The sequence below is a fragment of the Myotis yumanensis genome, unplaced genomic scaffold (assembly GCF_028538775.1).
Source record: "Myotis yumanensis isolate MYYU_CA2020_CCGP unplaced genomic scaffold, mMyoYum1.0.hap1 SCAF_3, whole genome shotgun sequence".
NCBI classification, from domain to species: domain Eukaryota; kingdom Metazoa; phylum Chordata; class Mammalia; order Chiroptera; family Vespertilionidae; genus Myotis; species Myotis yumanensis.
The window spans coordinates 102,774,357-102,846,445 of NW_027223754.1; the positions used below are offsets into that span (position 1 = coordinate 102,774,357).

Genomic DNA, 72,089 nt, shown 5'->3' on the forward strand with positions numbered 1-72,089 from the left:
GTTATGGCTCTACCCCATCACACACAGAGCACGGCCTATGGGGGGGGGGTTGGGGCACCACACCCTGTCACACACAGAGCAGGGCCAATCAAGGGGTTGGGGCGCCGCACCGTCACACACAGAGCCGCAGGGCGATCAGGGGGTTGGGGAGCTCCCCCCTACCAGGCACAGAGCAGGGTGGATAGGGAGGTTGTGGCCCCTCCCCCTGTCACACACAGAGCCGCAGGGCGATCAGGAGGTTTGGGGGCTGCCCCCTGTCATGCTGATCCCGGTGCCGGGAGGCCTCGCGGCTCCGCTGATCCCAGTGCTGGGAGGCATATTACCCTTTTACTATATAGGATAGAGGCCTGGTGCACGGGTGGGGGCCGGCTGGTTTGCGCTGAAGGGTGTCCCGGATCAGGGTGGGGGTTCCCACTGGGGTGCCTGGCCAGTCTGGGTGAGGGGCTGAGGGCCGTTTTCAGGCTGGCGGGTGACTGAAGCTCCCAACCGCTCCTTTTTTTCTTTTTTTTTTATTCTGGGCCAGCTTTAGCTCTGAGGCTCGACTTCAGCTATGAGACCTCCGCTGCTGAAAGCAGGTATCTGGTTTGTTTGGGTTCTATAATCGAAACACTGTTTCAACTCCAGCTCTGAGATCCCGGCTGGCTGAAAGCAGGTTTCTGGGGTTTTGTTTAGCTTCTATATTTGTAACAATGTTTCAAACTGCAAGCTCAGAGGCCGGCAGCAGCAGGCAGGGAACATTGGCTTCCTCCATCACTGAAGCAAGCAAGCCTCATGTTCACTTCAAGCTGCCTGGCTGCCGGCTGCCATCTTGGCTGGCAGTTAATTTGCATATCGCCCTGATTAGCCAATGGGAAGGGTAGTGGAGGTACGGCTAATTACCATGTTTCTCTTTTATTAGATAGGATGGCTGTTCTGACAGTTGTGAGGTGCTATCTCATTGTGGATTTAATTTGCATTTCACTGATGATTACTGATGTTGAGCATCTTTTGATAGGTTTATTGGCCATATGTATATCCTCTTTGAAGAATTGTCTCTTCCAGTCTTTTGCCCATTTTAAAAATAGGATTGTTTGTTGTAGTGATGTTGAGTTTTATAAGTTCTTTATAAATTTTGGATATTAACCCCTTGTCAGATATTCTGATTGGTAAATATATTCTACCATTCTGTGGTTTGTTTCTTCATTTTGTTGATGGTTTCTGTTGTTAAGTAAAATAAACTAGTTAGTTTCATGTAGTCCCATTGCTTATTTTTCCCTTTGATTTCCTTGCCTGAGGAGACATACCAGCCAAAAGATTGCTATGAAAAATGTCGGAGAGTTTACTGCCTATGTTTTATTCTAAGATTTTTTACAGTTTCAAGTCTAGCCTTTAAGTCTTATCCATTTTGAGTTTATTCTTGTGTGTGGTGTCAGAAGGTGGTCTAGTTTCATTTTTCATGTATCTGTCCAATTTTTCCAACACCATTTATTGAACATACTGTCTTTCCTCCATTGTATCTTCTTGCCTTCTTTATCAATATTATTTGACTATAAAGACATGGGTTTATTTTTTGGCTCTCTATTCTGTTCCCTTGATCTATATGTCTGTTTTCATGACAGTACCATGTTGTTTTGATTACCTTGGCCTTGTAGTATAGTTTGATGTTAGTTTTGTTTGATACCTCCAACTTTTTTCTTCTGTCTTAAGATTGCTGTGGCTATTTGGGGTCTTTTGTGGTTCCATATAATTTTCTGGAATATTTGTTCTAGTTGTGTGAAATGCACCCTTAGTATCTTGATAAGAATTGCATTGAATCTATAGATTGCTTTGGGTAGTATAGACATCTTAATGATCTTAATTATTCCTATACATGACCACATTATATACTTCCACTTATTTGTATCATTTTCAATTTTCTTCTTTAGTGACTTATATTTTTCTGATGCAGGTCTTTTACAATCTTGGTTTAATTTATTTCTAGGTGTTTTTTTTGATGCAGTTGTAAACGGGATTGTTTTCTTATTTTCCCTTTCTGATGGTTTACTATTGGTGTATAAAAATGCAAGTGATTTTTGGATATTTATTTTGTATCCTGCTACGTTACTGGATTCATTTATCAGTTCTAGTAGATTATTTTTTGTTGTTGGAATCTTTATGGTACTCTATATACAGTATCATGTCATCTGCAAATGATGAGAGTTTCACTTCTTCCTTTCCATCTTTAAGAGTTTCCTTTCCCATCATTTTTAAAATGCTCTTTGTTTATTTTCATTCTTTGTATTTTTTTAAAGACTGTGTTTTTTGTGGGGTACAATTTCCCATTCAGTTGGATATTATTTAGGTGACTTATCTCCTGTTTATTCCCCTAACCTGGTTTTAGATTAGATCTGGAGGCTAGATCAGATTCAAGTTTTATTTTTTTTTCTACAAATATTTTATAGGTGGATCTGTATATTGTCTATTGCATTACATTAAGGAGGTTATAATACCTGGCTCTTTATGTAATTAAGATATGTAGTAAATTCCCATATTGAATTAATTCAGTTTAGCCACTAGAGGTCAGGAATTCATTTTAAAAATAAGCACTTCATGAAGGATTTAGACTTGTTTTCTAAAAAAGAGGGGGGAAAACACTATATGAATAAGGTGTAATTATTTGGAATTTCTGGATAAGCTTTTATGACTATTAAATATAAATGTTGGTCACTTTAAAACATTAAGTATAATTTTTGCAATATAGTTTTTCTATTTTTAAAGATTATGTTTCCTGTAACCTAGATGTTGAAGTCCATTTGTGTGCTGCTTTAACGGCATATGTTACTCTGATTCAAATGATAAAAGAGGAAATATATAAGCAAGAATACTAGTGAAATCAAATATGAAAAAAAAAGGACTGAGCAACCGAGGGAAGGGAGAAGTAAGGTAAATTTCCATACCTGTGGCTACTTTGGGAGCCTTAAGCTGTGCTTCCTCTTAGAGACTGTTCTCAGGCTCATTGCCAAGCGCTCTCTCTAGAACTTTATATGAAACATGCCTTGCTATTGGTTGAGTAACCTCAAGAGTCCAAAGTGTTCTTAAATTTAATCGTATTAAGACTTTTGATTAGGGATGCTGATATGTGTTGTTTGTTTGTTTTCTTAACAAGTGGGAGAAATTTAAATCAGGAATGTAACTATAATGGTAAATTACTGGCTAAAGCCTGATATCAAAACAAAAGATATTTGAGTATAACAATAATCTATATAATAAAGAGGTAATATGCAAATTAACTCTCATGCCCTCACAAGATGGCTGCCTATGACCAGGCCGGCAGGGGGATTAGTGAGGGACAACCAAATGACTGAACAAGCATGATGAGTGGGGCGACCAGACCGGCAGGGGGTTTAGTGAGGGACAACCAAATGACTGAACAGCAGGCACTGGGCCTCTAGTATATAGATATTTAGAATTGTATCCTTTCTACAGTTACAATCCTATAGGGGTGGAGAAACATGGACTATACCCAGACAATATTGTGTTTAGATTCTGGCACTCCTTTAACATGATCACTTTGAGCTTCTGTTTATCTATTATAAATTAGGACCAATTAGACCTAGAGCTTCCAGGGTGATTGAGTGGATTAGATTTTCTGCTTATCTTATTGGTTGCTTCTATTTAGTCTCCCTTGCTGGTCCCACAGAGTCCCAGCCTCATTTCTTTTTATTGTCAACTAGAGGCCTAGTGCACAAATTCATGCATGGGTGGGGTCCCTTGGGGTGGCCTGTGGGAATCGAGCCCCAGCTCACTCCCCCAGGCTCGCAGCCCCAGCTCATGACCCCAGCCTCACAGCCCCGCAGCCCCACCTGGCACCCTGCTGTGGCCTGGTGCCACCCCCTCACCTACTCTACCATCCTGCCTGCAGGGTGATTAATCAGGGGTGCCCCCCCCCCCCCACCTGGATCCCTCAGTGCCTGGGAGCCAGGTGGTGGCCCCTCTCCCTGACTCCATGCCACCACTGGTCTCCATCTGTGGTGTGATCGGCGGGGCAATCGGGCACCTGCTTGCACCCACCTTGGCCTGGTGCCGCCCGCTCACTTGCTCCACCATCCCGCTGTGGTCCCACTCTCTTCAGGGCCGGCAGCACCTCCACTGCTGCCTGCTGCCAGCTCCATGTCACTGAGGTCCACCAAGTTTTGCACTGCCCCCTCATGGTCAGCACACGTCATAGCGTGCAGTCGAACTCCTGGTCGAACTCGCACTCGAATGACTGACCAAGGGGATAATTTGCACATTAGGCTTATAATTATACTAGTAGCCCGGTGCACGAAATTCATGCACATTAAAAGGGAATTAATTGCCCTAACCGGTTTGGCTCAGTGGATAGAGCATCAGCCTGTGGACTCAAGGGTCCCAGGTTCGATTCCACTCAAAGGCATGTACCTTGGTTGCGGGCACATCCCCAGTAGGGAGTGTGCAGTAGGCAGCTGATCGATGTTTCTCTCTCATCAATGTTTCTAACTCTCTATTCCTCTCCCTTACTCTCTGTAAAAAATCAATAAAATATATTTTTTTAAAAAAGAGAATTAATTAGTGGAGATATTTTAATATTGCTATTTGCCCTTTCTCTATAATAGAAGTGTGAGAGATGAAAGGAAGTTAGTAAAATGTATATGAAAATAATATATAAATTTATTAATAAATAAACAGTAACAAAAGGATATAACAATAACAGAGGCATGATATAAAAACAACAAAAACATGATATGAAAACAACAGTGATGCAAACAATGACTGGTAAAGTGATTAAACTTATTCTAATATCTCCCTGTATACCACATTAGGAGTGAAAACACTTTCAGAGTGCTTGACTAATTTCCCTTGTGATGAAGTATTTAGAACTTTAACTGTAATGTCACATGCTCTTCAAACTCGAGAGAAAGCAACATATAACTGACCAAGTGCATAAACGGTTCAGATAGGAACATGCCTACTTTGTTTAGAGTTTGTCCTTGTGATTTATTAATAGTCATCACAAATGCCGGCATCATGGGAAACCATCGTTGATTCAATTTAAATGGGAGGCCAGTGTCAGATGGGGACAAATTAATTCTTGGAATCAGAACAACCTCTCCCTCTGCAGATCCTGTTAATACTTCAGCTTCAATATGTTAGGTTGTAATATTTTGATAATAAATCTGGTACCATTACAAAGACCCCATTTACTATTGAGATTTCTCAATAGCATGATGATTGCACCCACTTTCAATTTTAATTTATGACATGGCTTTCCCAAAGGAGTAATACTATTAAGAAATTCGATGGGAAAATTTTCCTTTTCAGCATCATCTGTGGAATCAATGGAATCATCACTCAAATATGTGTGAAAATCTCCATCGAGTATATCAAATTTTCTTCATTTAATTTTTGAACATGCTCATTTTTTGGACAAAGAATTGCATGTTTAGATATATTTTTAATATTATGTATAGCAGTGGTTCTCAACCTTGGCTGCACATTAGAATCACCTGGGAATCTTTTAAAAATCCTGATTCCTGGGCCTCATCCTCCGGGAATTCTGTTTCTTTGTTATGGAGTGGGGCCACAACATTAGTAACAAAGAAACAGAATTTCCGGAGAATGAGGCCCAGAAATCAGGATTTTAAAAAGATTCCCAGGTGATTCTAATGTGCAGCCAAGGTTGAGAACCACTGATCTATAGATATAGTATTTCCAAAGGTAGCTTCAATAATAGATCCATTAAAAATCATTTCACTTCCACCCTCCGCTCCGTGGGCGGGTTCCTGCCTAAAACCTCGCCCTGAGGGCAGGTTCCTGCCTGAAACCTCGCCCCCCTGGAAACAGCTGGAGGAGGGCACAGCTGTTGCCAAGATGACCCCTGCAGGACTGACTTCCTTCCTTATGGTCGCGCTTCTGGCTGTGATGTTACACCCAGGGTTTTTATATAAGTAGATACTAGAGGCCCGGTGCACAAAATTCATGCACGGGTGGGGGGAGATCCCTCAGCCTGGCCTGCACCCTCTCACAATCTGGTACCACTGGCTCCTAACCACTCACCTGCCTGCCTGATCGCCCCTAACCCCTCTGCCTGCCTGCCTGATTACCCCTAACTGCTTGACTGCCTTCCTGATCACCCCTAAACACTCGCCTGCCTGCCTGATCGCCCCTAACCACCTCTGCCTCAGCCTTGCCTCTGCAGATTTGTCTGGAAGGATGTCCGAAATGATATCCGGAAGGTCATTTGGCTGTCTGGTCTATTTAGTATATTACTCTTTTATTATTATAGATGACTAGAGGCCTGGTGCACAAAATTTGTGCATGGGTAGGGTCCCTACGCTTGGCGGGTGATCAGGGCCGATCAGGTTCCTCCCGCCTCCCTGCCTCCTTCTTTCCTTGCTCCCTCAGCACCCTGCTAGTGGTTGCCTGCCATGTTCCCCACTGCCCCCTGGTGGTCAGTGCACATCATATTGAGCGATTGAACTCTCAGTCTCCTGGTCGAACTCCTGAGGGGACACTTTGCATATTAGGCATTTATATATATAGATAATATTCCGCTGTATAGATATATCTCATTTTATTTATTTATTCATTAGCTTGTAGACATTTGGTTGTTTTCACTTTTGGGCTATTGTTGTTATAAATATCCATGTACAAGTTTTAGTGTGTGTATACATTTTCTTTCTTTTTTTGTGTGTGTATACATTTTCATTTCTCTTGGGTATTTACCCAGGATTGTATTACTAAGTCATACGGTAACTATATAGTTAACATTTTGAAGAAGTGCCAGACTGTTTTTCAAAGTGACTGTACCATTTTACATTCCCACCAACAGTGTATGAGGGAGATACAATTTTTCCAAATCTTTGGCAACATTTATTGTTTGCCTTTTTTATTACAGCCATCCTAGTGGATGTGAACTGGTGTCTCACTGTAGTTTTTATTTGCATTTCCCTAATGACTGATGATGTTGAGTATTTTATTGTGTACTTATTGTCCATTTGTATATCTTTTTTGGAGAAATGTTTATCCCAATTTTTCTCCATCTTTTATTTAGGTTATTTGTCCTTTTATTGCTGAGTTGTAAGAGTAATTTATATATTCTGAATTATAGTTCTTTATCAGATACTAGAAGCCCAGTGAAAGAAATTCGTGCACTCGGGGGGGGGGTCCCCCAGTCTGACCTGTGCTCTCTCACAGTGTGGGAGCCCCACGATTAATCACCCCAAAGATGTAGGCCCCACCCACCCATCCAGGGCTCCTCGATGGATTGCCCCAAAGAGGAAGGCTGGACCCAGGGGACCCACTTCCATCGTGGGCATGGGGCCATGGGAACCCCAGTGGAAGCCACGCAGAGCGGCCACCAGCACCCACCTCCACTGTGCGTGCAGCCATCTTGTGACTGCATGAGGGCATCACGGTGTGATGGCGTGAGGACCACCTAGGCTTTTATTAGTAAGACTAGAGGCCCAGTGCACAAAAATTTGTGCACTCGCGGCAGGGGGAGGGGGGTCGTCCCTCAGCCCGGCTTGTGCCCTCTCCCAGTCTGGGACCCCTCGGAGGATGTCTACCTGATGGCTTAGGCCTGCTCCCCGGGGGATTGGGCCTAAGCTGGCAATCAGACATCCCTCTGGCAGCCCGGGAGCCCTTGGGGGATGTCCACTTGCCAGTGGGGAGCAGGCCTAAGCTGCAGTCGGACATCCTTAATGCTGCTGAGGAGGTGAAAGAGGCTCCCACCACCACCGCTATACTGGCAGCCGTCAGCCTGACTTGTGGCTGAGCAGAGCTCCCCCTGTGGGAGTGCACTGACCACCAGGCGGCAGCTCCTGCATTGAGCATCTGCCCCCTGGTGGTCAGTGTGTGTCATAGTGACCAGTCATTCCCAGTCTTTCTGCTGTTAGGGTCAGTTTGCATATTACCCTTTTATTATATAGGATAGAGGCCTGGTGCATGGGTGGGGGCCGGCTGGTTTGCCCTGAAGGGTGTACTGGATCAGGGTGGGGGTCCAGCTGGGGTTCCTGGCCAGCCTGGGTGAGGGGCTGATGGCTGTTTGCAGCTGGTCACACCCCCTTCAGGGTGGGGGTTCCCACTGGGGTGCCTGGCCAGCCTGTGTGAGGGGCTGATGGCTGTTTGCAGGCTAGTCAAGCCCCCCCAGTGGGGACCCTCACCCTATGGAGGTTTGGCCAGCCTGGGTGAGGGGCTGATGGCTGTTTTCAGGCTGGTCACACCCTCTTTAGGGTGGGGGGTCTCCACTGGGGTGCCTGGCCAGTCTGGGTGAGGGGCTAGGGTCGTTTTCAGGCTGGCCAAGCCCCCCCTGGCGATGGAAGCTCCCAGCCTCTCCTTTTTTTTTTAATTCTGGGATTTATTTACCTTCTATAATTGAAACTTTGTTGCTTTGAGTGGAGCTCAGAGCCGCTGTGGCAAGCGGGAAGCTTGGCTTCCTCCATCATTGGGGCAACCAAGCGTCCTGCTTCCTCCAGCTCCGTGGCTGCTGGCCGCCATCTTGGTTGGGTTAATTTGCATATAGTAGCTCTGATTGGTTGGTAGGTGTGGCTTATGGCATAGCGAAGGTACAGTCAATTTGCATGTTTGTCTTTTATTAGTGTAGATGATATGTAAATATTTTTACCCATTTTGTGGGTTGCCTTTTCACTTTCTTGTTTTATTTTTCAATTACAATTTACATTCAATATTATTTTGTATTAGTTTTAGGTGTGTAGCATATGGTTAGACAGTCCTATACTTTACGAAATGTTCCCCTTGATATTTCTGGTGCCCACTGGCATCATACATAGTTACTACAACACTAATGGCCTGGTGCACAAAATTCATGCATATTAAAAGGGAATTAGAGGAAATATTTTAATATTGCTATTTGCCCTTTCTCTATAATAGAAGTGTCAGAGATGAAGAAAATTAGTAAAATGTATATGAAAATCTTCCTCCTGTCAGAGTCTGGGCCATGTCATGGGACCCAGAGTCAAGTCCCCGCCCACCCATGTGCACCTCGAAATCGTGCGTGACCCAGACCTGGCTGGCTCCACCCCCATTGGGCAAGATCCAGACCTGGCCAACCCCACCCTGTCAAGCCCCAGTGGGCAGGGGGTGCAGCCTCAGGTCCCCCTGCCTGGCGCCGGGCAGGAGGCACAGACTCAGGGCCCCTTTCAAGCCCTGCTGGGTGGGGGGGGCATAGCCTCAGGTCCCCCTGTGCACACTCAGGTTCCCAGGCCTGGCACTGGGGCAGGGCACATGGCCTCAGTCCCCCAGCCTGGAGTTGGGGTGGGGGGAGCAGCCTGAGGTTCCCATTCAAGCCCTGCTGGGTGGAGGCCTTGACCTGAGGTCTCCCGTCACACCCCGTTGGGCGGGGGAGGGGGTGCGCAGCCTGAGGTCCCCCGTCATCCCCGCTGGGCCAGGGGCATGGCCTCAGGTACCCCACCCCGGCCCGGCGCCACACAGCCTCAGGTCCCTGTTGATCGCTCGTTACGGGAACCCCACCTCCGCTATGGGTGCACCCATCTTGTGACAGTGTGATGGAGGATCAATTTACATATTACCTCTTTATTATATAGGATTATTTACTATATTCCTTATGTTATACTTTATATCCCTTGACTATTGTGTAACTACCAATTAGTAATTCTTAATCCCTTCACCTTTTTCACCAAGCCCCCTAACACCACTCCTTGCTGGCAACCATCAGTCTATCCTCTGCATCTATGAGTCTGTGTCTATTTTATTTTTCATTAATTTTATTCTTTATATTTCACACACACTCATTAATTGATGGGCACTTGGGTTGCTTCCATAGCTTTGCTATTGTAAATAATGCTGCAATAAACAATGGGTGCATATATTCTTTTGAATTAGTGTTTCAGGTTTCTTTGGATAAATTGCCAGGAGTGGAGTGGCTAGGTCATATGGCATTTCCATTTTTATTTTTTGAGATAACTGCACATTGCTTTTCAAAGTGGCTATACCAATCTGCATTCCCACCAACAGTGTATGAGGGTTCTGTTTCTCCACATCCTCACTAACACTTGTTTGTTCATTTATTGATAATGGCCATTCTGACAGGTGTGAGGTGCTATCTCATTGTGGATTTAATTTGCATTTCATTGATGTTTACTGATGTTGTGCATCTTTTCATAGGTTTATCGGCCATCTGTATGTCCTCTTTGGAAAGTGTCTCTTCAGGTCTTCTGCTCATTTTTAAATAGGATTGTTTGTTGTAGTGGTATTGAGTTTTATAAGTTCTTTATAAATTTTGGATATTAACCCCTTATCAGATATTCTGATTGGTAAATATGTTCTCCCATTCTGTGGTTTGTTTCTTTATTTTATTGATGGTTTTCTTTGCTGTGCACAATGTTTTTAGTTGGATGTAGTCCCATTGCTTATTTTTCCCTTTGATTTCCTTGCCTGAGGAGACATACCAGATAAATGATTGCTATGAAAAATGTCAGAGAGTATTTTTTAATTGTTTAAAGTATTACATATGTCTTCTTTTTCCCCGATTGAACCCCCCTGGCCACTCCCACCCCCCCCCCCCAGAAGAAGCCCTCAACACCCAGTGGACACAGACACCCATTGGTTATGCTAATATGCATGCATACAAGTCCTTTGATTGATTTCTAACCCTCCCTACCCCCACTCTGCCTTCTCTCTGAGGTTGGGCAGTCTGTTCAGTGTTACCTTGTTTCTGGATTTATTTTTCTTCATCAGTTTATGTTGTTTATTATATCCCACATATGAGTGAGATCATGTGATATTTATCTTTCTCTGACTGGCTTATTTCACTTAGCATAATGCTCTCCAGTTCCATCCACGCTGTTGCAACTGGTAAAGTTCCTTCTTTTTTATAGCAGCATAATATTCCATTGTGTAGATGTACCACAGTTTTTTAATACACTCATCTGCTGATAGGCACTTAAGCTGTTCCTAAATCTTAGCTATTGTAAATTGTGCTGCTATGAACATATCCTTTCTATTTGGTGTTTCTGGTTTCTTGGGATATATTACTAGAAGTGGGATTACTGGGTCAAATGGGAATTCAATTTTTAACTTTTTGAGGAAAATCAATACTGTTTTCCACAGTGGCTGCACCAGTCTGAATTACCACCAGCAGTTGCACAAGGGTTCCTTTTTCTCTGTATCCTCACCAGTACTTGTTGATTGTTGATTTGTTGATGAGAGCCATTCTGACAGGTGTGAGATGGTACTCACTGATGTTTTGATTTGCATCTATCAGATGATTAATGCTTTGAGCATAGTTTCATATGTCTCTTGGCTTTCTGTATGTCCTCTTTTGAAAAGTGTCTATTTATGTCCTTTGCCCATTTTTTAGTGGATTTTTTAATCTTCCTTTTCTTAAGTTGTGTGGGTTCCCTGGAACTTTTGGAGATTAAACACTTATTTGAGATAGTATTGGCAAATATGTTCTCCCATGCAGTGGGCTTTCTTGTTGTTTTGTTGATGTTTTCTTTTGCTTTGCAGAAGCTCTTTATTTTGATGTAGTCCCATTTGTTTATTTTCTCCTTAGTTTTTATTGCCCTAGGAGCTGTATTGGTAAAGATATTTCTACAACATATGTCTGATATTTTGCTGCCTATGGAGTTTTCTAAGTTTTTTATGGTTTCCCATCTTATCTTTAAGTCCTGTAGCTATTTTGGGTTTGTTTTTGTGTATGGTGTAAGTTGATCTAGTTTCATTTCTTTTTGCATGTATCTGACCAATCTTCTCAGCACCATATATTGAAGAGACTGTTTTGACTCCATTGTATGCTCTTGCCTCTTTTGTCAAATATTAATTGAGCATAATATTTATGTTCTGTTCCATTGGTCTATATGTCTGTTCTTGTGTCAGTACCAGGAAGTTTTGAGAACCATGGCTTTGTAATATAGCTTGATGTCTGGTATTGTGATCCCTCTAACTTTATTCTTCTTTCTCAGGATTGCTGTGGCTATTCGGGGTCTTTTTCATTCCAGATGAATTTTTGGAGACTTCTTTCTAGGCCTGTGAAATATGTCATTGGTATTTTAATGGGGATTGCATTGAATCTATAAATTGCTTTGGACATTTTAATGATGTCGATTCTACCAATCCATGAATACGGTATGTTCTTTCACTTGTTTATGTCTTCCTCTATCTCTTTTTCCAATGTCCTCTACTCTTCTGAGTACAGGTCTTTTACCTCCTTAGTTAAGTTTATTCTTAGGTATCTTAATTTTTTTGTTGCAATGGTAAATGGGATTTTTTTTTCTCTTTCTGTGAGTTCATTATTGGTATATAAATAAGTCATAGATTTCTGGGTATTAATTTTGTATCCTGCTACATTGCCAAATTCATTTATTAAGTCTATTAGTTTTTTGATGGAGCCTTTAGGGTTTTCTATGTACAATATCATGTCATCTGCAAATAATGACAGATTTACGTCTTTTCCAATTTGGATCCCTTTTTATTTCTTCTTCTTGTCTAATTGCCATGGCTAGCTCTTCCAGTACTATGCCAAACAGGAGTGGTGAAAGTGGGCATCCCTGTCTTGTTCCTGTTCTTAGGGGAAATGGTTTTAGTTTTTTCCCATTAAGTATGATGTTGGCTGTAGGTTTGTCATATAAGGCTTGTATTATGTTGAGGAATGATCACTATATTCCCACTTTTCTGAGAGTTTGTATCAAGAACAGGTGTTAGATTTTGTCAAAAGCTTTTTCTGCATCAATATGATTATGTGATTTTTGTCTCTCAATTTGTTTATGTGATGTATCATATTATTGATTTGCAGATATTGTACCATACTTGCATCCCTGGAATAAATCCCACTTGGTTATAGTGTATGATCTTTCTAATGTAACGCTGGATCAATTTGCTAGAATTTTGTTGAGGATTTTAGCATCTATGTCAGTGATGGCAAACCTTTTGAGCTCGGCGTGTCAGCATTTTGAAAAACCCTAACTTAACTCTGGTGCCATGTCACATATAGAAATTTTTTGATATTTGCAACCATAGTAAAACAAAGACATATTTTTGATATTTATTTTATATATTTAAATGCCATTTAACAAAGAAAAATCAACCAAAAAAATGAGTTTGCGTGTCACCTCTGACACGCATGTTATAGGTTCGCCATCACTGATCTATGTTCATCAAGTATATTGGCCTGTAGTTCTCTTTCGTTATGGTGTGTTTATCTGGTTTTGTAATTAGGGCAATGCTGGCTTCATAGAAAGAGCTTGGAGTGTTCCTTCTTCTTGAATTTTTTGGAATAGTCTGAGGAGGATAGGTTTTATTTCTTCTGTGAATGCTTGGTAGAACTCCCCTGTAAAGCTGTCCAGACCAGGGCTTTGGTTTGCTGGAAGATTTTTGATTATTGCTTCAATTTCTTCAGTAGTTATAGGCCTATTCAGGTGTTTTGATTCTTCCTGATTGAGTTTTGGAAGCTTGTATTTTTCTAAGAATGCATCCAATAATTTAAGTTGTCCAGTTTGTTGGAATAGAGTTGTTCATAGTATTTTTTCATAATATTTTTGTATTTCTGTGGGGTTGGTTGTTACTTCACCTCTTTCATTTATGATTTTGTTTATTTGAGTCCTCTCTCTTTACTTCTTGGTGAGCCTGGCTAGAGCTTTATCAATCTTGTTTATTCTTTCAAAGAACCATCTCTTGGTTTTATTGATCTTTTGTATTTTTTTTTTTTATCTCTATGTCATTTATTTCTGATCTGATCATTGTTATTTCCTTGCTTCTGCTTACTCTGGGCTTTTCTCATTGCTCTCTTTCTAATTCTTTGAGTTGTAGAGTTAGATAATTTATTACCATTTTTTTCTTATTTTTTAGGTATGTCTATAGAGCTATGAACTTCCCCCTCAAGACTGCTTCCATTGTGTCCTATAGATTTTTGATTGTTGTGTTTTCATTGTCATTTGTTACAAGGATGATTTTTATTTCTTTTTGATCTCCTCGGTAACCAAATCACTGTTTAATAGCATGCTATTTAGCCTCCAACTGTTTGAATTTTTTTCATTGTTTTTATCGTAGTTGATTTCTAATTTTATGCCTTTGTGATCTGAGAAGATGCTTGATATGATTTCTATCTTCTTTTTTTTTTTTCAGATCAACTGTCGCAGTATTTTTTTTTTAATTAAATCTTTATTGTTCAGATTATTACATTAGTTACTCTTTTTTCCCACCATAACTCCCCTCCACCCAGTTCCAACCCCACCCTCTGCCCTCACTCCCCACCCACTGTCCTCATCCATAGGTGCACGATTATTGTCTAATCTCTTCACTCACCCCCACACCCCTTTCTCCCCCCCCCCCCAAGAATAGTCAGTCCATTCCCTTTCTATGTCCCTGATTCTATTACAATCACCAGTTCATCAGATTATTTATTCACTTGATTTTTAGATTCACTTGTTGATAGGTGTGTATTTGTTGTTCATAATTTGTATCTTTACCTTTTTCTTCTTCTTCCTCTTCTTACAGGATACCTTTCAGCATTTCATATAATACTGGTTTGGTGGTGATGAACTCCTTTAGCTTTTTCTTATCTGTGAAGCTCTTTATCTGGCCTTCACTTCTGAATGATAGCTTTGCTGGATAAAGTAGTCTTGGTTGTAGGTTCTTGGTATTCATCACTTTGAATATTTCTTGCCATTCCCTTCTGGCCTGCAAAGTTTCTGTTGAGAAATCAGCTGACAGTCGTATGGGTACTCCCTTGTAGGTAACTGATTTTCTTTCTCTTGCTGCTTTTAGGATTCTCTCTTTGTCTTTTGCTCTTGGCATTTTAATTATGATGTGTCTTGGTGTGGTCCTCTTTGGATTCCTTTTGTTTGGGGCTCTCTGCGCTTCCTGGACTTGGAAGTCTATTCCTTTCACCAGGTAGGGGAAGTTTTCTGTCATTATTTCTTCAAATAGGTTTTCAATATCTTGCTCTCTCTCATCTTCTGGCACCCCTATAATTCGGATGTTGGTACGCTTGAAGCTGTCCCAGAGGCTCCTTACACTATCTTCATATTTTCGGATTCTTTTTTCATTTTGCTTTTCTGGTTGGGTGTTTTTTGCTTCTTCATATTTCAAATCTTTGACTTGATCCTTGCGACCCTCTGGTCTGCTGTTGGGAGTCTGTATAATATTCTTTATTTCAGTCAGTGTATGCTTAATTTCTAGTTGGTCCTTTATCACAACATCGAGGGTCTCATTAGATTTCTTGAGGATCTCACTACATTTATCGGCGGTCTTACCAGTCTTTTCGAGGGCTTCTAAACAGTTCTTTAAAGACCTTAAAAGTGTGGTTTTGAACTCTATATCCAACAGTTTGCTTTCCTCCAATTCTGTCGTTTGTGTCCTCTTTCTTTGTCTCGGCATTTTTTTATGCTTCGCTGTGTCGATAGAGTGCCTTTCTGTGCTAAGTGTCCCAATTACCTAAGGTAGACACTCTTGGTGCACCCCCTTGTGGGCTTTGTGCACAGTCTTGTTGTGGTTAAGCCTTGATTGTTGTAGTTATCACTGTGAGGAATTGACCTCCAGGTCAATTGGCTGTGAGAATCAGCTGTGTCTGCGATGGGAGAACTTCTGTGCTGGAGACACCCCTCTGGGGCTAGACTTGCTTCGATGGGGCTTTGGTGCTCACTGAGTCTGCCTCCTGAGTGTGTCTTTTATGGTTCCACGGAGCTTAAAGCTGGATGGTCCCACTCTGACCTCTGGGCTTCCTGGCTCCTGGATCTCTAGGGAGGTGCTAATCTAGCCTTTGCCTGAGGCTATCCAGCAAAAGCCTCCCTGCAGGGCTTGGGCGGGGCGGGTCCCACGGGATCAACAGGGCGGGGTTAGCAATTATGGCTGCTCTCAGTCTTGCCCTCAGAGGCTCTGCTTCTCAGTGTCCCAGTAGTCGCTGCAAGCCCCACAGAGAGAAAGCTGCCCTAGGGTTCTGAGTGATGCCAGACAGTCCCGCTTCTCCCGTGTGAGTCTGGGTCCTTAGAGACTCGCCCGGAACTGGAGCTCAGAGCCTGAGACTCCCTCCCGATTGAAAACAACCGCGCCCTCAGCCTCCAGCCCGCTCCACATGCACTCCGAACCTTAGTATTTTACTTCAGCACTGCGCCTCCTCTGAGCCTCGGTATGCTTTTCTCTTTCCTCCTAGTTGTAGAACATCCACTCAGCCAGCTTTCCTGTGGTTCTGGATGATGTCCGTTCCGTCTTTTAGTTGTATTTTTGAAGTGGTTGTTCGAGGCAGCAAACTCCCGTGTTTACCTATGCCGCCATCTTGGTTTCCTGATTTCTATCTTCTTGAATTTGAAGAGACTTTGCCTGTGTCCCAATATGTGGTCTATCTTTGAAAATGTTCCGTGTGCACTTGAGAAGAATGTATATTCTGTATCTTTGGGGTGAAATGTTCTGAAGATGTCAATTAATTCCATCTGATCTAGTGAGTCATTTAGGATTGATGTTTCTTCGATGATTTTTTGTTTACAAGATTCATCCAGTGTTGTCAATGGGGTATTAAAGTCCCCTACTATGACTTCATTGCTGTTGATCTCTCCCTTGATATCTTCTAGAAGTTTTTTTTAACATATTTGGATGCTCCTATATTGGGTGCATATATGTTTACCAGGGTTATATCCTCTTGTTGAATTGCTCCCTTTAGTAGTATGAAGTTGCCCTCCTTATATCTTGCTATGGCCTTCACTTTGAGGTCTATTTTGTCAGATATAAGTATTCCTATTCCTACCCCAGCTTATTTTTATTACCATTTGCCTGAAAAATATTTTTCCCTCTCTTCACTATCAGTCTGTGTGAGCCCTTTTTTTCTGAGTTGGGTCTCTTGTAGACAGCAGATATATGGGTCATGTTTTCCTGTCCATTTAGGTACACTATGTCTTTTGATTAGAGCATTTCATCCATTTATGTTCAAGGTTATTATTTACTAGAGGCCCGGTGCATGAAATTCCTGCACTGGGGGTGGGTGTCCCTCAGCCCAGCCTGCACCCTCTCCAATCTGAGACCCCTTGGGAGATGTCCAACTGCTGGTTAGGTTCTATCTCTATGGGATCAGGCCTAAACTGGCAGTTGGACATCCCTCTAACAATCCAAGACTGCTGGTTCCCAACCACTCGCCTGCCTGCCTGCCTGATTGCCCCTAACCACTTCTGCCTGGCAGCCTGATCACCCCCTAACCACTCCCCTGCCAGCCTGATCGATTTTCTAACTGCCCCCCTGCCAGCCTGATCGCCCCCAACCGCCCTCCCCTGCAGGCCTGGTCACCCCCAACTGTCCTCCCTCCATCCCGGTAACCTCTAACTGCCCTCCCCTGCTGGCCTGGTTGCCCCTAACTGCCCTCCTCTGCTGGCCTGATCACTCCCAACTGTCCTCCCCTGCTGGCCATCTTGTGGAGGCCGTCTTGTGACCACATGGGAATGGCCATCTTTGACCACATGGGGGTGGCCATCTTGTGCAAGGGCATGATGGTCAATTTTCATATTATCTCTTTTTTATATAGGATAGTTACTTGTTTGTTGCCATTTTTATTCTTTATTCTTGTGTTCCTTCATCCCATCCTATTTCTTCTTTTTACAGAAGTCCCTTTAGTATTTCTTGCATTACTGGCTTGGTAGTAATAAACTCCCTTAGCCCTTTTTTGTCTGTGAAGCTCCTGATTTCACCATAAATTTTGAATGATAGCCTTGCTGGGAATAATATTCTTGGATTCAGTCATTTGCTTTGCATCACTATGTATATTTCATTCCATTCCCTTCTGGCCTGATGTGTTTCTGTTGAGAAATTAGTCTATAGTCTAATGGGAGATCCCTTATAGGTAACTTTCTGTCTCTCTCTAGCAGCCTTTAAGATTCTTACTTTGTTGTTGATGTTTGCCAACTTAAATATGATGTGTCTTGGTTTCGGTCTTTTTGGGTTCATCTTGTTTGGGACTGTGTAACTTCTTGGAATTTTGTGAGTTTTTTCTTCCCAATATCAGGGAAGTTTTCTGTCATTATTTTTCAAACAGGTTTTCTATTTCTTGCTCAGGTTCTTCTCATTCTGGTACCTCTATTATGTGGATGTTGTTTTCTTTCATATTGTCCCACAGCTTCTTTAGGCTCTTCTCCTGGTTTTCAAGTTTTTTTTTCCAGTTACTGCTCTGCTAGGTTGTTTTTTCCTACCTTGTCTTCTAGCTCACTGATGCAGTCCTCAGTTTCTTCTAGTCTACTGTTGATGTTTTCTATTGTGTTCTTTAATGCAGCGATGTCATTTTTCATTTCTTCTTGGTTCTTCTTCATTTCCTCTTGATTCTTACACATGTTGTTGAAGTTGTCCTTCATCCTTTGCAGCATCCTTATTACCATTGTTCTGAATTCTTTCTCTGACGAATTGCTTGCCTCCATTTTATTTACTTCCTTTTCTGGTGATTCTTCCTTCTTTTGAATGTGAGCTGTGTCTTTGTCTCCCCACTTTTGCTCCTCTTAGGATGTCTGTTTATGTGACTCATTCTCGAACATGTTGATCAAAAGGTACAAAATAGAACTTGACAAGACATGACACAGAGGGAACAAAACACGAATGTATTCACAACACTGATAACCCAAAATAAAGACCACCAGAGAAAAGAGAATTAGGAGAGAGAAAAGACTAAAAAAATGATATTGAGAAAAGAAAAATAGGTAAAAGAGAAAAGAAAAAGAAGAAAAAAGAAGAGAAAATATATGTATATGTGGAGAAAACTCTAAAAAACAAACAAATAAACCAAAAAATGCAAACAACAAACACCTAGTAAAAAAGTGGGGGTGGGGAGGGGGGTGGGATTGAAGAACCAGAGCTTATTTCCAGAAGGTAAAGTACAGGAATTTAATGAATGGGGGAATGGCCATGATTCAGTATAGAGAAGATAGAAAGAGAATGAGTGTAAAATAAGAAAAGTAAAAAACAAAAGACTCAATAAAATAAAAAAGTAAAAAAAAACATAAATAGAAAATTAATTAAAAAATAATTAAATTAAAAAATATTAAAAATATATAAATGTTTCCCCTTTATTTAATCTATCTATCTAGATATTCATCTATATTTGGAAAAGGAGAATAGAGTAGAGAGCAGATAGGCCTGAGTTTGGTGAGTGAAACTTATTAAGCTATTAGTAGAATAAGAGAGCAAGCGAAGAGAGGAAAAATAAAAACTTGAAAGAAAAACAAAAACAAACAAGCAAATTAGCAATCAAACAAACAATAACAACAAGAAAAAATTGGCTAGCAAAGAAAAAAGAAGAGTGCATGAACTTGGAGCAGGGAAGAGGAAATTAGATATATGAGTAAGCCAACAGAGACTACTATAAAGCCAATAAAGAAAGTTTTAACAAAGAGTAAAAAGAAAGGAGAGAGAAAAACTAAAGCAGGAACATGAGAAGAGAAGCAGGATGAAAAAGGGAGAAGTGTAAAAGAAATGGTTGGCAAAAAGGAAATATGAGATAAAGTAAAATAATGATAAAAAATATATAATGTAGAACACTAATCCCAAAAAATAAAAGATTAAAATAACAATATTAATAATAATAATAAATAAAAATAATAAAAAATAAAATAAAGAAAAACAAAAAATAGATAAAATTTAATTTCTTTAGTAAAAAATAAAGAAGTGAAGTAGTGAAGTGTCGTTCGCATCAGTTGAGTTTTAATGTCTCATGGAGGCTGGTTTAAGACCTCTCTCTACTGTTCTGTCTGCCATGTCTCAGTTTCCTGTTAGGTTGTCAGGCACCATGTTGAAGTTCCCAGCGATCCACTGCTCTGTGTCAGACTCCACAGCCTTGGTTTTAAGCAGTTGGGATTAATCTGCCTGCTTTGTTTTTCCTTCTGCTTTCAGTCATATTTACACAAGCATCTATTTCTGACACGGGCTCTAGGTGGCAGTGTTGCTGTATTAGTTTCCAGGACCAAATGGCTCCTCAACCCATTCCCTGAGTGCTCCCTGGGGGTAGTCAGAATCCTTGTTTCCCTCCCAAGCTCAAGGCTGGGTGCAGCTGTGCTGCTAGGAGGAGCCTGATCTTCAGGAGAAAAATGGTCGTTCAATGTTGGAGAGACCGGACTGTCCCAGAGCTGGCTTCCTGGTTGCCTTTCTTTATTTTGTTCCCCAGCTTCCACTAAACCACCTTCCCCTGCATTGCAGCCTTGATGAGTGTTTGTAATGGAAAGATCCTGGGTTCTGTACTGGGTTTACTGAGTCAAAGCAAGGAAAATATAAAGATAGAGCAACCATGATGCTGCAAGTCTTTCCCTTCCTCCCCCCACTCCCCTGCACTGCACAGCTGGTGCAGAACTTCAGGCTGCCTTTCTGGGCACAGCCTGTGGCTTCTAGAGTCCCTGGTTTCCAGCAGCCCTGAGACAGTTGAGTATTACACGTGTCCCCAAGGGTCGTGGACTTGATGCAGTGCAGTTTCCTTCTGACACTCTAGTCCTGCTTGTGCATGTCTCTCTCTCTCTAGGCTAGAACCCTGATCCTACCATTCTCTGGGTGTCCCCTTTCCTTTCCAGCTGTGGATTGTCTCACCAGCTGTGTTTAATTCACCAATTCCAGGTGGATGTTATTTGATTCAGCTGTTTCTTCTATTTGCTCCATGAGAAGTCACAGGACATGTCCACCTATCTGGCCACCATTTTGTCTCCCAAATGTCAGAGATTTTACTGCCTATATTTTCTTGTAAGATTTTTTATGGATTTGAGTCTAGCCTTTAAGTCTTTTATCCTTTTTGAGTTTATTCTTGTGTGTGGTGTCAGAAGGTGGTCTAGTTTCATTTTTTTCCATGTATCTGTCCAATTTTCCCAATGCCATTGTTAATTTTTCTTGTTTTTTTGAGGTAAGCCTGTAGTGTTATGAACTTCCCTCTTAGGACTGTTTTTGCTGTGTCCCAGAGATTTGGGGTTGTTGTGTGTTCATTTTCATTTGTTTTCAGAAAGTTTTTCATTTCTTTCTTGATCTCGTTGGTAACCCATTTATTGTTTAATAAAATGCTATTTAGCCTCCATGTGTTTGAAAGTTTTTGGGTGTTTTTACTGTAGTTGATTTCTAATTTCATTCCACTGTGATCTGAGAAGATGCTTGATATGATTTCAATCTTCTTGAACTTGTAGAGACTTTTTTTGTGTCCTAACATGTGGTCTATCTTTGTGAAAGATACATGTGCACTTAAGAAGAATGTAAATTCTGAAGCTTTGGAGTGAAATGTTCTATAAATGTCAATTAGGTCCATCTGATTCATTGTGTCCTGTAGAGTCACTGTTTCCTTGTTAATTTTTTGTCTGGAAGAACTATCCAGTGAAGTCAGCAGGGTGTTAAAGTCCCCTACTATGACTGTATTGTTGTCGATCTCTGCCTTAAAGTCCTCTAGAAGTTTTCTTAAAAATATATTTAGGTGCTCCTAAATTGGGTGCATATATGTTTACCAGGGTTATATCCTCTTGTTGGATTTATCCCATTAGTATTTCATAGTGACCTTTGTTGTTGCTTGTGCTGGCCTCCATTTTGAAGTCTATTTTGTCAAATATGAGTATTGTTACTCCAGCTATTTTTTTCTTTACCATTTGCATGCAAAAATGTTTTCCATCCATTCACTCTAATCCTGTGTGTCTTGTTCTGAGGAGGGTCTTTGTAGCCATCATATAGTTGGGTCATGTTTTTGAATTCATTCAGCTACCCTGTGTCTTTTGATTGGAGCATGGAATCCACTTACATTTAAGCTTTGTATTGCTAGGTACTTACTTATTGCCATTTTAATTATGTTTAGGTTTCTCTCTCTATTTCTTCTTCACATTACAGCAGTCCTTTTAGCATTTCTTGTAATGCTGGTTTGGTGGTGATGTACTTCTTTAGCCTTTTTTTTTCTTTCTTTCTTTCAGGAAGCTCTTTATTTGTCTGTCTATTTTGAATGATTGCCTCCTGGATATGGTAATCTTGGTTTCAGCTCCTTGCTTTTCTTTCTCTTGAGTACTTCATGCCATTCCCTTTTGGTCTTTAGAGTTTCTGGTGAGAAACAGGTATCAGCCTTATGGGAGCTCCTTTGTAGGTAACAGTTTGCTTTTCTCTCGCTGCCTTTAAGATTCTCTCTTTGTCTTTAATTTTTGACATTTTAATTATGATGTGTCTGGGTGTGAGCCTGTTTGTGTTCTTCAAGCATGGGACTGTCTGTGCCTTCTGTACTTGTGTGACCTTTTTTCTTACAAAGTTATGGAAGTTTTCTGCCATTATTGCTTCAATCATGATATCTATTCTTTCTCTCTTTCTGCCTCTTCTGGAACACCTGTTATTCAAATATTGTTATGTTTCATATTGTCCCACAGCTCCCTTAAGCTGTCTTATTTTAAATTGTTGGTTTTTTTTTTTTTTGGTTCTCTGATTGAGTGATTTTTTTAACCCTGTCTTCTAATTCATTGATTTGATCCACAGCTTCCCCTAATCTGCTGTGTATTCCTTCCAATGTGTTCTTTATTTGTGCTTTGTCATTCTCTATTTATGTTTTCACAGTACATCTTTTCTCATGCTGTTGCATCTTTACCATCATTATTCTGAACTCTATATCAGGTAAATTTCTTATCTCCATTTCATTTATCTCTTCTTCTGGAGAATTCTCTTGTTCTTTTATTTGGGGGCTGTTTCTTTGTCTCCTCATTTTGGCTGTTTGGGTTTGCGACTATGTATTAGGTAGATCTGCTGCATTTCTCAATCTCTAGCGCAGGACAGTATCAAATACAGCTTCTGTCTAATTAGATCAGGCAAAGACTCAAAGCCTCCAAAGACTTCTCTGCCTACAGACTGATAGGATTCTGTCTTGAATTGCCCTCAGGCAATTGTTCACAGGTGTGGCGAGAGTTTTTTTTCAACAGGTTCGGGCAATTGCTTCTGCCTCGAGGCTGATTGTTATTCTCAGTCTCTTATTGGGCCTCAGAAACTCCTCACCTTGGGGCAAGGTATTTTCCAATAGGAAGGGTCAACTATCTTCCCCCCATGAAAAGCTGCCTGTATAGCAAATGTCTTCATGAGAAAGATGACCTCTGTGGTGTGAGGGAATGACTCAGCACAGGAAACCCTGGTGTCTGCCTTTTAAGCTCTAACCCCAGAGCCCCCAATCCTTGCTTCTGCTCACACAGCTCCAGTCCACTCTGCCCTCCCTTTGCCAGAGCACAAGGTGAGTGGCTCCATAGAAAATTTTGTGCATTGGCCCTCTTAGTGGGTGCCTGAATTTCCAGCCATCTCTCCCTGGCAGACAGCAACCCTGCTGCTTTTCACAGTCATGTTGTATGGGTACTCTTTTCAGCTCTGGTGCTCTCTGGTGGGGGGCATGGCTTGGGGATTAGACCCCAGAATTCTCAGTGGCAACCCCCACAGTTGAGATATCTCTCCTTTACTTCAGTTGCTGTCTGTGGGAGCCCGGCCATCCCTTTCTCACCTCTGCCCCCTTACTAGTCTTTATGCGATCTCCATTTTCCATCCTTGGATATTAGGGTTCTCTCCAGTGAGTGTTCCATTGATTATTCAGGAAGTTTTTCTGTATTTTAGTTGTAATTATAGTTTGGTCTTGGGAATGTGTCCATGCAACATCCACTTACTCCACTGCCATTTGTAATTCATTCAGTTATTATTTTTTTAATAGATTCTCTATCCCTTGTTTTCTTTCTTCATCTTCTGGTACCCTTATGATGAAGAAGTTATTATTCTTCATGTTATCCCAAAAGTCTTTTAAACTGTCCTCATATTTTTCAAATTCTTTATTCTGCTCTTATTCAGTGTTTTCTTCTAGTTTGTCTTCCAAATCACTGATTTGATCATCTGCTTTGTTCAACCTACTTTTTATTCCTTTTAGTGATTCTTCATTTTATATATTGCATCCTTTATTTCTTTTTGGTTCTTTTTTTATAGTTTTTATGTCTTTTTATGTTTACTCATTTCTTGGTTAAGTTTCATCCATTCTTCTCTAAGTTTCTTGAAAATTCTTATAACTATTATTTTGAACTCTATATCTGTTAATTTCTTTCCTCTATTTCATTTAGCTCTTTTTCTAAAGATTTTTCTTGTTCTTTCCTTTGGGGCATGTTTCTTCTTCTCTCCATTTGGATACCTGCTTTTTTAAAAAAAACATATATATTTTATTGTTTTTTTACAGAAAGGAAGGGAGAGGGATAGAGAGTTAGAAACATCGATGAAAGAGAAACATCAATCAGCTGCCTCCTGCACATTCTCTACTGGGGATGTGCCCACAACCAAGGTACATGCCCTTGACCGGAATCGAACCTGGGACCCTTCAGTCTGCAGGCTGACGCTCTATCTACTGAGCCAAACTGGTTAAGGCTATTTTTGTTTCTATGTGTTAAGTAGATCAGCTATGACTCCCAGTCTTGGTAGGGTGGCCTTATGGAGTAGGTTTCCTGTGGGACACCTTGGCACTATCTCCTTGATCACATGTATTGGATCCTCCAGGATTGTCTCTGTGTGGGTTCTTTTCGCCCTCCTGTTGTAGTTGAGCCTTGATTGCTATTGGTTCATTCATGTATTTGGTAAACCTTCAGGCACAGCATTTGAGCTGCTGTGCAGGTGCTGATGTTTTACACTGTTAGTTATTGGACTCTTGTTTATCTAATATTCAGGTGGTTCTTCAAGCTGCTTGTTCTTTAATTTACTTATAATTTTGAAGTGGTCATGGGAGGTGGCATCATAGTGTCCACCTACTGTACCATCTTGACCAGATTCAGTTTTTAATTCTAATATTTGTATCATTAGTTTAAAATAGTATTACATATCACAATATTTGTCCATTAATTTTATTTCTATAATACTTTCAGAGAGCACCCCCAAGAGGGATACTTGGAATGATTGATAGATAAATCATCTAGTGTGTTTATTATTTGGATCAGGGAATATTTTAAGAACCTGGATTTTAGAGCAGTATTATGTACCAGGAACTTTATTGTTGACACAAGAATGAGAAGTGTGGCTTCTGTCTTGAAGAATTTACTATGATATAGTTCTATATTTGGTAGAATGGATTTGTTTATATAGTAATGTGAACAAAGAAGATGACATTTGCTTGGGAAAGTATGGGAATGTTTTGTCTATGAGCATTTGAAGATCAAGAATGTGAGTGCCCTAAGAAAATTGGGGATTCATAGGTCATGCATTAAAAAAATGCACTATGTCTATTAAAGAGAAGATTGGGGGAAATTGGCTTTTAGGCAATAAGATTATCTGAAAATTTAAAGGAATTTGTACAGATTTGTATTCTGAAAATGGCAAGACAGATACTGCATATACCAGCGATACAATCTTTGCTATTATTTAATAGAGTTTTTGAGTATGTTTAAGAGTAGGGACTATGAAGGGTAAATTAAAGTGGGAAGTAATATAGCCTGTGAGGGATACTTGAAATGATTGATGGATAAACACTCTAGTATGTTTATGTTTGAATTGGGTAGTATTTTAAGAACCTGGATTTTAGGATAAGCCTTGTTACCAAAGCTCTAATGTTCTCTACAGTTGTATAGAAGACCAAGGAAGCCAACAAAAACAGAATTCCAGTACTGAGACTAAATTGGTATTCTTTGTTTTTTTTTAAATTGGTATTCTTTATATCAGACTGAGTTAAAGTTATCTGTATTGGGATTTAAGCAAATATCTTTCCCCTTTAATTTTCCCACACAGAAAATGTTAATATGGATTTGGGGAAATTAAATTGGAAGTTATAAAATAGTCTATGTGAAATTTATATAGAGAGAGGCATTAACATAGTGAATAAAGGGAACATTGTAATTAAAGGCTATTATTGAATGCTGGAATAGGTTATCAAAAAGGTTGTAGATTTTCTTGTAAGAGCTTTAAACATACAAAATAGATCCATTTAAACTAGCAACATTTTAGAACAACCTCTGGCTTTGTGCATGTGGTTATGTTACAGAAGACCGGAGAAAAACCAAGCAATGCTTAGAGAAAGGGGAGTCACATTTTATTATAATTATGCGCAGGCCCAGAGAAAAATGTGTCTTTCAAATTCGGAGCCCCCCAACATGGAGGAAACTTTCTCTATTTATACTTTTTCCAGTCCTTTGTCTCCCAAATTTGGAATGAGACTTCTGAGAAAGGCCTGTGTGCTGGGAAGCAGCCATGAGACCATATCTCAAGGTCTGGTCTGGTGCCAGCACTGACAACTCTGTCTGGGGCATAGTTTATGGCCTCTCTGGAATGGGAGTAGTGTAGCTGGACATTTGTAAACAAGGATCTGAAGTCCTGCCAAGAAGAGGTGAATGTCTATCAGGAACAACCGTGTGACTTGCAAGCAAGTCATGCTGGGTCAAGATTGCACACAATCTTGAGTTCCCAGAACATTTACCTCCCTGAGAAAAGATAAGATTAAAAAGTTGTGGGTAGATCTTGTGTAGCTGTTATCCGCATCCAGAGATCGGCTACTAACCTGGAGGCAACGACTCTAAAGCAGCGTGACTGCAAGAGCCCAGAGGAGACGTGCATCCCTCCACGGAAAGATTCAAGCAACAGCGGCCTCCTGATCACCACACGCTCTGCCTGGGGAACAGTTGCTGTGTGTGAAGCCTCCCTCCACCAGCCAGAAGAGCCACCACAGCTGTGAACAGCACCCACCAGAGGCTCTGCTATCAACAGAGGAGCCGCTGCTACCACAACCGCCCAAGGAGCAACCACAGCCTGAGGAGCCACTGCCACCCAGGGTCCAGCCACTGAACGACTCAACAACTAGTCATGTCAGTGAGATCAAACATGGTAGACAAAGAAACCCCCAAAGGAAAGAAAAGGAGGACTCGCCGGAAAAGCAGCTAAGTGAGACAGAGATATGCAACATGACGGAAAAAGAATTCAGAATAAGGTTCCTAGAGTACATGCACCGGATGTTCAAGAAGCAAGAAGAAACAGATGAAAAAATCAACTACTTATGCAAGAAGCTAGAAGAAACAGATGAAAAAATCAACAACTTAAGTAAGTCCCAAGAAGAAATGAAGAGTGACATAGCTGCAATAAAAAACACCATTGAAAGTATCAACAGTAGACTGGGAGAAGCGGAGGATCGAATTAGTGAGTTAGAAGACAAGGAAGCAAAAAACACTCAAACTGTACTGCAAATGGAGAAAAAAATTAAAAGACAGGAGGAGAGCCTAAGGGAGCTATGGGACAACATGAAACGAAACAACATACGAATAATAGGGGTGCCAGAACAACAGAAAGATGAACATGGATTAGAAAACCTATTCGAAGAAATAATATCAGAAAACTTCCCTGAGGTGGGGAAGAAAAAAGTCACACAAGCACAGAGAGTCCCAAACAAGGTGAACCCGAAAAGACCCACACCAAGACACATCATAATTACCATGGCAAATGTTCAGGATAAAGAGAGAATCTTACAGGCTGCAAGAGAGAGACGGAAAGTAACATACAAGGGATCTCCCATTAGATTATCAAATGATTTCTCAACAGAAACACATCAGGCCAGAAAAGAATGGACGGAAATCTACAAAGTGATGCAAAGCAAAGGACTGAATCCAAGAATACTCTATCCAGCAAGGCTATCATTCAAAATTGAAGGGGAAATAAGAAGCTTCACAGACAAAAAAGGGCTAAGGGAGTTTATCACCACCAAGCCAGCCATGCAAGAAATGCTAAAGGGACTGGTGTAAAAAGAAGAAATATCAAGCTCAGAAAGAAAACAGCCACACACACAAAAAAAAGAAATGGCTACAAACAAGTACCTTTCAATAATAACTTTAAATGTAAATGAACTAAATGCTCCAACCAAAAGACATCGAGTGGCTGAATGGATAAAAAAACATGACCCATATATCTGCTGTCTACAAGAGACCCACCTCATTAGAAGGGACTCACACAGACTGAAAGTGAAGGGATGGAAAAATATCTTTCACGCAAATGGAAAGGAAAAGAAAGCTGGGGTAGCAATACTTATATCTGACAAAATACATCTCAAAGTGAAGGCCATAACCAGAGATAAGGAAGGCCACTTCATAATACTAAAGGGATCAATACAACAAGAAGATATAACCCTGGTAAACATATATGCACCCAATGCAGGAGCACCCACATACATAAGAAAACTTCTGGAAGATATCAGGGGAGAGATCGACAACAATACAATCATAGTAGGGGACTTTAATACACCACTGACATCACTGGATAAATCCTCTAGACAAAAACTCAGCAAAGAAACAGCAATCCTAAATGACTCACTAGATCAGATGGACTTAATTGACATCTTCAGAACACTTCACCCCAAAGCTGCGGAATATACATTCCTCTCAGGTGCTCATGGGACATATTCAAAAATAGACCACATATTGGGTCACAAGCAAAGTCTCCACAAATTCAAGAAGATTGAAATCATAAAAAGCATCTTCTCAGACCACGATGGCATAATGTTAGAAATAAACTACAATAAAAACAACCCAAAATACTCAAACACTTGGAAGCTGAATAGCATGTTATTAAATATTGATTGGGTTACCAATGACATCAAAGAAGAAATTAAAAACATCCTGGACACTAATGACAATGAAAACACAACAATCCAAAACCTCTGGGACACAACGAAAGCAGTCCTGAGAGGTAAGTTTATAGCTCTACAGGCCTATCTCAAAAAACAAGAAAAAATGGTAGTTAATCATCTAACTCTACAACTCAAAGAATTAGAAAGAGAGCAACAAGAAAACCCCAGAGTGAGCAGAAGGGAGGAGATAATAAAGATTAGAGCAGAAATCAATGAAATAGAGACCAAGAAAACAATACAGAAAATCAATGAAACCAAGAGCTGGTTCTTTGAAAGGATAAACAAGATTGACAACCCCCTAGCCAGGCTGACCAAGAAGCAAAGAGAGAGGTCCCAAATAAACCAAATCAGAAATGATAGAGGCGAAATAACAACAGACCCCACAGAAATACAAACGATTGTTAAACAATACTACGGGCAACTCTACTCCAACAAACTAGACAACCTGGAGGAAATGGACAAATTCCTAGAAAAATACAACATTCCAAAACTCAATGAGGAAGAATCTAAAAATCTCAATAGGCCAATAACTATGGAAGAAATTGAAGCCATCATCAAAAAGCTTCCAGCAAACAAAAGCCCAGGACCAGACGGCTTCTCAGGGGAGTTTTACCAAACTTTCAAGGAAGAACTAAAACCTATCCTCCTCAGATTACTACAAAAAGTTCAAGAGGAAGGAACACTTCCAAACACATTCTATGAAGCTAGCATCACCCTAATACCAAAACCAGGTAAAGACAACACAATGAAAGAGAATTACAGGCCAATATCCCTCATGAACATAGATGCCAAAATCCTCAACAAAATCTTAGCAAATCGGATCCAGCAGTACATCAGAAGGATCATACACCATGACCAAGTAGGATTTATACCAGAGATGCAAGGATGGTACAACATCCGTAAATCAATAAACGTGATACATCACATAAACAAATTGAAAGAAAAAAACCACATGGTCATATCAATTGATGCAGAAAAAGCATTCGACAAAATCCAACACCCATTTTTGATAAAAACTCTCAGCAAGGTGGGAATAGAAGGATCATACCTCAACATAATAAAAGCCATATATGACAGGCCCACAGCCAACATCATACTCAATGGACAAAAACTAACACCATTTCCCCTAAGAACAGGAACAAGACAGGGATGCCCACTCTCACCACTCCTGTTCAACATAGTCCTGGAAGTATTAGCCATTGCAATTAGGCAAGAAGAAGAAATAAAAGGCATCCAAATTGGAAAAGAGGAAGTAAAACTGTCCTTATTTGCAGATGACATGATATTATACATACAAAACCCTAGAGACTCCATCAAAAAGCTACTAGACTTAATACATGAATTTGGCAATGTAGCAGGATACAAAATTAATGCCAAGAAATCTGAGGCATTTCTTTACACCAATAGTGAACTTTCAGAAAGAGAGATTATAAAAACAATCCCATTTACCATCGCACCAAAAAAATTAAGATACCTAGGAATAAACTTAACTAAAGAGGTTAAAGACCTCTACTCAGAAAACTACAGGACGTTGAAGAAAGAGATAGAGGAAGACATAAAGAGATGGAAGAACATACCATGTTCTTGGATTGGTAGAATCAACATCATTAAAATGTCCATACTACCCAAAGCAATCTATACATTCAACGCACTTCCCATTAAAATACCAATGGCCTTCTTCAAAGATCTAGAACGAACTCTCCAAAAATTCATCTGGAATAAAAAAAGACCCCGAATAGCTGCAGCGATCCTGAGAAAGAACAAAGTAGGTGGGATCTCAATGCCAGATATCAAGCTGTATTACGAAGCCAGTGTTCTCAAAACTGCCTGGTACTGGCACAAGAACAGACATATAGATCAGTGGAATAGAATAGAGAGTCCAGAAATTAGCCTGAACCAATATGCTCAATTAATTTGTGACAAAGGAGGCATGAACATATAATGGAGCCAAGATAGCCTCTTCAATAAATGGTGTTGGGAAAATTGGACAGATATATGCAAGAAAATGAAACTAGACCACCAACTTACACCATACACAAGAATAAACTCAAAATGGATAAAGGACTTAAATGTACGACAGGAAACCATAAAAATTCTAGAAGAATACAAAGGCAACAAAATCTCAGACATATGCCAAAGCAATTTCTTCACTGATACAGCTCCTAGGGCAGTTGAAACTAAAGAGAAAATGAACAAATGGGACTACATCAAAATAAAAAGCTTCTGCACCGCAAAAGAAACCATCAACAAAACAACAAGAAAACCCACCTCGTGGGAAAACATATTTGCCAACGTCATATCTGATAAGGGCTTAATCTCCAAAATTTATAGGGAACTCATACAACTTAACAAAAAGAAGATAAACAACCCAATCAAAAAATGGGCAAAGGATCTAAATAGACACCTTTCAAAAGAGGACATTCAGAAAGCCAAGAGACATATGAAAACATGCTCAAAGTCACTAATCATCCGAGAGATGCAAATCAAAACAACAATGAGGTACCATCTCACACCTGTCAGAATGGCCATCATCAACAAATCAACAAACGACAAGTGCTGGAGAGGATGTGGAGAAAAAGGAACACTTGTGCACTGCTGGTGGGAATGCAGACTGGTGCAGCCACTATGGAAGACAGTATGGAGTTTCCTCAAAAAATTGGAAATGGAACTCCCTTTTTATTTTATTTTATTTTATTTTTTATTAAATTTTTATTGTTCAGATTACATTTGTTCCTCTCCCCCCCCCAAAAAACTCCCCTCCTTCCAGTTCCCGCCCCACCCTCCGCCCTCACTCCCCACCCACTGTCCTCATCCATAGGTGCACGATTTTTGTCCAGTCTCTTCCCGAATCTCCCATTCCCCTTTTCCCCCCAAGAATAGTCAGTCCATTCCCTTTCTATGTCCCTGATTCATTATAATCACCAGTTCATTCTGTACATCAGATTATTTATTCACTTGATTCTTAGATTCACTTGTTGATAGATGCATGTTTGTTGTTCACAATTTGTATCTTTACCTTTTTCTTCTTCCTCTTCTTAAAGGATACCTTTCAGTATTTCGTGTAATACTGATTTAGAGGTGATGAACTCCTTTAGCTTTTCCTTGTCTGTGAAGCTCTTTATCTGACCTTCTATTCTGAATGATAGCTTTGCTGGATAAAGTAATCTTGGTTGCAGGTTCTTGGTATTTAGCACTTTGAATATTTCTTGCCATTCCCTTCAGGCCTGCAAAGTTTCTGTTGAGAAATCAGCTGACAGTCGTATGGGTATTCCCTTGTAGGTAATTGAGTCTCTTTCTCTTGCTGCTTTTAAGATTCTCTCTTTGTCTTTTGCTCTTGGCATTTTAATTATGATGTGTCTTGGTGTGGTCCTCTTTGGATTCCTTTTGTTTGGGGTTCTCTGCGCTTCTTGGACCTGTAAGTCCATTTCTTTCACCAGGTGAGGGAAGTTTTCTGCCATTATTTCTTCAAATAGGTTTTCAATATCTTGCTGTCTTTCATCTTCTGGCACCCCAATTATTCTGATATTAGTCCGCTTGAAACTGTCCCAGAGGCTCCTTACACTATCTTCACACTTTTGGATTCTTTTTTCATTTTGCTTTTCCAGTTGGGTGTTTTTTGCTTTCAAATCTTTGACTTGATTCTTGCACTCCTCTGGTCTGCTATTGGGTATAATATTCTTTATTTCAGTCCGTGTATGCTTACTTTCTAATTTCTTTATCGTAGCATCGAGGGTCTCATTAGTTTTCGTGAGGCTCTGCTCAAATTTATAGCAAGCCCTCAAAATTGCGATTTTTAGCTCCATATCCTCCATTTCTGTCATGTTTTTTTGTCTCCGCATCTTTTATGCTTTCTTGGTGCACCCCCTTGTGGTCTTTGTGCGCAGTCTTGTTCTAGCCAAGCCTTAATTGTTGTAGTTAACACTAGAGGGATTTGACCACCAGGCGGACTGGCTGTAGGAATCAGCTGTGTGGAAAACTTCAGTCCTCTGGGTTGGCGCTAATCCAGCCTTTGCCTGAGGCGATCAGCAAATGGCTCTGCGCACTGCTTGGGTGGGGCGGGCTCAACAGGGCGGGGGGAGGGAGCAGCTATGGCTGCTCTCAGTGCGTCCCCAGGGACTCTGCCTCTCTGTCCCCGCAACCGCTGCAAACCTCGGAGGGACCGTAGCTAGACAATCCTGCTTCTCCCGTTTGAGTCTGGGTCCCTAGAGACTCGCCCGGATCTGTAGCCCGGAGTCTGAGACTCCCTTCAGATTGAAAACGACAACCGCGCCCTCAGCCACCAGCCCACTTTGCGCGCGCACCGCCGCACCACCGTACCTTTAAATTTTCCACACTGCGCCTCCTCGGAGCCTCGTAATGCTGTTGTTTTTCCTTCTAGTTGAAGAGTCTCTCCTCAGCCAGCCTTCCTGTGGTTCTGGTTGATGTCCGTGGAACTCCCATTTGACCCTGTGATCCCACTTCTAGGAATATATCCCAAGAAACCAGAAACACCAATCAGAAAGGATATATGCACCACTATGTTCATAGCAGCACAATTTACCATAGCTAAGATCTGGAAACAGCCTAAGTGCCCATCAGTAGATGAATGGATTAGAAAACTTTGGTACATCTACACGATGGAATACTATGCTGCTGTAAAAAAGAAGGAACTCTTACCATTTGCAACAGCATAGATGGAACTGGAGAGCATTATGCTAAGTGAAACAAGCCAGTCAATGAAGGAAAAATACCACATGATCTCACTCATTCATGGATAATAAAGACCATTACAAACTTTTGAACAATAATAGATACAGAGGCAGAGCTGCCTCAAACTGATTGTCAAACTGCAGTGGGAAGGCCAGGGAGGGTTGGGGGACAGGAGGGAGGGGAGTAAGAGATCAACCGAAGGACTTGTACGCATCCATATAAGCATAACTAATGGACATAAGACACTGGGGGGTAAGGGAGGGCAGGGGTTTGTCAAGGGCGGGGGGGGAAAAAAGGACACTTATGTAATACCCTTTGTAATACTTTTACCGAAAAAAAAAAAAAAAAACATCAGTGAGAGAAGTACTAATGTTAAACATTTTTACAAATCTCCTTAATGTGTGGCTTAATAAAAAAGACAGCTCAATTTTCCTATCTAAAAAAAAAAAAAAAAAAGAAAAAATGTTTATAAAGGGCACAATTGTGCAAATATTCAAATTTCTGAAAAAAAATTATTAGTAATGAGGAAGTACAGGACTTCATTGACTCTAGGTATGTGAGGCTTTTTGGAGACTTTTTGCAGTGCGAATGCATGACCAATTTCATGCAATCACAAGATTAGCTATTCATTTGCCAAATGATCAGCATTTTTATTTACATACTGATGATTTTGCTGAAGTTATAGATAGGGCTAAAAGGCATAACTCGACTTTGATGGCTTGGTTTTTATTAAATAGAGAAGATTCTGGAGCAATCTTCTATTTATCTATTACTGGGAGATTCCACAACATTAATGTGTTTAATAATTCTTCATGGAGAAAATGCCAAAAGGACGGGAATAAAGTATTAGGTAGACTGTTCACTTTAGAGAACCAGAACAATATTACCTTAGACTTTTGCTTCTGCATGTAAAAGGTGTGATAAGTTTTGCTGATCTGCGAACTGCAGGAGGTGTAATTTATGATACATTTAGTGAAGCTGCTAAACATAGAGGATTATTAATCGACAACACTATCTGGAAAGATATGATTGAAGATGCAATCATCCTTAATATGCCCAAACAACTACGGCAACTTTCTGATGCAAATTATGGGATGAGAATAAGTCTCATTTTATTGAAGATTTTTGTTGGAAATTACACCAAAGAGAAGGTGCCTGTGTGAACTGTAAAATGCATACCCTTAACTAAATTCAAGAAGTATTTACATTGCATGGAATGAAATGTTCACATTTCAAACTTCCAGACTATCCTTTATTAACAAATAAAACTACATGTGATGAATCATACGAGCGACAACAGGCAGAGTTTTTGATAAATTCTCTGAACAATGAACAGTTGGCAGCCTTTCAGACTATAACTTCTGCCTTCAAAGATCAAACTGTACACCCCAAATGCTTTTTCTTGGATGGTCCAGGTGGTAGTGGAAAAACATCTTTATAAAGTTTTAATATATTATATTAGAGGTCGTGGTGGTACTGTTTTACCCACAGCATCCACAGGAATTGCTGCAAATTTACTTCTCAGTGGAAGAACCTTTCATTCCCAATATAAATGACCAATTCCATTAAATGAAACTTCAATTAATAGACTCGATATAAAGAGTGAAGTTGCTAAAACCATTAAAAAGGCCCAACTTCTCATTATTGATGAATGCGCCATGGCATCCAGTCATGCTATAAAAGTCATAGATAGATTGCTAAGAGAAATTATGAATTTGAATGTTGCATTTGGTGGGAAAGTTCTCCTTCTAGGAGGGGATTTTCGACAATGTCTCAGTATTGGTGTTGCATGCTATGGGATCAGCCATAGTACAAATGAGTTTAAAGTACTGCAATGTTTGGGAATGTTTCAGAAAGTTGTCTCTTAAAACAAATATGAGATCAGAGGATTATGCTTATAGTGAGTGCTTAGTAAAACTTGTAGATGGCAAACTTGATAGCAGTTTTCATTTAGGAATTGATATTATTGAAATCCTCCATGAAATGATTTGTAACGGATCTATTACTGGAGCTACCTTTGGAAATAGTATATCTATAGATAATGTTAAAAATATATCTAAACGTGCAATTCTTTGTCCTAAAAATGGGCATGTTCATAAATTAAATGAAGAAATTTTGGATATACTCCATGGAGATTTTCACATCTATTTGAGTGATGATTCCATCGATTCAATGGATGATGCTGAAAAGGAAAATTTTCCCATCAAATTTCTTAATAGTATTACACCTTCGGGAATGCCGTGATATAAATTAAAATTGAAAGTAGGTGCAATCATCATGCTATTGAGAAATCTTAATAGTAAATGGGGTCTTTGTAATGATACTAGATTTATTATCAAAAGGTTGTGACCTAACATAATCGAAGCTGAAGTATTAACAGGATCTTCAGAAGGAAAGGTTGTTCTGATTCCAAGAATTGATTTGTCCGTGCCTGACACTATCCTCCCGTTTAAATTAATTCGAAGACAGTTTCCCATGGTGCCAGCACTTGCGATGACAATTAACAAATCACAAGGACAAACTCTAGACAGAGTAGGAATATTCCTACCTGAACCTGTTTTCGGACATGGTCAGTTATATGTTGCTTTCTCTCAAGTTTGAAGAGCATGTGACGTTAAAGTTAAAGTTGTAAATATTTCATCACAAGGGAAATTAGTCAAGCACGCTGAAAGTGTTTTTACTCTTAATGTGGTATACAGGGAGATATTAGAAAAAGTTTAATCAATTTATCAGTCATTGTTTGTATCAATGTTGTTTTTATATCATGTTTTTGTTATATCATGTTTTTGTTGTTTTTATATCATATCTTTTTTTAAAATTTCTTTATTGGTTAGGGTATTACAAATGTGTCCTCATTACCCATTAACCCCCAACCTCCCCGCCCCCCACCCCCACTCATGCTCTCATCCCCCTGTTGTCTGTGTCCATTGGTTTGGCTTATATGCATGCATACAAGTCCTTTGGTTGATCTCTCCCCTTTACCCCCTCCCTCCCCTAGTTTCCCTCTGGCGATTGATAGTCTGATCACTGTTTCTCTGTCTTTGGATCAGTCCCTGTTCATCAGTCTATGTTGTTCTCTATATTCCACAAATGAGTGAGATCATGTGGTATTTATCTTTCTCTGACTGGCTTATTTCACTTAGTATAATGCTCTCCAGTTCCATCCATGCTGTTGCAAATGGTAAGAATTCCTTCTTTTTTACAGCAGCATAGTATTCCATTGTATAGATGTACCACAGTTTTCTAATCCACTCATCTGCTGATGGACACTTAGGCTGTTTCCAAATCTTAGCTATGGTGAATTGTGCTGCTATGAACATAGTGGTGCATATATCCTTTCTGATTGGTGTTTCTGGCTTCTTGGAATATATTCCTAGAAGTGGAATCACTGGGTCAAATGGGAATTCCATTTTTAGTTTTTTGAGGAAACTCAATACTGTTCTCCACAGTGGCTGCACCAGTCTGCGTTCCCACTAGCAGTGCAGAAGGGTTCCTTTTTCTCTGCATCCTTGCTAGCACTTGTCATTTGTTGATTTGCTGATGATACCCATTTCTGACAGGTGTGAGATGATACCGCATTGTCATTTTGATTTGCATCTTTCATATAATTTGTGACTTTGAGCATGTTATCATATGCCTTTCGGCCTTCTGTATGTCCTCTTTTGAAAAGTGTCTATTTAGGTCCATTGCCCATTTTTTGATTGGATTGTTTATCTTCCTTTTGTTAAGTTGCATTAGTTCCCTGTAAATGTTGGAGATTAAACCCTTATTGGTGATATCATTGGCAAATATGTTCTCCCATGCAGTGGGCTTTCTTGTTGTTTTGTTGATGGTTTCCTTTGCTGTGCAAAAGCTTTTAATTGTTGTTATATCATATTGTAACTGTTTATTTATTAATCAATTTATATATTATTTTCATATACATTTTACTAATTTTCTTTAATCTCTGACACTTCTATTATAGAGAAAGGGCGAATAGCGATATTAAAATATTTCTTCTAATTAATTCCCTTTCAATGTGCATGAATTCATGCACTGGGCCACTAGTGTTAATATAAATGTCACCAGAAGACTATAAGTCAGGATCTCAATAGTTTGCAAATAACCATTCTTAGCTTTTGACTGACTTATACATATAGGAAAATTTATGTATCTTAGCTTTCTTTTTTTTGGTGAGAATTCTGACAAGAGTTTTTAAGACACTATTCAAAATAACTACCTGTTTAGACAGAGTGATCGTGAAAGACAATAAACGCCTAAATGCAGAAAAAAAAAAAACCTTTTAGTTGGTTGACTTTCTCAATAGTACAATGCTGATTTTCTATTTTTTAAGTGTTTGAAGAGGCTTTAGAAATTAACTGTGTTTCTATTGGACCTGAACTATGTACAGCATTTTTTATTCCCAGCCTCTACTCTTCTTGAGTAGAGTTTAATTATATTTTCTAATCTGACATTCATGGATTTAGTTGAGCAATCTCTTTTGGCATGTATTTAGATCAGTTTATTTTTTACAAAATTAAGTCACTTTCATGGAAGTACTTAGTGTATTATTTAACTAGAAAGCATTTTTATTAAGTTAAAATATTATACCACACAGTTTTCTCCTTTTTACTCTTATCATAAAATTACTCTGAGGAATCGTGCTATAGCACAAAATCTGCTTTTTCAAATCTGATTTTCTTTAAAAATAAAACAAAACTTTGACAGGACTCCATACAGGATAGTGAGTTAACTGGACTTTTAAAACACAACTTGATATAATGCCTAGGGCAAGAGAAACAAAGGAAAAAATAAACAAACAGGACAACATCAAAATTAAAAGCTTCTGCACAGCAAAATAAATCAGCATCAAAATGAAAAGTGAACCCACTGTATGGGAGAACGTATTTGTCAATGATGCATTTGATAAGAGATTAATTCCCAGAAATATAAAGTACTCATACAACGCAACAAAAGGAAGACAAAGAATCCAATTAAAAAATGGGCAGAAGAACTAAATAGATACTTCTCCAAAAAGGACATACAAATGGCCATGAAAAAAATATGACAAAAATGCTCATCACGAATCATCAGAGATATACAAATTAAAACAACATGAGGTACCACTTCACACTTGCCAGAATAGTTAGTATCAACAAATCAACAAACAAGTACTGGTGAGGATGTGGAGAAAAATGAACCCCAGTATACTGCTGGTGGGAATGCAGACTGGTGCAGCTACTATGGAAAACAGTATGGAGTTTCCTTAAGAAATTAAAAATGGAACTGATATTTGACCCTGTGATCCCACTTCTAGGAATATATCCCAAGAAAACAGAAACACCAATCAGAAAGAAAGTATGCACCCCTATGTTCATAGCAGCACTATTTACAATAGCTAAGATCTGGAAACAGCCCAAGTGTTCATTTCATTCATAGGTGAGTGGATAAAAAAGCTGTGGTACATTTACACAGTGGAACACTGTGCAGCTGTAAAAAAGAAGGCTTTCCCCTAACTGCCATATTCTAGTGAAGAACTGAGAGGACTCCTAGATCATTATGAGACTATATACATAGTTATAAATTATAGATAAATAATAAATATTACATATTTTATTTAATAATTTATTGACTTGATGTTATACCTTTTAAACATTTAGAACTGTGGTGTTGACAGAGTCTCCCTGACCAAACAGCCTTTTTCTTGACTAAGCCTTAACCTTTGGCCCCAGTCCTTGCTGGGCCTGCCAGTTTTAGCAAAAATCTTGGTAAGTCAGTTTATGGAGAATCTTCCATCCTGATCTGCCATCAGCAAGAATTAGGTTGAGTTGGTTTAGCAAGAAAACCCGTACCCTTGATATCTTTCTTGTTTTAGTAATTTTCCATCCACTGATCTCTTCACCCTGGTCTTTGGTTATAAATTCCTACTTATCCTACTTACATTGAGAATTGAATTCAATTCCATAATGAAATCTGTTTTCCCCAATTGCAATAGTTTCTGAATAAAATGCATTTTTACCACTTGTTTTTATTTTGGATCTCTTTGCCAATATAAGATACTTATTTATATAACTCTCCAGGCTCCATAAATATTATGGGTGGGCCTTTTAATTAAGCATTTATTATTTTCCAGTCACAATACCAAGTGCTATTTATCATTTGATCCACCCAATAGCCAATTGGTAGGTCCTATTGCTAACCTCAGTTTACAAACAATGAAACTGGGGCATAGAGAGGTTAAATAACTCTGTCAAAGACTCTCCCAGCTCAAGAGTCAGAGCTGGGGCTGAGATGGAGCTCTGGCCTCAGAGACAGAGCTCAAAATGGCAGTCATGATTCTCATTCATTTAGAATGAAATAAAATTAGACTCATTAACCACAAATAGTAAGGTTGTCTGAAATAATAATCATCTGGGAATCCCCAACAAATTGTTCAGACTTCAAGATTTGCCTTTTCAGACTTGAAATTATAAAAACTGCTTACATTATCTTGTAATAGTTTTGACTTAAGTAGTTTAACTGCACAATGGAAAGGGTGGATGAACTTGCTCAGATGTGTTTCCTCAATAAAGGAGCAAAGGAATTAAAGGAATTGACTTGAAATCTAAAGGAAGTAGCTCCCTATCATTTATCAAGGAGAATTAATAGGTATGGGGAAGCTGGTCTTTTGTTATTCTTGAGATGGAATGACTGCTCAATAATTCCATTAACAGGAGAAGCCATCGTCCGCGCACGCGGAGCGGCGTCGGCGGGTTGGCCGGGGCGGTAGAGCCTGGGCGGGCGGGCTGAAGCCCGGGGGTCGAGGCCGGGGACCGGGGGACCGGCGGACTCACCCCCGCGCGGTCGTCGGAGCGGGCTGAACTCCCGCCCCCCGCGCCATCCTGGGGAGGATGCGGCCGGGTGCCCCGGGGCGGGACGGGTGGCGGCGGCGGCTGCCGCGCTAGCGGCGCAGGAGGTGGGCGGCAGCGGCATGAGTCGCGGGGGCCGCGTCCGCGGGAGGGAGGCGCTGCCGGCGGCCCTGCCGCTCCCGCCTGAGCGAGGATCCTCGCCTTGCCCTGCCCGCGGGGCCCCGGCCGCTCTCGCGCCGGCCGCCGCCCCTGCCGCCGCTGGTGACCGCTCGCCGCGCCGCGGAGGCTTCATCCGCGCCCTCCCCCAGGATGCTCCGCGGAGCTCCGGCCGCTTCGGCCTCTTCGCCGCGCTCGCGGAGGCCGCGCTGCGCGCCGGGCCACGGCGAGGCCGGAAGATGGCCTGGGTGCTCAAGATGGACGAGGTGATCGAGTCTGGGCTGGTGCACGACTTCGACGCCAGCCTGACGGGCATCGGGCAGGAGCTGGGCGCCGGCGCCTACAGCATGAGTGATGTCTTGGCATTGCCCATTTTCAAGCAGGAAGATTCTAGCCTTCCATTGGATGATGAAACTAAAAACCCGCCCTTTCAGTATGTGATGTGTGCCGCAACATCTCCAGCAGTAAAACTGCATGATGAAACGCTCACTTACCTGAACCAAGGTCAGTCTTATGAAATTCGGATGCTGGATAATCGGAAAATGGGAGATATGCCTGAGATCACTGGAAAATTGGTAAAGAGCATCATAAGAGTCGTATTCCATGATAGACGGCTACAGTATACAGAGCATCAGCAACTCGAAGGTTGGAAGTGGAATCGCCCAGGAGATAGACTTCTTGATTTAGATATTCCAATGTCTGTGGGAATAATTGACACAAGGACAAATCCCAGCCAGTTAAATGCGGTTGAATTTCTGTGGGACCCTGCAAAATGCACATCTGCTTTCATTCAGGTGCACTGCATCAGCACAGAATTTACTCCACGGAAGCATGGAGGCGAAAAGGGAGTGCCTTTCAGGATCCAGGTTGACACCTTTAAGCAGAATGAAAATGGAGAATATACAGATCATCTGCACTCAGCTAGCTGCCAAATCAAAGTTTTTAAGCCTAAAGGTGCAGACCGGAAGCAAAAAACTGACCGAGAGAAGATGAAGAAGAGAACTGCTCACGAAAAAGAAAAGTATCAGCCATCCTATGATACCACAATCCTCACAGAGTGTTCTCCGTGGCCTGACACCACCACAGCCTATGTGAATAATAGTCCCTCCACAGCGCCCACTTTCACCTCCCCACAGCAGAGCACCTGCAGCGTCCCAGACAGCAATTCTTCTTCCCCAAATCATCAGGGAGATGGAGTTTTGCAAACCTCTAGTGAACAACTTCAGCCTTCAGCCACCACCCAGGAAACACAGCAGTGGCTGCTCAAAAACAGATTTTCTTCCTACCCAAGACTGTTTTCCAATTTTTCAGGTGCCGACTTATTAAAACTGACAAAGGAAGATTTAGTACAAATTTGTGGTGCAGCTGATGGAATTCGGCTGTATAATTCACTGAAGTCAAGGTCGGTTAGGCCCCGCTTAACCATCTATGTCTGTCAGGAGCAGCCGGGCAGCTCACTGCTGCAAGGGCAGCAGCAGGCTGCAGGCAGCGGAGCCGAGAATGGCAGTGGGACACCCTACGTTTATCATGCAATCTACTTGGAAGAATTGGTTGCCTCAGAAGTTGCTCGAAAACTTGCGTTGGTGTTTAATATTCCTTTCCACCAGATTAACCAGGTTTACAGACAGGGTCCCACTGGTATTCACATTCTTGTTAGTGATCAGATGGTTCAGAACTTTCAAGATGAGAGTTGTTTTTTATTCTCCACAGTAAAAGTTGAAAATAGTGGTGGTATCCACATAATTTTGAAGTGATTTCTTATATAGTCTGAACTATATTCATTACCAAATAAAGTCACGCTTAAAAGTGTGTGAAGACTGAATCCAAGAAGTCTTGGGATTGGATTTTACTGTATGAATGTTTCATATTGAAAACACAAGATGACCTTTCTAATGAGCTGTATGAGAGGCGACTCTCCTCACTGTCACTGCCATAGCCAAGCATCCTCGTGAGAGTGAGCAGGTCGGGACAGCACGCTGCTCTGGGGCCGCGGGGCAGGCTGGGCTGCCTGCCTCTCTAGCAGAGGCCAGTAGAGAAGAGTTCCTCAAAGCAGCCCTGGCTGTCTTTTTACACTGTATGTGGTTTGGAGATGAATGTAAAAACCTACTGTGGGCATTTACCTTTCTGTGCCAGTTTGGCCTGAACCTCCTGCTGACCTGGACTGGGGACAGTGCTGTTGTGGAGCCAGCAGGGAGCCTGTCTGCAGAGATGCGATGTGCTGATACAGTGACTGGTGGTCAGGTAAGAGGCTTGGCACTTCTCGGAAGAAGCGTGTCGAAGGGTGTGCGTCTCACGTGATCATGCCAGATTGGGACGAGCCAAGCAGGAAGACGGGCTGGAAGCGAGCTGCATTATCAAGAGTACCTTGGTGAGAGGATCAGTGTAAATCCTAATAGGTACAAAGACTTTGTGTTTTTGCTTTGTCACAGATTTATTGACAAACTTTTGCTTCTGCTTCCATTTTTAGCATTTTATTTCTGGTTTTCATTTTCAAGCCCCATTGCCTTTTAAAAATTAAGTGGTTTTCTTTCTTTTTCCTCCATCCCTCTGTCTTCAACTGCCCTTCCCAACTCATCCCCACACCATCCTTTTAAACATTTTTAAAGCCCGACCCCAGACATTGGAAATAGGTAAGCAGGAGAAAAAGTATAGGTTCTGACATGGTGTCAAGGAGTCTTTATCAACAAGTTGAAATTATTCTTGGAACACTAGACATCATAAATCAAACACTAAATTGTATCATGTAAACTCCTTACACTTCTCAAATATTGAGCTTTGGTACAATCATGAGTAAACATTCTGGTGATTATTTAGAGGCCTTTTTATACACCACATATAGTTTTTCTATAAGAAATTTGTCTCTTTCCACAACACCAACTTCTTGTCAGCCAGTGTACTTATCAAAGAGAACCCACTGTTTTTGCAATTTTTCCTACTCTTTAAAGCCTTTCCCAAAATTCCTCAGCAAGAATTGTTGAGGCCTGTGCTGTAGCACACCCAACTTATTTTTAAAATTCAATTCCATTTTAATTATAGCATCTCTGTCCATTTACCCAGGTGTCTTGAATGTATTATTTGCTACTTTTCTTTGGGCAGAAATAGGAATGAGTCATTTTGAATTTAAAATCTTTCCCAGAAGATGAACTACTTAAGGGAGTGGGGGGTGTCTGATACAAAGAAGCACTGTGTCTGTTTCCATCTTTGGTTTTAAAATATCTGTAACTGTTAGAGGCCATAAAGAAGGAGAGCCTTCCTTTCTGTCATGTTCCCTTTGCTTTCGTTTGAGCACATGTTTTCTGTACCAATCACTTGGGAAAGAAGAGAGTTTCTATTAATTGTTTTAGTTTTGCTTGTCGATTTAGCATTCCTTTTTGAGTCTCAAGATTTATGGAACAATAAATGTCATTCAATGCTGTGTGCTATTCTGAATTCCTCATAGGGTTTTAGAAGTGGGGTAAAAAAGTTAAAAGCTCATCAAACTTGAAATCACACACCAAGTGGTATTGAGCATTAGTCTGTCCCAGTGAACAAGTTAAATTATGGCACCAGCAGATTTGCTACTTTGTTTTTTTTAATAGTAGGATGTATACATTTCCATATAATAAATGTTTTCTGATTGTTTTGCAAAAAAAAAAAGTAATTCCATTAACATATACATATTTTTTACTCCTCATATTTAGAATGTGCACTAGCAGGCAGGATACACAGTGTGTGTCTTTAATTACTGAGCATTAGAATAAGTCTTTACCCACACAAATGCTAGAATTGTCATCTAATAGTAAGGTTGTCTGGAAATAATCATCTGGGAATCTGCAACAAATTGTTCAGACTTGAAGATTTGCCTTTTCAGACTTTAGAACAGTGTTCTTCTATTGCTCCTTGTTAGAGCTTGTCCCTAGGTGAAACTATCGATCTGCAGGCAAGGCTAGCTTAGTGGCTTGCTTCTTTGCTCATCATATTTATGTTTGTTCCTAACAATATCAGTTTTTAATTTGAGGAATGAAATTGACATCTTTTTTTGGCTCTTCATATGACCATGGATGTCTCAAGCTCCCAGTGATTTGTAAAGCACAAGATACAGCAGCTGAAATGCATTAGTTCAATAATAAATGCAGGGAACAATTTGATCATTTAAAGTAGCAATTATGCAAATACCTCACACCAAATAGTAGACTTAATAGTGGCAATGTTTCAGCCACAGCTGGTTTCCCTATGTACTTCAAGAGATTTTTTGCATGTGATTTTAACATTCTAAATTATTTCCAGGATAATTCAGTCTCTTTAAGATTTTTCTGCTTGTCCCTTACCAGGCTTTAGCTTTCACAGTATTGTTGAATAGTTATCTAAATAAAGTATGGAGGAAATCTTAAATCACAGATGGAATCAGCAGTGGAAGTATCTGTTCTGTCTCAAACCTGTGAGGAAAGGAAGAATTATTTAGGATGGGCTGAAGGGCAAAGGAGACCATCAGAGACCCCTTGGTGGTAGATTAAAGCCACATAGCTATAGAAAAAGAATCAGTTGAATTGATATATATATATATATATATATATATATATATATATATACACACACACACACACACACACATACACACACTGAGTGGCCAGATTATTATGACCACCTGACATTTGTAGGCAAATTAGCTATAATTTCACGCTGAAGTTGCTAGAGGGCCAGACCATTATAAATAGGGAAGCAGGTTGTTTACCATGACAGTAGAAGTGATTTTTTTTCTGAATATATGAGTAAACAACGCGATTTAACAGCCTTTGAATGTGAGATATATTTGAACATGAGTGGCCAGATTATTATGACTACCTGACGTTTGTAGGAAAATTAGCCGTAAACGGCATTATATGGGATATGGAAGCTGAAGGCCTGTTTGAACACGTTTGCTGTCTGCAGTTACCAAGATAAAATGTCTCCAATTTGCATAGGAACACAAGGATTGGACAGTCGAGCATTGGAAAAAAGTCATGTTGTCTGATGAATCACGTTTCCAGTTGCATCATGCAGATGGCAGAGTGAGAATTTGGCGGAAACAGCATGAAAGCATGCACCCCACATGCATGAGTACAACCCTTCAAGCTGGTGGGGGCAGTGTTATGGTTTGGGGCATGTTTTCCTGGCATGATTTGGGCCCTTTAATTCATGTGGAACAATGTCTGAATAGCACAACATACCTAAGTATCATTACTTCATCCTATCATGTTGATGGCGTATCCCAATGGAGATGGCTTCTTCCAACAAGACAATGCACCATGCCATGGTGCTCGTATTGTGAAGGAGTAGTTTCAAGAACATGAGGGAGACTTTACCTTGCTTAGGTGACCCCCACAATCACCAGATCTCAATCCAATTGAGCATTTGTGGGATGAAGTTAAAAGAGCCATCAGGCAGCTGGTTCCACAACCATCAAATCTCACAGAACTGGAGAGTGCTATTCATCAGGCATGCTGTCAGATTCCTCGCATCACCTTTTAACATCTAGTGGAGTCAATGCCAAGAAGAATAGCTGCAGTATTGAAGGCAAAAGGTGGCCCAACGAAATACTGATGGGGTGGTCATAATAATCTGGCCACTCATGTTCAAATATATCTCATATTCAAAGGCTGTTAAATCGCATTGTTTACCCATATCTTCAGAAAAAGATCACTTCTACTGTTGTGGTAAACAACCTCCTTCCATATTTATAGTGGTCTGAACCTCTAGCAACTTCAAAGATCAGGTGGTCATAATAATATGGCCACTCAGTATTTCCACAATCCAATAACTTCTTATTCTCTTAGCCTGATCCTAACCATGATCACTTGAGTACCTAGATTATTGTGGTAGAGACTAACTGGGCTTTCTGTTTCAATCTTTCTCATTGTCATTCAATCTCTTTTCCACAGAAAACTCAGAGTGATTCCATTAAATCTGAGTCAGATATTGCCACTCCTCTGCCAAAAACTATGTAATAGTTCTTCAACTCATTTACAAGAAATGTCCTCTGTTCCACCTCCAGTTCTCTGACCTCATCTCCCATTGCTCCATCTACCAGCTTTGCTGGCTCTCATGCCAAATCTTAAGTACTCTTGGTGTGTCTTTGCTTTTGAGCTTTTGCACTAGTTGAAATGCTCCTTCAACTCCATGTTTTTGCTCAAATGGCATTTTCTAAGTGAGGGATTCTTTGAATACTCTGTTTATATTTGTAACTGCATACAATCCTTCTTATTCCTTCCACTGTATTATTATTCATCATAATGCTAGTAATAATCATCTTCTAAATAATTGAATTTACTTGTTTCTCTTATTTATTTCCCTCCTGTAAGGTAGAGTTTTTCTGCCAAAGGTCATTTGGATATTTATAACATTATTTGCGGGCCATACAAAATTATTATCTTAAAAATTAGCCTGCTATATTTGGTCAATCATTTAATTAATTCATCCCTAATGCCCTGGCAGGGTCAGACCAAATTATTTAACGGGCCTCATATGGCCTGTGGGCCAGATGTTCCCCACCCCTGCTCTAAGGTATAGATTCTATAGCAGTAGGAGGTTTTTGTTTTGTCATTAGATATTTTTGTTTTATTTTTTGATCCCCACCTGAGGATATTTTTCCCCCATAGCTTTTCAGAGAGAGTGGAAAAGAGAGGGAGAGGAAGGGGAGGAGAAGAGAGCGGGGGACACATTTACTGGCTGCCTCCTTCACAGCAAACCTCAACCCAGGTAGGAGCCCTTGACCTTGTCAGGGAATCGAACCCTCGACCCTGCAGTGTGTGTACCAATGCTCTAACCATGGAACACACCAGCCAGGGCAGATATTTTTAAGTATTCATTAAACTTTGTGAAATTATAAGAAATCATAAAAACCAAAAAAAGAAATCATTTCACACATCAACCTCCTTTTCCCTCTGGCGATCACCATGCTGTTGTCTGTGTCTTTTTATTTTTTAAATCCCTTCACCTTTTTCACCCAGTCCCTCAACACTGCTCCCTTATGACATCTGTCAGCCTGTTCTCATTAGTTCTTAGGGAATGTTGGTACAGAAGATATTGGAAGAAGGGAATGAGTGTGAAGGACCTAGGAAGGTTCCATTCACCGATATTAATAAAACAGCCATCATTCCTTCTTTTCCACTCTTGGTTTAAAAATGTCTCCCTGCCATTTTGCAAATATATTTTTGTTTTCTAGTTTCTTTATAACAACTTATGACTTGTCTGGATTTTCCATTAATATTTTACATAGTAAGGGACAAAGTGTTTTAAATCCTATGATTCTGCTGTGCCTAAGCTAAGTTATACATGAGAACTGTGCCCAGGAGTTAAAAATCTGGCAGTCAAAACTTGAATTCTGTACAGGATTTCTACTGTTCCTTGGAATCACTCAATATGAATTTGTTTTTGAATATATTTTTATTGATTTCAGAGAGGAAAGGAGAAGGAGAGAGAGAGAGAGAAACATCAATAATGAGAGGGAATCATTGATCAACTGCCTCCTGCATGCCTCCCACTGGGGATTGAGCCCACAACCTGGGCATGTGCCCTGACCAGGAATCAAACTGTGACCTTCTGGTTTATAGATCACTGCTCAACCACAGAGCCATGCCAGTTGGGCAATCAATACGAATTCTTGATAGTTGAGCAGCTCTACCTCCTCTTTTGTAATTCCTGGGAATTTTAAAGTTGAAAGTCAGATAAAAAAACAAAACAAACAAAACTGAAGATGTGACTTTATTTAGAAAATTGTGATTTAATTTTACATATTTCAGATATGTGCTATTTTTTGTGACCAAGGTAAAGCTATAAATATATTAAGAAAAAATCTACATATAAATGTGTGCACAATTAAATAATCTGTTAGCTTTAAAACATAAAATGTTTTATTGTCTTCTGTCTTTATGTGGCAGATTATTGTTACTCTGTGAGAGGTTCACAACCTGGTAACTAAAGCACTTGCACATGAAATTGGGAGAAGAGTTAATGGCAAAGAGCCAAGAATGGGAATATTTTGAGAAGTTGTTATTGTGTAAATACTATATTAGATGCTCCACTTACCTTAATTTATTTAATACTTCCTGCAATTCTTTGAGGTAGTTGTTATTTCTCCTAATTTACTAAGGAATTTAAGTTTCAAATTGGGTAACTGGCCTAAAGCTGTGCAGAAATTGTGGCTGAGCTGGGGTTAAAAGATGCCTTGGCTTGTAGAACTCTGAAGCCAGAATCCTATAAATCCTCTGGGGCAGAAATGGGAGACCAGGAGCTTGTTTTCTGGCCCAGTCTTTGACTCACCTGCTTTCCTAGCCATTATCTCTACCTGGTTTATTGAGAATCATGGTGCCATCTCTTGGGCTTTTTCCTATCATCTCTGTGGTTATTTCTTTATTGAGTTTAGTCAAAGATTTCCCCCTTGATAGTTAAGTTGAAATGTCTTTTTTAAAGCTATTTTTTTCATGCAATCTTTTAAGTATAAATAGGATTCCACATGCTAGTCCTGATAAAACTCTGGCTAAACAAAAAATTGAAGTAAGATTTAACCAAAATACAGAGAAAAACTAGACTGAATTGGTTCTGAGCATTTACTCAGAAGAAGTGAGACAAGCTCTAGCATAAAAATCTATATCATTTTAAATATATTTCCCTTCTTCAATATTATCATTGGAATTTGGATCATGATAAGGAGATGGGATAGGAACTGAGCACTGTACTGCTAATGAGACAATAGCATTGAATTTGGGAAGCAATGGCAGAGGGGCAGGAGAGAGGAGTACAACTTAGGGTTGGTATTCCTATTTTTCCTTATTCTCTCACATAACAAGTTCTGTTCCCAAATTTTTGGATTTGCAACAACCTGAGGTGAGAGAAAGAGCTAACCCCTGGCCACTCCCAGTGTTCATAGAGGTCCTGCATGTGAGGCTTTATTCACCTTTCAGTAAGTCCATCTCTGGTCATGGCAATTCAAAAATAATCATCAAATGGTATGGGTTTTTGTCTCATATGTTTTTTTTAAATTAATTTTCTGGACTTCTTATTACCTTTTCCCAAGAAATGGAGATATTTTATTAGAAGTGGCCTTTTGAGACACAGGATCTTTCTAATTAAAACAAAAAATGTTTTTTGGCCATAGCATTGGATGGACTATTGTCATCATAGTGGCTATTTGGCGTGAACACAATCTCCTTTTGGAAATATTTAAATAGCATGCAAAATAAACAATGAAAATCTGTTTTAAATAAATAATGCTGTCATTAAGGGATTTAACTGAAGTTTATGTAACATTACCCAGAATCAATTACTTCAATTGAAAAAAAATCTTGGCCATGATTAAATTTTGTTGAAGGATTTAAGACCTCTTCCTTAATGCTTGGTTGAAGTAAACCAGTAATTTTATTGACAGCACCACTGAATGTAAGGTTTTTCCACACTCTGCTCCAAACCAAATGAGCCTCTTCTGACAAAAAAGCTGCTGGTTTTCTTATTTTGCAGTGCCCTGTACATTTCTGCTCAGACATGTGGGCAAAGACATTGAAGGAAACCACTGAAATTAGGCTTTTTAGGGTAGTATTAAAAAGTGGCAGCAGAGTAGTACCTCATTGCAATGTGCTGAGTTTTTCTTTCTTCACGAAAGAACATTTTCTGCCATTGTTCTGCATCTGTTCTCTCATTTTGAAACTGTTAATGTAAAAAAACCAACAAACACATTCAAACCTGTAAAGAATTTTTGTGAGTTTATTTGAGCCAAACTGTCGACAATTGCCAGAAAGCAGAATCTCTAGCGAATGGCGTTTTTGTCCCCCCCTCCCATGTTTTATACATTACAATCAAAAGGGGAAATGTAAGTGGGTTACATTCATTCCATTGGCGATGGATTACAGAGGCAGGAGAGAGCAAAGCAGGGGCAACCTCAGGGATTGGATAAAAAGTAAAATGATAGACACATACTTCATTTACTTAGATGGGTGCAAAATAATTAACAGTCAAGAATTAACTCAATAATAATGAGGAAATTTATGGTCTCTGTAGAGTGGTGCCTGTGCTTTGAGGGGTTTGGATAAAAGGAAAATTGCTTTGATAATCCAACGATATGTTATTGTAGATGCAAAAAGACAATAGGCTCAGTTAAGGTAAAGATTGAACTTTGTCAGGTGTAGGGTGTGACTACCCACCATAAACTGCTTTTTAATTAAAATGTTTTAATTTTAGACCAACCTTTGTGGTTACTTTAGGTCTTTGAGTTTGCAAAACTGCCACATAGGCCTTCCCGGAGTTAGTCAAGTTAGCATGTGGCCTCTTTTCAACAAACTTGCATTTTGTTTATTAAAAACAATAAACAAAAAGCAAACAAACAGAGCATCACAATCTGATGGCCAGCAGGATGGCAGTGAGGGAGAGAGTGAGAGTGAGTAAAAGAGTGAGAGGGGAGTGTGTGGAGGTGTGTGGCGTGTGTGTGTGGGTGAGTGAGGGACAAATAGATATTTCAGGAGTCTTGGAGACTGGTGGATAGGGCTCTCCTGGAAGGGGAGCCTCTGCTACTGTGGTGGGCACTCCCATACCAGTGCAGCTTGGGCATGGAAACCATGCCATCTTGAAGGGGGAGCAATGGAGGCCAGGAGCACAGCCACACCAATAACCACACTGTCCTCAGACACCACATTGCACTGGCGCAGAGAGCCGTTTGCCTGCCACCCCTGCAGTGAGTGGCACCCTCCCTTACTGCCAGCTCCCAGTAATGACTGCAGGCTAGAGAGACCTCCCATGTTGTACCTCCCTGCCCTTGAAACTGGTCCCTGCACTTCAGGACTCCATGCAATGGGACTTGGAGAATCAGGGATGCCACGTGCTGGGATGAGGCATGCCCAGTTGCCAAGCCAGCACCCTGTGCACCAACAACCCACATGCCAGAACCCAGCTCACCAGGACCACACCTGGAACCCATGTGACCGGGCCTAGCATACCAGGTCCCTGCACACCTGGAATTAGCCCTTCAGGGACCTCTGCACACCCAGCACCTGTGCAGCCGGACCCATGCTGAAGTCACATATCAGAAGAAGTGTGCACATGCCCCCACCAACCCTGAGGACCTGCAGCGGACAATTGAGGAACCAGATCTGAGGGGGAAAGGAATACAACTCAGAGCACAGACAAAGGCATGAGACTCAAGGAAGACTCAACCTCTGGGGTAAGGAGTCCTGAACCATTGGACTGCTAGGGGCTGCAACTTCTTGGATCTCAAACAGGTTGTCCAGGGCCAGGATCCTTCCTATGCAACTCACGGTACCTAGAAATAAATACAAAGAGACAGAAAAAATGGGGAAACAAAGAAACAATTTCCAAAGGAAAGAAAAAGAGAAATAGCCAGAAAATAAAATAAATGAAATGGAGGCAAACAATTTGTCAGAGAAACAATTCAGAGTAATGGTTATACAGATGCTCAAAAGGCTGGATGGGAAATTCATCAACATGTGCAAGAATCAAAAGGAAATGAAGAATGACATAGCTGCAATGAAGAACACAATGGAAGGTTTCAACAGTAGACTAGAAGAGGCTGAGGACCGAATAAGTGAGTTGCCCCGACCTGCAGGGCACGCTTCGTGGGTACACCGCACCAAATCCTGCAAAGGAATGAGAGGATAGGAGACGCGAAGAAATGGAGGCAAGACAAAGTTCTGATCAAGCCTCAGTTTTATTTTTACAGCGGTTGGTATTTATGTTGTTTCTAGAGGAGGGGGCGGGCAAAGGAAGTCGTTAAGGATGAAACAGGCTTTGGAATGTCGCAGCTTATCAGCGGAGATGTAGCTTGCTTTGTGCTTAGGGTGAGGGTATGTTATTTAACTCCAGGCTAAATCGCAAGGTTAACTTTTAACTCCAGGCCAAACCGGGAGTTGGCTTGGAGGAGCCAGAAACCTATTGTTGTAAGCTGGAGATGTATATGTGATTTATAATGGCTCCCAACAATTCCTCCCTTACCATTTAGTTAAGGGTGGGCATTAACCGACTGGGGGAGTAGTGACCTGGTTCCTCTCATGAGATCGGCAGATCTCACCTCTGGTGGCTCTTGGTATCTTTTGGGGAGGAGAGGCAGAGCCAACAATTATATATGTATGGATACCAACCTCTATGCAAACCAGGTGTGCTCACAGAGAAATCCAGAGGCGGTCGAGAAAATTTTGATTTTCTGTTTTGACCTTCCCTTGCAGTGCTTTGCCCTGCACCCAGACGGTGCCCATACCATACCTCTATATAGAGTGTAGGTAAGCATTCCTCTGGCTTTATGCTGTCCCCGTGGGGAGGGAGCTCTGGCAATCACAATCACATTCTCGGTCTATAGTAGTTAAACGGTGGTAGTGAACCTGAATGGGTTTGGCCAGGATGCTATCAATTAGCTGTTTGACAAAACTTGTCAGTTTCTTAAAAGCCCATGGACCAAAGGTTAAAATTAACAGTAAGCTGACAAGGGGGCCAAGTGCAGGAAGCAGGTAGGGGAGTAGGCCATTGAGTCCGCTCCAAAGGGGGTTTTCGAACAGCTCTCTTCGCCTTTTGACCAGATCTTGCTGGAGTTTTCTTATCTTGTCTCAGACGATTCCAGATTTGTTGGCATAAAAACAGCAGCGTTCCTGTAGGGCTAAACATATTCCTCCCTGCTCTGCTATAAGTAAATCTAATCCTCTTCTATTTTGTAAAACTACTTCTGCTAGGGAGTCAATTTGGTCTTGGAGATCATTGATAGTACCTGAAAGAGCCTGAACATCAATTAACTGATTAGATAATTTATTATAGGTATGTAATGCGGTTCCTAATCCAGCTGTGCCAGTGGCCACAGCTCCAGAGACTCCCAGTCCTATAAGTAAAGGAATAAATTGGACAGCCCACTTACTGTGTCCAGCAATGTAATCAAGGCTGGGTAGGGGGACAGGTTCTCCCCCTGGAATAATATCAATGTCAGGGAGAATACTAGCCTGAACACATAATCCTGTCCAGTTTAAAGGTAGAGCTGTATAGGCCATATTACCTCCACATACAAACACTCGTCCAGGAGCGGGGCAAAGGGAGGAACTGTGATTGTGAACGGGAGAGCAGTTAACAAAGCTAACGAAGCCTACATCTAGATCATAACTATTATTCTGGGGGAGTTTTTGTAGACATGAGGAAAAGTTGAATGCAACAGGTTGAGTTCTAAAGGGCAAACTGAGGGTACAATTATTATTAGAAGTGATGTTACTGATGTCATCTGGAATAACAAGGGGCATAGGTGTACCTAGGGTCATGCATAGCCAACAGTTTTCTGCAAGGGATGGATTGGAGGCATTTAAAGCACGGAGTGTGGCTTCTAAGATATCAGAGGTTTGGGTGTCTAGATCTACTCCTTGTGATTTAGGTAAGGCTAAAGGGTGATAGTGGAGGGGAGGATACATGTTTCTAATGAATTCTTCAATTTGATTCTGAACTAGGGCTTCCCTGACTCTGTCAGAATTTATAGTATGATAGGCAGCTTTCTCATTTGATGACCCATCAGTAAAAACAGTTAAAGCTCCAGGAATTGGTTCCTGCGTAGTATTTTTTGGTATAATGATGGAGGTCTTATATAAAAATTGTAAAAGTTTATCTTTTAATAGGTGACAACTAAGTTCCCCTGAATATCCATTTAACCCAATTTGCCAATTTTAAGTCAGTTTGAAATAGCATTTATTCTTTTAACTTTACTTGTCCTAAGTTATGGACAGTAAATGACCTTAATTAAATTTCTGGTATTAGTTTTTGGGTAAATTTACATAAACTTTGTTTAAGGAGACAAAACACAAATTATTTAATTTAGCTTTTGAGGCCCAATATATTGATTTTTAATTTTAGTTAGGCATCTGAAGGAAACCTTTTTACTTCCTTCCAGACAGCTTTCTTTCTCACACAAGCAACAAATGTAAGAAACATGGTTGCCTTTTGAGATTTTAACAAATACTGTCGCAAAGCTATATATTTCAAGTGATTATTTTAAAAAGGCAAAGCGAAGCAAGTAAATTTAGTATTTAGTAAACTTTTGATTCACAAGGGACAAATGCTGCCCCACCTCCAGCCTAATTTAAAATGCAGCGGCGAGGAGCTTTTGTTATTTCAAATTACATCTTAAAATTCCACTGCTGTATTTTAAGAAATATTAAACAAAATTACTTGTTTTGCCCTTTCTCAGAGGCAAAAACCTAAAATATATTTATTAATTTATATTTGATAAAGCTTTCCATGTGATTTCAAGTATATTAAATTGGCTTTATTAAAAAATCCTTTAAGAAGAGAGAATAAACTTTTGAAAACATTTCAGGGCCCATGAAATGTCCCAAAGTCATTCCTTGGTTATAGTTTTGAAATCCAACTTGAAAGACCATCAAATATATATGTATATATATGATTTAAAGATTATATACCTTTTATAATTATTAAGAGATCAATTAAATTAAAACTGATCTTTGTATATAAAATTTCTGTTGGGATCACAGAATTTATCCTCTTTTTTAATCAGATCAATGAGTAACATATTTTGAATTCTAATTATTTCAGAGAAAGCACAAGATTTTCTTAAAAATAAATTTCTCTATGTTAGGCATTTAGTTACCACAATTATAATTTTTCCCAATTTGATTTAACTAGAACTTTTTAGCTGGCAAGTCAAATATTTAGCATTTCTCGATCAGTAACATTTTTAGGAATAAACTTCAAAAAATGCAGGACATAATCAACCAACAGATTTAATTCTGTTCTTTAGATTTTGTACGAAGTACACTTAGATCTTATTTAATTCAGTATCATGTCACTTCAAGATACCTAGGTATAAACTCCAAGGTCTTAAATTTCACAGCAGATTTGGAAAACCACACTTGAGGCTGGCGAGGCAGGCCTGGCCCCAGCCTTTGATTTTAAAACGACCATAATTTTTCCTCTGGGGAAGGCCAACAAACAAGGTTGTAGATACATTGCTTCTTGCCCCTTGCTAGTCGGTGGGAAGTTTCAATATTGGCCTGGGGGAGGAAGGGGGGGGGCTGTTTTCCCTGGAAGAGTAAATTGACCACATTCTTTAAGAATTTGCTACATGTGGGAAGCAACTAGCCCCTTTTCTCATTAGAAATGTTTTGGCCAGCCTTTTCAATTAACAAAGGGCCGGTTTTTTACCGGGCTACTTAAATTTTTATAATTAATATAGATCAATAATTCTTGAGATTCAAATCTAAATTATTATTTTAAGGCAGTTATTTTGGTAACTTTTCTATAACAGACAATTTTACTAAATTTCTTTGAGGCTTTTAAGATTAACTTTGGAACAGGCTTTATTAACATTTCAAAAATCACTCTTTATTATGGAAATATACCAATCTTATTGTTAGAACCAGCCTGCATTTCTTCCCTGGCTCAAATATGCCATTTTTCTTAGGAAATAATCAGTCTTGGGTTTTATTCTGTACATTTGTAAAGAGATTTTTAGCTCAAAACTCTATCTAAATGTCCAAAATCGGATGATGTGCGCTTTTAGTTCCAAGCCAGCTTTTCTCTTTACACGTGAACAGAAATCCCAGACGCATTTTCTAAATTTTGTAAAACTTTTTTAATTACGAGAAGGAGATTTTAAATTTGAATACTGGGGAGGAGGCGTCCATATAGGATCGCCATGTGTTCCTTTTTCCTTTCCCCTACATATCCTGTTTTGGGGGAAGTTTTAGCAAATGACTCAGATGGCGTATTTTTCCCCAAAGTTATGCTTAATAGAAAAAGACTTTTTAAATTTTTTCCTATTTCGCTTTCTAAAGTCATGGCTAGCACCCAAGGTTATCTTAGCCAAAGTTTGGTTGTCATAAGATGTTCTAAAGTAAAGAAGCCTTTTAAATCTTTCTTTTTAACCCTAAATCTTCGTGCTCTGAGGGACTCCCTGAGTCCTTCAAGAAGCCTTTTGAATCTTTCTAACCCTAAATCCTCGCACCTTGAGGGACTCCCTGAGTCCTGTAAGAAGCCTTTTGAATCTTTTTAACCCTAAATCCTCGCACCTTGAGGGACTCCCTGAGTCCTGTAAGAAGCCTTTTAAATCTTTCTTTTTAACCCTAAATCTTCGCGCCTTGAGGGACTCCCTGAGTCCTTTAAGAAACAGGTCATGAGAACTCAAAGCCTGACCCATGTCTTAGCCTCTTCCACGTAAGCCTCCAGGACGTATAAACCCCGTACCAGGTCAGCCCAGGAGTCGACAAGGAGACGAACCAGCGAGGAAGATGCCAACCGTCACCTCAAAAGAGAGGCCCCTGTCCACATGTCATAGGTCTGGATGTTGAAATTCTCTGCTGAGACTACTTCAGTCCTGTTTATGCCACAGGTGTGTTTTCCTACGTAAGCAACCGGTTGGTATAATCCGCCAACTCGGACCCCTAGATCAGAGCTCCCCAGATCAAAACTTGTTGTCAAGTGCCTTCCTCGGAGCTGCTTCTGCAGCTCGCTCCTCCTACGTAAACAGCCGGTTGGTATAACCCGCCAACTCGGACCCTTGTGAGGCAGGTAACCTGCTAGGACCCTCAGGCATTCACCAGTCGGGAGTCAGGCACCCCATGAGTGCTCACAAGGTGGACGGCTTGCGTTTTTAAGTAGGCAAGGAGTTTTCCCGGAGTAACAGTGACACAAGTTCTTACTGGATTACTTCTAATTTAGGGTGGACGGTTTAAGCTTTAAAGTAGGCAAAAACACTTACTTCATAGTCTCAGCTGGAGTCCCCATTTTCTCAGAAAGACCACTAAGACAAGGTGAACGCAGGGTTTTTGGAAGGAGTCAACCACGTGGAACGAAACCAAGGGACAAGCCTAAGTGATTCGGAGTTCTCTCCGCCGAAATCGGGTACCTTTCACTCTTCCCCAAAACAACAAGAGAGTGCTCAAAGTGGACTAGAGGCAGGAGACAAGGGGGGAGGCAATGAGGGAAGAGAATGCCTATCCAAAATGAATGCATTCACTTACCAAAGCAACAGGTCTGACTCGCAAAGCGGGTAAGCAGAGCGGCGACCAGGAAAAAAGCAGGCTGACTCACAGGGCGATCCCAGTGGTGCCAAAGGGGGTCCGGCCGGACATAAAAAGTGAACGTTCCTGAGGAGGATTGGAGAGCGGAGATCACGTTTGGGTGCCAGTTATGCCCCGACCTGCAGGGCACGCTTCGTGGGTACACCGCACCAAATCCTGCAAAGGAATGAGAGGATAGGAGACGCGAAGAAATGGAGGCAAGACAAAGTTCTGATCAAGCCTCAGTTTTATTTTTACAGCGGTTGGTATTTATGTTGTTTCTAGAGGAGGGGGCGGGCAAAGGAAGTCGTTAAGGATGAAACAGGCTTTGGAATGTCGCAGCTTATCAGCGGAGATGTAGCTTGCTTTGTGCTTAGGGTGAGGGTATGTTATTTAACTCCAGGCTAAATCGCAAGGTTAACTTTTAACTCCAGGCCAAACCGGGAGTTGGCTTGGAGGAGCCAGAAACCTATTGTTGTAAGCTGGAGATGTATATGTGATTTATAATGGCTCCCAACAGTGAGTTAGAAGACAAAGTAGAAAATACATCCAAGCAGAGCAGCAACTGGGGAAAAAAAGTAAAAAGCAAGAGGAGAGTCTAAGGGAGCTATGGGACAATATGAAATGAAACAACATCTACAAAATAGGGGTGCCAGAAGGAGAGGAAGCTGAGCAAGGAATAGAAAACCTGTTTGAAGAAATAATGAGAGAAAATTTCCCTGACACGGGGAAGAAAAAACTCACACAAGTTCAAGAAGCACACAGAGTCCCAAGCAAGATTAACCCAAAGAGACCAACACCAAGACACATTGTAACTCAATTGGAAAACATCAAAGTAAGAATCTTAAAGGCTGCCAGAGAGGAGAAACCAAGATGGTGGCATAGGTAAACAATGGAAATTGCTGTCTCGCACAACAACTTCAAAAATACAACTAAAAGACAAAACGGACATCATCCAGAACCACAGGAAGGCTGGCTGAGTGGAAATTCTAGAACTAGAAGGAAAGAGAAAAGCACACTGAGACTTAGAGGAGGTGCGGAAGTAAAGTGCAGAGGTATGGAGGCACATGTGGAAAGGGCTGGCAACTGAGGACACGGTTGTCTTTTTCAATCAGGAGGGAGTCTCAAACTCCCGGCTGGCAACTGAGGACACGGTTGTCTTTTTCAATCAGGAGGGAGTCTCAAACTCCCGACTGCTCTGAACTCCAGTTCCAGGCAAGTCTCTGGGGACCCAGACTCATACGGGGAGAACCTGGACTGTCCGGCATCTGTCAGAACTCAAGCGGCTTTCTCTCAGAGGTGCTTGCAGCGATTACCGGGACACTGAGACTCGGGGCCTCTTAGGATAGGACTGAGGAGCAGCCATAGCTGCTTGCTCCGCCCTGTTGATCCCCTGAGACCCCGCCCCACCCAAGCTGTGCGCAGAGGCTTTTGCATATGAAAGGCCTGGCCCTTTGCAATCTGAAAATTACCTAACAACTGCAGCTGGGCCAGACAGACCCAGAACTTCCAAAAGAAAGCCCAAGGCCCCACAGCAGCTTGCATTGCTTCACAGCTGAGCCTCATCTGGGCACCTCCAAACCCCAAACAAAGAAGAGGAATCTGCAGATCTCTCCATAGCTCCTGCTGGGTAGCCTCAGGCAGAGGCTAAATTAGCACCTCCTTAGAGATCCAAGAGCCAGTGTACCCAGTGGTCAGAGTGGGACCATCCAGATTACAACTCCTCAGATCCATAAGGGACACACTCAGGAGGCAGACTCAGTTAGCACCAAAGCCCCACTGAAGCAAGTCTTGCCCCAGAAGGGTGTCTTCAGTACAGAAGTTCTCCCACTGCAGACACAGCTGATTCTCACAGTCAATTGGCCTGGAGGTCAATTCCTCCCAGTGATACCTACAACAATCAAGGCTTAACTACAACAAGACTGTGCACAAAGCCCACAAAGGGGAGCAACAAGAGTGTCCACCTCAGGTAATTGGGGAGGCTGAGCCACTGGGCCCTATAGGACACCTAGCACACAAAGCCACTCTATCAACACAGGGAAGCATAAAAAATGTGGAGACAAAGAAACAGGTCACAAATGACAGAAATGGAGGAAAGCAAACTACTGGATATAGAGTTCAAAACCACGGTTATAAGGTTTTTCAAGAGTTTTCTAGAAACCGCCAATAAATTTAATGAGATCCTCCATAAATCTAGTGAGACCTCAAGGATATGAAAAAGGACCAACTAGAAATTAAGCATACACTGACTGAAATAAAGAATATTATACAGAGTTCCACACCAGACTAGAGGATCGCAAGAATCAAGTCAAGGGAGTACCCATACAACTGTCAGCTGATTTCTCAACAGAAACTTTGCAGGCCAGAAGGGAGTGGCAAGAAATATTCAAAGTGATGAATGCCAAGAACCTACAACCAAGATTACTTTATCCAGCAAAGCTATCATTCAGAATTGAAGGTCAGATAAAGAGCTTCACAAATAAGGAAAAGCTAAAGGAGTTCATCACCACCAAACCAGTATTATATGAAATGCTGAAAGGTATCCTTTAAGAAGAGGAAGAAGAAGAAAAAGGTAAAGATACAAATTATGAACAACAAATGCACATCTATCAACAAGTATATCTAAAAATCAAGTGAATAAATAATCTGATGAACAGAATAAACTGGTGAATATAATGGAATCAGGGGCATAGAAAGGGAGTGGACTGACTATTCTCGGCGGGGGGGAAGGGGTGTGGGGGGTGTGGGAAGAGACTGGACAATAATCGTACACCTATGAATGAGGACAGTGTGGGGTGGGGTGGGAACCGGGTGGAGGGGAGCTATGGGGGGAAAAAAGAGGAACAACTGTAATCATCTGAACAATAAAGATTTAATTTTTTTAAAAAAAGGCTGCCAGAGAGAGACAGAATGTTACCTAGAAGGGATCTCCTATTAGACCAGGGGTCCTCAAACTACGGCCACATGCAAATACAAATATTGTATTTGTTCCTGTTTTGTTTTTTTACTTCAAAATGAGATATGTGCAGTGTGCATAGGAATTTGTTCATAGTTTTTTTTTTAAACTATAGTCCGGCCCTCCAATGGTCTGAGGGACAGTGAACTGGCGCCCTGTTTAAAAAGTTTGAGGACCCCTGCATTAGACTATCAACCTATTTTTCAACAGAAACACATCAGGCCAAAAGGGAATGGAATGAAGTATACAAAGTGATGTAAAACAAGGGATTGAATCCAAGAATACTCTATCCAGCAAGGTTATCATTCAAAATTGAAGGTGAAACCAGAAAATTCACAGTAAAAAAAAGGCTAAGGGAGTTTATTTCCACCAAGCCAGTAATGCAAGACATGCTAAAGGAACTGCTGTAAAAAGATGAAATAGAATGGGAAGAAGGAGCACAGTCATAAAGAAGAAAAATGGCAAAAAACAATACCTATCAATAATAACCTTAAACCTAAATGGATTAAGTGCTCCAATAAAAAGACAGGGTAGCTGAATGGATAAGAAAACATGACCCATATATATGATGTCTACAGGAGACCACCTCAGAAAAAAAGACTCACACAGACTGAAAGTTAAGGGATGGAAAAATATTTTCAGGCAAAAAAAAAAAAAAAAAAAGATGGGGTTGCGATACTTATATCTGACAAAATAGACCTCAAAGTGAAGGCCATAAAAAGAGATAAGGGACCAACGTGGCCCTGGCGGGAGCCGAGCCGGAGCCGGAGTCACAGAGACTCGGAAACATGGAGGCCTGAGCCTCTGCCACTCTCTTGTCCCTGAGCTGGAAGCAGATCTCCCTGTCGGCTGAGACAGGTTGTCTTGTGGAAATGAAGATTTAAGGACAAGTTGTCTACCAGATTAGAAGATGGGATCAAACAGCAGCAGAATTGGTGATCTTCCTAAAAATGAGTACTTAAAAAAGTTATCAGGCACAGAATCTGTCTCTGAGAATGACCCGTTCTGGAATCAGCTTCTCTCATTTTCTTTCCCTGCACCAACCAGCAGTACTGATTTGAAGCTCTTGGAGGAGGCAACTATTTCAGTCTGCAGGTCTTTAGTTGAAAACAATCCTTCAACAGGAAACCTTGGTGCATTGATTAAGGTCTTCCTTTCTAGAACCAAAGAACTAAAACTTTCAGCAGAATGTCGGAATCACATCTTCATTTGGCAGACAGACAATGCTTTGTTTATTATTTGTTATTTGCTGAAAGTGTTCATCTGTGAGATGTCAGAAGAGGAATTACAACTTCATTTTACTTATGAAGAAAAATCTGGCAGTTACAGTTCTGACTCAGAAGATCTTTTGGAAGAATTAGTCTGCTGTTTGATGCAGTTAATCACTGATATTCCACTCATAGACCTTACATATGAAATATCAGTGGAAGCTATATCAACAATGGTTGTTTTCCTTTCCTGTCAACTATATCACAAGGAAGTTTTGCGACAGCATTAGTCATTGATGTGAGGTCGATGTCTTCCATACACCAGCAAACTTGTGAAAACTTTATTGTATAACATCATCAGACAAGAAAAGCCACCTCCTCCAGGCGTCCATGTTTTCCCTCAGCAGTCGGATGGGGGAGGACTGCTGTATGGACTTGCATCAGGCATAGCAACTGGACTCTGGACTGGGTGGCGTGGGAAGCAAAGCGGCCAACATGCCGGCACTTTCTTCCCCTCTGGCCAACCAGAGTCTCCTGCTCCTGCTGGTACTGGCCAACCTGACAGATGCTGCAGATGCCCCAAACCCCTACAGACAGGCCATCATATCCTTCAAGAACACACAAGATAACAGTCCTTTCCCCTAGTCAATTCCACATGCTTTCCAGATTAATTTTAACAGTTTTTACACGACTCTGTGAGCAGCAGACATCTGATCAGGCAACTCTCCTATTGTATACATTGCTCCATCAGAATAGTAATATTAGAACGTACATGTTGACTCGCATAGATATGGAAAATCTTGTTTTACCAATTCTTGAGATTCTGTATCATGTTGAAGAAAGAAACTCACACCACCTGTATATGGCACTTATAATATTGTTGATTCTTACAGAAGATGATGGCTTCAATAGGTCCATTCAGGAAGTGATATTAAAAAATATTACTTGGTATTCAGTACGGGTTTTAACAGAAATTTCACTGGGGAGTCTCCTAATACTGGTCGTAATAAGAACCATTCAGTACAACATGACAAGGAAAAGAGACAAGTACCTTCACACAAATTGTTTGGCAGCTTTAGCAAATATGTCAGCCCAGTTCTGTTCTCTCCATCAGTATGCTGCCCAGAGGATCATCAGTTGGTTTTCCTTGCGGTCTAAAAAACACAACAAAGTTCTGGAACAAGCTACACAGTCCTTGAGAGGTTTCCTAAATTCCAATGATGTTCCTCTACCAGATTATGCACAAGACCTAAATGTCATCGAGGAAGTGATTCGAATGATGTTAGAGGTCATCAATTCCTGCCTGGCAACTTCTCTTCACCACAACCCAAACCTGGTGTATGCACTGCTTTACAAGTGAGATCTCTTTGAGCAATTTCGAACTCATCCTTCATTTCAGGACATAATGCAAAATATTGATCTGGTGATCACCTTCTTCAGCTCCAGGTTGCTACAGGCTGGAGCTGAGCTCTCGGTGGAATGGGTCCTGGAAATCATGAAGCAAGGAATTGTTGCTCTGTCCAAAGACAGGCTGAAGAAGTTTCAGGAATTGAAATTCAAGTATGTGGAAGAGGAGCAACCCGAGGCGTCCTTCATCCCCTATGTCTGGTCCTTGGTGTACAGCTCTGCCGCCAGCCTGTACTGGAGCCCGCAGGACATCCAGCTGTTTAGGATGGACTCAGACTGAGGGCAGCCCTGCCCACCCTGCCACCAAGCACCTTCTCTCTTTTTCTTTCTGGCAAACAGACCAGGGAGATGGCCTGGTGTATCTTCTGTTAGGATCAGGAAACAGGTGTGTTTCCCTTGCACACTCGGATGTGGAGCATCGGTGCCAGTTGTTAGTAGATCACTTGGCTTCGATTATAGTACAAAAGGGGAGGGGGGCACAACAATAATAAATATCCAACCTGCTGTCAATGAAAAAAAAAAGAGATAAGGAAGGCCACTTCATAATACTAAAGGGAGCAGTTAAATAAGAAGATATAACTCTGGTAAACATATATGCACCAAATACAGGAGCACACAAATACATAAAAAAACTTCTGGAAGGTATCAAGGAAGAGATCAACAGCAATACAATCATAGCAGTGGACTTAAATACCTCATTGACACCACTGGATAAATCCTCTAGACAAAAAATCAGCAAAGAAACAGCAATCCTAAACAACCCACTAGATCTGATAGAATTAATTAAAAAAAATATATTTTATTGGTTTTTTACAGAGAGGAAGGGAGAGGGATAGAGAGCTAGAAACATCGATGAGAGAGAAAAATCAATCAGCTGCCTCCTGCACACTCCCTACTGGAGATGTGCCCACAACCAAGGTACATGCCCTTGAGTGGAATCGAACCAGGGACCCTTCAGTCTGTAGGCCAATGCTCTAAACACTGAGCCAAACCAGTCAGGGCCAATAGAATTAATTGACATCTTCAGAACATTTCACCCCAAAGCTACAGAATACACATTCTTCTCAAGTTCACATGGGACATTTTCAAAGACAGACCACATGGTAGGACACAGACTAAGTCTCTACAAATTCAAGAAGGTAGAAATCATCTTTTCAGATCATAATAGCATAAAATTAGAAATCCACTACAATAAAAACAATCAAATACATGGAGGCTAAATAGCATGCTATTAAACAATGAACAGGTTATCAAATAGATCAAAGAAGAAATAAAAAACATTCTGGAAACAAATAAAAATGAAAATACAACAATTCAAAATGTGTGGGACACAATGAAAGCACCCCTGAGAGGGAAGTTCACACTAGCACTACAGGCCTACCTCAAAAAAACAAGAAAAACTGGCAATAAGTTATCTAACCCTACAACTTAAAGAACTAGAAAGAGAGCAACAAGAAAAGCCCAGGGTAAGTAGAATGAAGGGTATAATAATGATAAGAACAGAAATAAATGACATAGAGACAAAACAAAACAAAGCAAACAAACAAACAAAATAAAACAGCAAAAAAAAAAAAAAAACCCACCCCCCAAATCCCCACAAAAAAACAATACAAAAGATCAATAGAATCAAGAGCTGGCTCTTTAAAAGGATAAACAAGATTGATGAATCTCCAGGCTCACCAAGAAACAAAGAGAGAGGACCCAAATAAACAAAATCAGAAATGAAAGAGGTGAAGTCACAAATGACACCACAGAAATACAAAGGGTGTTAAACAGACACCGAAACAGACTTCTTTTAGTCTTTATTGTAACTTTGTACTATCTTTAAAAAACTAGAACCTTGGAAGAATTTTTCAAAGAATTAATGCATCATTGTATATGAATCTAAATGAGGAACATTATTAACATTGAAGTGCTAAATGAGAGAAAATTTTCAAATGGGCTGAAAATGCCCATTTCTAGAACATATTCACATATGTGCAATATTATATATTATCATGTTTACATGCATACATATACATATACATAGGATTGTACTGAAGCATCTATATATATAAAAAACCGGCGACTGGGACCCCAGAACGACCAGAACAATTGGTTGCTATGATGCCCACTGCAGTCAGCCAACCTGCCCAATCAGGGACGGGGCTGGCTTGCCAACCTCCCACGGCTCCTCCCCGCAGCTGGCCTGGCCCCAATCGGCCCCCACCCTTACATGAATTTGTGCACTGGGCTTCTAGTTTTTAATAATAAAGAATTAGACACTACCTAAATGCCCTTAGTTAAGAAATTGGTTTATTAAATAATGGTGATAAGATTAACTTGAAATGCAGGAAGACAGGGCAGGGGTCCAGTGTAAAACAAAGGCGGGTGGAACATAGGTAGGGGGGCAGACATGGCAGTTTGAGCAAGCCTAATCACAGGAACGAACCACGCAGAAATAATAAAATGTTTCTGGACTCAAAGTGGGAGGCATGAGAAAACAAGGGAGGGTCTGCAGCAACAAGGTGTATAAACACATAGAAACAGAGAAAGTTCAGCATAGGAACAGAGAAAGAATACATAGAAGCAGGAAAAGTTCAGGTCTGTTGCTGGGTAAGAACACTTGGGGAAATCAATTAGGTGACAACATGGATAGATATAGAGCAGGCTTGTAGCAAATATATACCCCTAGAGTACAAGGCTTTACAGGCAGCCCATTATTGGGCCCCACTCCCCATGTGGGGAGTCTGAATCTGCTTGTAATAAATTTTCCACATTTTTGCTTAAATCTTCTGGGCCAAGGAACTCATTCTTTGGTGTCATGAGACACGACCCTGGAGAAAAACCTGGGCTCATGGTTCAGTTATTACGTTTGATGGCTCAGTCTGAGAATCAATCTCTCCCCATCAAATGGTGAGCCTATTGACCCTATCACTTCTTTTGATGTTTCCTTTGTTATTTTGGAAGCATTGTTGGGTGTCTGTCAGCCACAAAATCAGGTTGCTGTCTCCAGGGGGCACTTTTCTTTTTCAATTTCCAAATGCAAGACACCTGTGAGGACCTCAACTTGAGGAATGCATCCTGAATCTGCAGGTATTAAAGGCAAGCCTGATGGCAGCTAGGAAGCTGAGGTCTTTGCCCTGAGGGGATCATTAAAGCTCTATCATGAGAATCCACTAAAACAGATTTTAAAAGAGCCTATACAGTCAATTGCTGTTCTTGTATTCGTGCAAACCTTCAGGCCAAATTAAAACTAGACTTAATACAATAAATAAGTTGGTCTTTAATAAAAATAAGGGTAATTTTAGGGAGAAAAATCATGTTTTAACAGACTCTATAGTACACAATAGTGAGTTGATTCCAATTAATTGTTTAGAAGTTTTATCTTACACCTATGAATTGAACTGAATCCTAAGTTTGTCTAGTTTTCTTGGATGTTGATCTACAACTCTCCAAACTAATACTTGCTTTTCTCCCATCCTTATCCTTGGAATCATTGAACACTAAAACACTTTTCCTTTTACAGGACCACTTGTCATAATTCTTGTTGTTCAGTTTGTCTCCACCAGGTTACAAGCCCTACTCACACACAGGGAATATCACCTCTAAATACCATTGCCATCTCCTTCCATGCCCAGGCCTCATCATCCCTCTAACAGAGAACAAGGATTTTTTGGCTCTGAAGAAAAATGTCACCCCCTTTAATGTGGGATCTGTTTAGTCCTTTTCCAGTCTGTTAAAAGGAAAATTGTGTGTTTTATATATAATCTTTTGGTCAAATTAGTTTGACAGGGTTTGAATTTTAAGAAACTAGACATAGATTTGTAGGAATCGGTGGAAGTCTTAGTCATTACCAGAATTATAGGAAAGCCTAGAATAAAGTACCCCTGCTCGAGAGGCATAGCATGCTTCTGATACTTACACCTTCCCATATGCAGGAAGGCATATAGGCCCTGGAGTTGAGGGCTTTTTCTTTCATGAGAAAAGCAAGTAGAGCAGAGAACTGGAAAGGCGGGGGTGGGGAGGGGGACAAAAGAGACTAAAATAAGCCCTCCAGCACTATTTGCAGTGCCCCTCCATGTTCCCAGGTAAATAATATACTAGACACCTGTATTATCTAGATTACCTCACCAGTGGATGTAAAATTGTAGCCTTAACTAAAGTAGGGGGGAATGGAAATATAAGTCCCTCACTGCTGAAAGACTAGGGAGACCAGAATGAAGAAGATAGATCTTTCGACAGCGAGGGCGTACATAGGAATAAGACTGGAGCTGTTTGTATTCTCCCTGGAGCTCTGGGTGGTAGCCACCCCAGAATTTTGGGTACTGGCTGAACTCTCCCAGCCCTCGGCCTAGAGTCACCTCCTTTTAAACTTCCAAACACATTAGAACCATCTCAGACACTTTCAGTCAGGGACACGGGTTAGTACAGGCTTCCCCACACCTGGAGCAGGATGGGTGCCTGGTAAGAACACGGTGGTAAGTGGGCACAGTCCAGTAGGTCAGTTCTGTTAGTGGGCACATACTAACAGGTTTTCTTGCCCTAGATCTTGCTGGTAAGTGTGACTAGGTATGGCAGATCCTCTTTTGTAGTCGCACACAAAGAGGCATTCACCAGACACCCCTTATCTAGGAGGGAGAGAGTGAGGCAAGGAGGCCTGGAGAACTGCTGAGAAACACAAAGAGAGACAGAGATTAGAGAGACTGGGATGGAGAGATGGAAACAAAACAGACTGGGCCTGAAGAGGCTTGGATGGAAGGGAGGCCTGTGGAGGACAGGAACTGAAATGTTTCACCAACCCCTCCCTAACTCATGTGTGGTGCTCAGAAATGAGCAGGGGAACCAAAGCCACAGGCAGGGATGGAGAAGGGTGCCCTTCCTCTGGAGACTCCCAGTATCTTCAAACTGCCTCCCCAAGGTGTCCCAAGTCCCTCAGTGGCAGTGAGTCCTGGGTCGCCACGGCTCCCGCAGCACAGGCCTCTCTACAGGGGCACCAGGAGAGACAGTGCCCGGCACTCACACTCACAACTGCACACGCACAGACACACACAGCGCCCACCAGCTCACAGCCATTTCTCCCTTACTTTCCCTCCCTCCCAGCTTGCTCTCAGAGCCTCTCTCAGAATGAGGCCCCAGGGTGGGCAGAGGGTGGAGCTGCCCCCACTGGCCCCCCCCCCCTCCCAGCCAGGAAAGAGGAAGAGGGAGAGAGGGAGGCAGGGGGCCTGGAGGACTGCTGAGAAAAACAAGGAGAGACAGAGACTGAGAGAGACTGGATGGAGAGATGGAAACAAAATAGCAATATTAAAATATTTCCTTTAATTAATTCCCTTTTAATGTGCACGGATTTTGTGCACCAGGCCACTAGTATATGCATAACCCGTGGACAGACAATAATGCAGTGAAGACCTGGGGAGGGGACAGGAGTGGGAAATAGGGGTCAATGGGGAAAAAGGGGGACATCTGTAATACTTTCAACAATAAAGATAACTTTTTTTTAAAAAAGAGAGAGTAATTCCCCTACACCCATCCATTGCTTTTCTTTTTCAGAAAATTTCTGGCTATTTGTTTATTTTTTTTAATTTTTAATATTTTTTTAAATATATATTTTATTGATTTTTTTTACAGAGAGGAAGGGAGAGGGATAGAGAGTTAGAAACATCAATGAGAGAAAAACATTGATCAGCTGCCTCCTGCACACCTCCTACTGGGAATGTGCCCACAACCAAGGTACATGCCCTTGGCCAGAATTGAACCCGGGACCCTTCTGTCCGCAGGCCGATGCTCTATCCACTGAGCCAAACCGGTCAGGCTATTTGTTTATTTTTGTAAACAAACTTTACAATCTATGTATTTAATTCTTTTTAAATCTGAAAATATTTTTCATTATCATGTCATTATATTTATAATTATATTGGAATATTTGAATGAATAACTTTTCTGAAATGTTTACCAAGAACCTTAAAATTGTTGGTACTATTTTTGACTAGTGCCTCCTTTTTTAGGAGTCTAAGGTAGTAACATGTAATTGTGAACAAATAATGTTATATGCAAGTAATGTCATTTAAATTTATATTTATAAAACATTCTTAATGATTTGATAAGAAGTGTGCTATATAAACAGGGTAAAACTAGAAACATAGTTACCAGCAATATTTTAAAATGAATAAAGAAAAATAATAAAATGTCAAATGATGGAGAGTTTCATTGATTGGAAGGAGTTCTTGCCTACACAGAAAGTAGGGTGTCAAAGCATGATTCGGTGAGGAGGGGTGTCCAGGCAGGAAGTGGTGGCCAGCATTGAGTGCTAAACATCATTGAGTGCTAAACATCTATTAACTGAATCAATATATATATATACTAGAGGCCCGGTGCACAAAAATTTGTGCACTCGGGGGGGAGAGGGTGTACCTCAGCCCAGCCTGTACCCTCTCGCAGTCTGGGACCCCTTGGGAGATAATGACCTGCTGGCTTAGGCCTGCTCCCGGGTGGCAGAGGGCAGGCCCAATCCCTAGGTGCAGCCCCTGGTCGGGCTCAGAGCATGGCCAATTGGGGAGTTGGGGCGCCGCCCCCATCATGCACAGAGCAGGGTGGATTGGGAGGTTGCGATGCCACCCCTAGTCACGCTCAGCGTAGGGCCGATTGGGGGGTTGGGGCACCGCCCCCTGTCACACTCAAGGCAGGGTCGATAGGGAGGTTGCGGCGTCACCCCCTGTCATGCACAGAGCAGGGCCGATCAGGGGGTTGAGGAGCTCCCCCCTGTAATGCACAGAGCAGGGCCCATCAGGGGGTTGGGGAGCTCCCCTGTGTCACGCACAGAGTAGGGCCGATAGGGGAGTTGGGGCATCGCCCCTGTCACACACAGAGCAGGGCAGATCAGGGGGTTAGGGCGGCGCCCTCTATCACCCACAGAGCAGGGCCGATCAGGGGGTTGGGGCGCCGCCACTGTCACACTCTGGGCAGGGCCAATGGGGAGGTTATGTCTCTACCCCATCACACACAGAGCAGGGCCCGTGGGGGGGGGAGGGGAGGTTGGGGAGCCGCACCCTGTCACACACAGAGCAGGACCGATCAGGAGTTTGGGGCGCTGCTCCCTGTCACGCTGATCCTGGTGCTGGGAGGCCTCATGGCTCCGCTGATCCCGGTGCTGGGAAGCATATTACCCTTTTACTATATAGGATAGAGGCCTGGTGCATGGGTGGGGGCCAGCTGGTTTGCTCTGAAGGGTGTCCTGGATCAGGGTGGGGGTCCCCACTGGGGTGCCTGGCCATTCTGGGTGAGGCGCTGAGGGCCGTTTTCAGGCTGGCAGGTGACTGAAGGTCCCAATCTGTACTTTTTTTCTTTTTTCTTTTTTTATTCTAGGCCAGCTTTAGCTCTGAGGCTTAGCTCCAGCTCTGAGGCCTCGGCTGCTGAAAGCAGGTATCTGGTTTGTTTGGGTTCTATAATCGAAACACTGTTGCAGTCCTGCTCACTCCAGCTCTGAGATCCCGGCTGGCTGAAAGCAGGGATCTGCGTTTATTCTATAATTGAAACAATGTTGCGGTCCTGCTGGCTGAAGCCCCGCTGGCTGAAAGCAGGTTTCTGGGGTTTTGTTTAGCTTCTATATTTGTAACAATGTTTCTTAAACTGCAAGCTCAGAGGCCGGCAAGGCAGGCAGGGAATGTTGGCCTCCTCCGTTACTGAAGCAAGCAAGCCTCCTGTTCGCTTCAAGCTGTCTGGCTGCCGGCTGCCATCTTGGTTGGCAGTTAATTTGCATATCGCCCTGATTAGCCAATGGGAAGGGTAGCGGAGGTACGGCTAATTACCATGTTTCTCTATTATTAGATAGGATATATAGTGTGTACCATGTTCCAGACTTTGAACTAGATTCCAGGGATTCAAAGATGACCAAAGCATTGACTCTTCCCTAAAGGCATGTTCAATTGAAATAGAGGCAGATATACACAGAGATATACATAAGAATCATTTATGTACATAAGAATCACCTGGGCAGTTGCTACAAATGTAATTCGTGGTTCTGCATCCAGATATTCTGCTTTGTTCAGTATGGGTGGGAGCCTGAGAACTCCATATTTAATGTTTTTAAAGTGATTCTGATGGAACCAGAAATTTGAGACATACTGACATAAAATTTTATGGGAATACCCAAGATTACTCAAGTTATCTAAGCCAGTTAAAAAGCATTACTGTTGTGCTGGTTAAAGAAAAATGAATGGGTTACCAAACAAAGGCCAGGTAGAGAGTTAGATTCCCCCAAAAAAGTTATAACTGCATAGATAATTAAGTTAAAGTAACTTAAAAGATAAGTGTGGGGACTACAGAGTCAGATAATGGAAAATTTTAAATTAATTAAAACGTTCTGGTCTGGTGTTAGTCTGACCATAGACAAGCTGGCTATCACAAGGTCAGTTGCCCAGCTTTTCTTAACACCAGTGATTTCTATGGTCTTTATTGCATGTCTTTATTTTTTATTTTATTTTTTTCTTTATTGATTAAGGTGTTACATATGTGTCTTTATCCCCCCCCCATTGCCCCCCTCCCCCACCCTATTGCATGTCTTTAAATCAGACAAATCCAAGAAGAAGTGATAGATATCCAGTAGAATTATCTTCTGACTCATTGGCCCAGTTCACAGACTTACATTGTATTACTCAAATTGACTGTGCCTTCTCTTCTATTTCTGATCTTTTAGATTCTCAACCTTTTGCTCAGTCTTCTGTTCTGGACTGCAGCACTGTACCTCTAATTTAGTAATTTATATAGGTGGTTTAGTCATCTCTTGAACAGTTTGTCCTCAACCTGTATCCTTTCTACTCCCAGCAGTGCTTGAGGTCACTATGCATTATAGTGGTCAATTTTCTTCAACAGATCTGCATCCCCTAGCCTTGAGGGAGGTTTAGATATCTATGAAATTGTAACTAGAAAACCTTTTAAATATGAAGATGTAAATCCTTAGAAAAACTTGCACAAAGCCTTTATTTTCATTGGTCATTGTGTTCTGTTTAGTAAGCTAATGAGTCTCTAAGTATATAAAGAAAGTTCTACACATACCTCACTTGGAAGACATCTATTTCAGCTGAGTTCAATCATAATTTAAAACACAGATTGGATTTTATGATCCTTTGAAATGTCTAAAAATATTAATCTTAATGAAAGATGTGGCACCCAAGATAGGTGCTTTGCAGATTTTCTTAGTCAATGTAATGATGATGTTCACATATTATGTGAAGGATTTTTGTGGGATTTTTTTATACTTTCAATAATTTTCAGGTTATGCACCAAAAAGAGTGCTATTTTTAAGCTGGTTGATATCAGGAAACATGTTCTATTAACTAATGCCTAATACCTAAAGCAGTTTTA

General features: G+C 41.0%; 2 pseudogenes; both read left to right on the plus strand.

Moving 5' to 3' along the window:
• Positions 1-40,420: 40,420 nt before the first annotated feature.
• On the plus strand, positions 40,421-43,597 carry LOC139006696 (upstream-binding protein 1 pseudogene; annotated as a pseudogene).
• Positions 43,598-60,973: 17,376 nt separating this feature from the next.
• On the plus strand, positions 60,974-63,030 carry LOC139005141 (dymeclin pseudogene; annotated as a pseudogene).
• Positions 63,031-72,089: the final 9,059 nt, after the last annotated feature.